Here is a 72,089-nt window from a genome sequence, read left to right as displayed (position 1 = left end):
GCAACTAACCCGATCTATCAAAAAGCCCCAGGGTATAATTGAGGATGTTAACACAGAGCTGGTTGCCAATCCCTGTTATCCTTGGCCGTCCTTTCTTGGCTACCACCAATGCCAACATTAATTGTAGGACAGGGAAAATAAAGATTTCTTTTGGCCATATGAAGGTGAAGTTGAACATATTTAATCCAACCCCTAATTCAATGGACAAGTATGAAGAGATTCTTGTTGTAGAAAAAAGTTTTGAAAGAGAAGTTAAAAAAATTAAGTTATCTTCTCTTGTTGACAAATCAAATGTTTTAGCTTCAAATGTATCTTCAAAAGATGTCGTTTTGAACTCCAATGTTGAAAGGGCATGGAAGCCCAAAAATATTTTTGACCAAAATCCGTTAAGCATGCTTGATCCAAATCCAACAATTTCCATAGGGAATGATTCGTTGGGTGGGGTTCAAAGTTCATTTCACCCCATTGAGAAGGGGATGTTTAACAAAATTTTTGATCTGGGCTAAAAAAGCCCAACATCTTGTTAGAGACGTTAAACACTAGTCTTTCGTAGAGTTTTCCAACCCTATTCCTCCCTCATTTCTTCTTTTGGTATCTTTTGCGTCGTCTAGATATGTTTTGAGTTGATCATTCGAGTTTCTGAGTAGTTTTAAGCATTTTCTGCACTTTTCAGTGTTATCCACGATCGATTGAAGACTTATTTTGATCAATCGAATTCTGCTGAGCCCATTTTGCCTTGAAAACAGCTCTCGGGATCTCCCACTTTTGATCTATCGAGGTACCATTCAATCAAGCGAAGCCCTTAAATCAAACCTTTTCATCTTCTAGTTGATCAATCGAAACTGTTTCGATCGATCGAGGCATCATTTTGATCGATCGAGCACAAGGTACAATTCTTTTAATTCTCACTTTTGATGGATTGAGGTAAGTATTCGATTGATCGAAATGACGTATTTTCAAATTCTGAGAAAATTGCTTTAACCGTTGGCCTCCCAACCCTAATTTTTTTTTTTTTTTTTTATCTTTCTTTCTCTCTCCTCTCTCCTTTTTATCTTTCCCTTTTTCCTTCTTTTTCTTTCTTCTCATTCTCTCTCTTCCTCTATCACTCTCTCTTTCTCTCTTCCTGACTCCATCTCTTCCCTTTTCTCTACATCACCGAAACCACCACCATCCACCTCTCACCTCTCTATTCTCAGTCTGGTAACATCTAAGGAAGCCGCCGCAACGCCGGCGCGCCTTCTCTCAATCGAAAGCCACCGCCGTGGTTTCTCCATTAAATCTGGCGAAGCTCTTGGCTGAAACAGCCGAGCTCCCCATCTCCATTCTCTCTCTCGGTTGTTAATCTTTCTATTTCTTGTCTCCAACTAAAGGCTAAGGAGATCTTTCAACCATTGCCGGTAGAATTTCCGGCGACCTTCCATCTTCTCCGGTCACGGTTGGCCGGAATTTTTGAAGAATCTTCCTCTTTCTCTCAATGATTCATCTCCTCTAGTTTGATTTGGGTATGTTCTCAATTTTGAATTATTTTTGTTTTCAATTTTTATTTTTCATAATTTCCATTTTATTTTATTTTATCTATGTATATATGTTTGTTTATATTTGTGTTTAATTCTGGAAATCTAAAATTGAAAATACAAAAACATTTGGAAATTTTTAAAAAAATTATTATTAAAAAAGTAATATACATGAATTGAACTTTGACTGAAAGGGACTTTGGAATTTACTTATGCACTGTGATGTTGTTTAATGGAGGATTGGGCAAAAATTGAATGTATGGAGTTTGTGATGTTGTTGTGGAGTTGGGCAGAATTATGGGCTATGTCCCTTTATTGTGTTGAATGGAGTATGGGATTTAAAATGGTTGATGTATGGATGTTTAGAACTTGATTTTGATTATATATATGCATGCTATGTTGGACTTTGTTGAAAAAATATTTTGCTCCATATATATCATTTGAGAGGAACTAATGTTGAAATTTTTAGAAACATCTATGTGACGGCCCTGGTTTTTAGGCCAGCGCGTCATGTGATGAACTGAACGTAGATTCGATAACGAATCCAGAATGCAGAAGCAAGAAACAAGACAACGGTCTCCCAAGGCACAACATACCTCTATGACACTTTGATGACCTTCCATGAGGTCGTGGAACTCAATGAGAACTTATGTGAAAACAAAAGATAGGAAAAATAACAATTAAGCCCCTAGGGGCAAAATAGTCATTTATAAAACTATGGATTCAGGTGCCACTGAGCACACCGCTGGAAAGACAACGAAAAACTAATCAAGATGGACTCAAGAATCACATGATTCGGAGTCCGAACGAAGGAGAAATGGTAAGACGAAGAAAAACAAACACTTAAGGCTAAAAGGGTAAACTGGTAATTATCCATGAAGATTCGGGTTCAACCGAGCACACCGTTGGAAAGACAGCGAAAAATTAGTCAAGTTCAAAAAAAAAGTTCACTCGATTTGGAGTCCGGACAAGGGAGAAACATGGGTTTGAAGTTGAGACGTCACGGTGGCCCAACAAAGGCCATGGCAGCTCCATGCCCGCCCGGCGCCCATGCGCGCGCCCACCGGTGCCCCATGCGGCGTCCAAGGGCATGCATATACTGACAGCAAGAAAAAAAAAATGTGAGTTTCTAGAACTGAGACTTAAAATGGAGTCCGGAACGAGTTTTTCTGGAAAAACACGAAGAAGAAACCCCACCTAAAATCAAAATTCCTACCCGACAGCGTGGAAGGAAACAAGAAAAACACAATGTGAAATACCTGAAATGCCCCTAGATCAGAAGAGGTCAAGAGGGCCCAAAAAGATGTTACAGTGACTGTCCACATTTGAGATAAAAAACAGGCTACGAAACGATTTTTTTTGGAAAAACACAAAGAAGAAACCCCTCCCGGAATCAAATTTTCTACCTAGCAACATGAGAGAAAAGGAAAAAAAACTCGCTGTAAAATGCCCAAAATGCCCCTCCATAAAATCTGGTCATGAGGGTTAAAAAACTACTAAAATACAAAACAGAAAGCTGAACTTTGCGAGGGATTTCCGGTACCAAGATGACATTTTCTGGAAAAACACAAAGAAGAAACCCCCCCCCCCTCCAAAATCACGTTTTCTAAGTGACCATGTCAAGACCGGAATTTATTTCTGGAAGGAAAACCCCAAAATGCCTTAAAATTAGATTATACAATAAAAAATGCAAAATAAGTCCATAGGATGCTCAAATCACCAAGGATGAGGTTTTTCTTGAAAACAATCATGCACGTAAATGTAACTTACGTATTTGGACGTGCTACAATGGTCCACAGCTTAAAAATACCGCCGATGCAAAATCCGATCTCCCAACGGCCAAAAAGGCGAAAATGAACACGAAATGAGAAATTTGAAAACCAAAATTAACAAATGATTTCAAATTACCATTTGGCCCTTGGCCACACTTCGAACATGATTAATGAGACCCTATGGAAGAAAAAAAATAGAATTCCCACACCCGATGCAACCATGGTGAAACAATGACTTGTGATTTTTCAAGGTTTTCATAACATTTCATGAAATCAAGAATTACATAAGATGCAATATAAATGTCATTGGCCTCCGGCCTCATTTCATACAAGTCAAATACATTACAAAAGGTGTACTTATGTACACATTACATATATGGAATCAAAGATACAAGTTTTGACATATAAGGCTACAAAATGACATTTCATGCTAACATTTGCATGAAATGGAAATTTAAAAGCTACAAGTCATCCAAGGAATGATGAGCATCATGAACCAAGCCTTCATACCTGAAACAAATCCTTAGTAACTTCAGGGTGAGTAACATAAAGCTACTCATAGGAAATGAGCATGCATCGACCTAGCATTTTGTAAAATTATCACCTTAAGGTGAAACAAGTCAAAGGGGCGCATGCCACCTAACATCTATGTCAAGATGAGACTCAGGGAGCATCCTAAGCTACCTTAGATCATTTCTAGCATAAATCACATCATTCATGTAATTTAAATAACACAGCAACATGTTATACAAAGCAACAAGATATAGATTCTCAAAGTCCTCAACTTAAAATCTAAAACACGAAAACAACTAAAGTGGATCATACCACCTAACGTTTATGTTCTAAATGAATCTATAGGATTGTACCTAAACTACATTTGAACATCAAAACATAAATCACAATATCGATGCAATTTAACCAACATTGGAATTTTCAATACAACGCATAAAGCATGATTTTTCAAAGTTAATATCTTGAAACTCAAAATGGGAAATCAATTAAAAGACAACAAGTTATAATATCATCTAGTTATCAACTTGAAATAAAATGCGAAATAAAAAAAAGTGGATACTTGGACATTACGCCGGATCAGACCGACACCATAGTTACTTTAGGGTTACTAGTCCATAGGTAACCTCCCTATGTGCGCATTAGAGTATAGAGGGATAATCCCCCCATACTAGAACCATGTCCTAGCCGTAGTTAAACAACGACATCCCCAAGTTTCCAAAATCAATAAGTTATGCAACAACGTATATATCAATAGGAATATACAAGATAATCAACTATATACCAAGCACAATCAAATTTGGAAACACATACAATACATGCACTAAGTCCACAACTACTATGGCATGACAAATGTCGAATCTTCAGTGTGCGATTCGTTACACGCTATAACAATATATTTAAACATTGAAAACATAAACTCATGAATATAGTACAAGTCCAAAATTATGATTTAAACATATAACTAATGTTAAACACATGATTAAATTATTAACGTTATAGAAACAGAAATTAATTAAATAAACTAATTAATTTCTCTAAGTTTCAAATCTCAATCAAATGACCCATAATTAACACATGTTGAACAACATTGCATGGTCATTACATACATCCATTCAAAATCTTAATTAGGCCAATGGAACAACAAAGTAGAATTTAATTAAATCATGATAATTAAATCTCTAACTTCTAAAGCAACTTCAAATGGTCCCAAATTAATATATGCTAGTATACATGTCCTAGTCATCATCAATATCAAGTTAAAAACTTAATTAAACCAATGAAAGCTTTAAATAGATTTTAATTAATCCTTTTAATAAAAATCTCTAAATTTTCATACTCATCCAAATGCTCCAAAATTAAAGTATGTTAAAGAGCATGCCACCCTTCTTCTTTCAATTAAACCTCCTTCCTTTTGTTAAAAAGTCATAGTGCCTTCGTGTTTTATGCTTGTCTTGACTACGCGCATCTTTCCCCTTATTAGAATCCATTTTTGGCTATTTTTTGAGTTCGGGTTTAAGGTCAAGTTTGGATTTTGGTATGTCTTCTTTGGAGTTTAATGTTCACTATGTTGTCCCCGACATAACCTAGGAGTATCGTCGGATTCGGAGTACTTTTCTTTCGGTGGGGATTTGAGATTTTCATCTCAAATGGAGGTAGGGGGTGTTATAGGTTATTATTTTTGTTGTCTTGCATGCTATTGATACTTGTACAACTTGTATGCATGTTTTTGCTCATAATCTAGAATTTAATTTAATTATTTTCTATATTTAAGATTTAATTCTCATGATGATATTCAACTTAGATTTCCTCAACATAAAAATACAACATCACTAAAATAAATAAAAATACATCCTCAACACCATCTCTTCCATCTAAGCCCGAAACTAGAAATCCAACTTCATCCTCAGTACCTGAAACTATAGGAGGGTGAGACAGGGGAAGTCCCAGTAGGAAAACCATAACAAGAATTTTAAAGGGGTTTCATGAAAATCTGTCTCAAAAAATATATGTATATGCTTTAAACAAAATACATATAAGCAATTTTAACAAGATAACATTCACAAAATATTTGAGATAAAAATCACCCCAAATGATTCAAGGTATAAAAATCCCTACACTGTAAAAGAAATAATCATTACTGGATCATCTGAGCATTGAATTTTCGCCCCTCTGTGAAATCTCGAACCTCACTGTCTTTCCTCTAATTTCTATCTCAATTCTCAAATATTGCTTTCTCTATATCCTCACTTAGTGCATGTATTGTATGTGTTTCTAAATTTGGTTGTGCTTGGTAGATAGTTGATTATCTTGTATATTCCTATTGATATATACGTTGTTGCACAACTTGTTGATTTTGGAAACTTGGGGATGTCGTTGTTTGACTACAACTAGGACATCATTCTAGTACGGGGGATTGTCCCTCTATAGTCTAGTGCGCATATAGGGAGGTTACCCATGGGCTAGTAACCCTAAAGTAACTATGGTGTCCATCTGATCTGGCGTGATGTCCAAGTATCCACTTTGTTTAATTTTGCATTTTATTTCAAGTTGATAACTAGATGATATCGTAACTTGTTGTCTTTTAATTGATTACCCATTTTGAGTTTCAAGATGTTAACTTTGAGAAATCATGCTTTATGCGTTGTATTGGAAGTTCTAATGTTAGTTAAATTACATCGATATTGTGATTTATTTTTTGATGTTCAAATGTAGCTTAGGAACAATCCTATAGATTCATTTAGAACATAGACGTTAGGTGGCATGATCCACTTTAGTTGTTCTCGTGTTTTAGATTTCAAGTTGAGGACTTTGAGAATCTATATCTTGTTGCTTTGTATAACATGCTTCTATTTTGTTTAAATTGCATGAATGATGTGATTTATGCTAGAAATGATCTAAGGTAGCTTAGAATGCTCCCTGAGCCTCATCTTGACATAGATGTTAGGTGGCATGCGCCTTTTTGACTTGTTTCACCTTAAGGTGATAATTTTGTAAAATGCTAGGTCGATGCATGCTCATTTCTTACGAGTAGCTTTATGTTACTCACCCCGAAGTTACTGGGGATTTTTTTCAGGTACGAAGGCTTGGTTCATGATGCTCATCATTCCTTGGATGACTTGTAGCTTTTAAATTTCCATTTCATACAAATGTTAGCATGAAATGTCATTTTGTAGCCTTATATGTCAAAACTTGTATCTTTGATTCCATATATGTAATATGTACATAAGTACACCTTTTGTAACGTGTTTAACTTGTATGAGATGAGGCTGGAGGCCAATGACATATATATTGCATCTTATGTAATTCTTGATTTCACGAAATGTTATGAAACCTTAAAAAATTACAAGTCATTGTTTCACCATGATTGCATCAGGTTGTGGAATTCCATTTTTTTTCTTCCATACGGTCTCATTAATCATGTTCAAAGTGTGGCCAAGGGCCAAACAGTAATTTGAAATCATTTGTTAATTTTGGTTTTCAAATTTCCCATTTCGTGTTTATTTTCACCTTTTTGGCCGTTGGGAGGTTGGATTTTGCATCGGCGGTATTTTTAAGCCGTGGATCATTGTAGCACGTCCAAATAGGTAAGTTACGTTTGCATGCATGATCATTTTCAAGAAAAACCTCATCCTTGGTGATTTGAGCCTCCTATGGATTCATTTTGCATTTTTATTGTATAATATGATTTTAGGGCATTTTGGGGTTTTTCTTCGAGAAATAAGTTCCGGTCTTAATACGGTCACTTAGAAAATGTGATTTTTGGGGGGAGGGGGGGGTCTTTGTGTTTTTTCAAAAAAATTCATCTTGGTACCGGAAATCCCTCGCAAAGTTTAGCTTTCAGTTTTGTATTTTAGTAGCTTTTTAACCCTCATGACCAGATTTCATGGGGGGCATTTTGGGCATTTTACAGCGAGTTTTTTTTTATTTTCTCTCACATTGCTGGGTAGAAAATTTGATTTCAAGAGGGGTTTCTTCTTCGTGTTTTTCCAAAAAAATTCGTTTGGTAGCCCGTATTTGATCTCAGATGTGGACAGTCACTGTAGCATCTTTTTGGGCCCTTTTGACCTCTTCTGATCTAGGGGTATTTCGGGTATTTCACGTTGTGGTTTTTCGTTTCCTTTCACGTAGTTGGCTAGGAAACTTGATTTTAGGTAGGGTTTCTTCTTCATGTTTTTCTAGAAAAACTCGTTTCGGACTCCGTTTCAAGTCTCAGTTTTGGAAACTCAAATTTTTTTTCTTCTTGTTATCAGCATGTGCATGCCATTGGGCGCCGGGCGCGCATGGGGCTACCATGGCCTTCGTTGGGCCGCCGTGACATCTCAACTTCAAACCCATGTTTCTCCCTCGTCCGGACTCCAAATTGAGTGAAATTTTTTTTTGAACTTGACTAATTTTTCGCTGTCTTTCCAACGATGTGCTCAGTTGTACCCGGATCTTCCTGGATAAGTACCAGTTTACCCTTTTAGCCTTAAGTGTTTGTTTTTCTTTGTCTTGCCATTTCTCCTTCGTTTGGACTCCGAATCATATGATTCTTGAGTCCATCTTGATTAGTTTTTCATTATCTTTCCAGCGGTGTGCTCAGTGGCACCTGAATCCATAGTTTCAGAAAAGACTATTTTGCCCCTGGGGGCTTAATTGTTATTTTTTTGATCTTTTGCTTTCACGGAAGTTCTCATTGAGTTCCACGACCTCATAGAAGGTCATCAAAGTGTCTTAGTGGTGTGCTGTGCCTTGGGAGACCATTGTCTTGTTTCTTGCTTCCGCATTCTGGATTCGTTATCGGATGTATGTTCGATTCATCACAGGACGCGCTGGCCTAAAAACCATGGCCATCACAATATACTTGTGCTTTGTTTCTAAATCTCTACATGTAATTTGGTTATTTTGTGGAGTTGAAATATGAAAATTGGAAAGTAGACTTGAAAGTTTGAATTTAAAATTAGAATTAAAATGTGAACCTTGTGTTTTAATTTTCAATTTTAAAATGGGATTTGATAGAAAAGAATTGGATTGTTAAGTTTGAAGTTTGAATTGAAAAATGGGAATTGGGAAGGACTTTGAAGTAAATTTTTGAGTTGAGTTGATTATTAAAAATGGAAAGTTGAAATTTAAATTTTGAAAGGTGAAATTGTGAGTTATTGTCGAAGTTTCTTTACGGAGCATGAATTGATAAAAATGCAATTTGGAAATGGAAGTTGAACATTTGAATTAGAAATAAAATTGTTCTGAACTTGAAAGATTTATTGAAAACTTGTTTGATGTGCATTTTTGAATTGAAAAGTTGTGAGCATGCTCCCATTCTATTTCAATTGTTGTTCAAAGTCTAAAAATCCAAGGATGTTTGTTTTAAGTTGTTGAAATGCATGAATATTATGACTTGAGGTTGAAACTTGTGATTTTAAGTCTTGAAAATGTGAAGTCAAGTCTAAATGCATAAGTGTGAATTTAAATGGAACTTTTTGCAAGTTTTTGAACTTAAATTGATTAATGCTCATGGTTAAGGTGCTTATGTTGGCAAAATCTTCTAGAAATGTTGGAAATTTCATTTGTGAATAATTGTTGGGTGTCAAAACTTGAAAATGGATTTTTGAACTTTGTTTTTGAAATATGAAGTTGAGTTTCTTAATTCCTTCAAGTGTTGAATATTCAATGCATGATTCTTGTTATGATGCTTATCTCCCATGCATGTGAATGATTTAGGCCCCAAAATTTTCAAAAATTCCAAATTTAACCCAAAAGTGTTGAAATTTTTTGAAGTTGGCCAAAATGCCCTTCAATGAGTTGAACTTTGTTCCATTTGTTTTATTTCCTTCCAAATGCATGTTCGAAGTGCCATTAAGCATATTTGTACTCCATTCTTGATGTTTGCCATGAGGGGGCATAAGTTTGTTATCTTTTGAGCTAAGTTGTCATGAACTTGAACTTTTCTTGCAAAATGTGTTGAATTACCATTCTAAACCAAACTTTTTGAAGTCAAATGTTTCAAATGTTGCATTAAGCTTAAAAATTGTCAAATGTGATATTCTTTGAATAATTGTTGTACATTTTGGAATAATTGCAACTTGTTGCTTGTATATATACATTTTGCACACATTTTTGTCACATTGATGGTTTTGAAAGTTTGTGTGCCCTTTTGAATAAATTCTTGTTGCAATATCATACATTGATCTTTGGATAAGTTCAATATGCATATCATGGATATCATTGTTGTTATTTGGCCTTAGTAACCACTTGTGAGTTTAATTTGAATTTAAAAATGTCAATTGAAATAAGTTTGGGGGTATGTTGATTTGAACTTGGAAGGTTGTTCTTTAAAATGCCATTTGCTTGATTATATATACTTGTGATCCATTTTTTAAAAGCATGTAAGGGCTTGAGACCGAGGTTCTTTGCAGGTCATGATTCTGATCCAAAAGGGGTAAGTTTCTTGTTATTCTCATTCTTTACCATTCTTTGCTTCATTTAAACTTTAAAGGGGGTCGCGAGCCATAAGCGATCAATTTTCTGCTTTTATATTGCTTAGAGGGGGTCACGAGCCATGAGTAATCATAGGTTGTTGATTTTGTTGAAAATGGAGTACAGGATATTTCTGTGATTGGAATTTGACTTTGATTTTTGTGCATTATTCTTATACATGCTATATGGTTGCATACCATGTCCAGGATCATCTTTGAACTTGTGTATCATAACATGCCTATGATTGATATGTTTTGCAACCGTGCATTTCACTTTGTCTTTATTTCATAATATACATGCTTCTTGAATTCTAGGTTGACATTTGCCATGATCATTTTCTCCATGTCACCTTGCTTGCTCCATTGGTCTTAAATGTTGAATTTGTTGTCATTCTTGCTTAGGAATTGATATGATGTCATTTTAGGCTCTACTTGCTGTGAAATTGCAGAATCTTCTTAAGTTTTAGGTTTATGAACGCACGTTGCATACTTTATGCACATCACATCCTATACTTGACATTTTGATCTCATTCTTGTTTAAATGCTTTCAACCGTGATTTTTCTGCCTTCTATGCTATCATTGCATTGTTTTGCATATCTGAGATTGTTTATCGTGCCATGATCTATTCTTGTGTTGTTGAAGCATGTTTGAATTCCAAAATGTTGAAAAATGGTTTGAATGATATTCTTGAAGCTATCTTGATCACTTCTTGCGCAAACATGTTCTTATATGTCTTTTTTCTATTTCTACTTGATTCAGATATGCTTTATGTTTTCTTATCAGATACTTACCTCATTCTATACCTGTGCACTGATTAATATTTGTTGCTTTTGCAAATACAGCGTAGGCAAAAGACTCTTACCCAAAAGAGAGTAGCCAAAGCTACACAGCCTCCTCCATCTCTAGAGGAGGAATCTTCTTCATCTGAGGCTGAGGCTGCTGCATTTGCATCGGCGTCTTCTTCAGGGCCATCTTTTATGGATGCGCAGGGCCCTATTGTCAGGGCAGTGCCTAATCCCTACTTCTTAGGCAGGAAATTAGAGTCAGAGCAAAGATTTGATAGAGAGTTATTTGCCCAGTCTGAGCAGACCCAATGGTCTTTTTCTGAGCTCACCCGCAGGGGCATAGCTGCTATTATGACTCCGGTAGACACTATAGCTTATCTTTGGTTGGTTGCCTTATTTTTCCAGCACCTCCGGATGGATGAGTGACAAGCGTCGCTTGCATATGCCAAATTAATGTAATAGTGCGCTTCAAAGAAAGCCTTTTTGGTCAAGTTTAAATTTATAAAAACTACCACTACTACTACTACTACTAACGTAGCAAGAGTGAGTAGGGATCATCCCAAAAGATTTGCACGATACTACGAAATCAATATTGGATTAGTAGGTCGAATGATCAAAGAGGGGTTTGGTTGGTTGAATTAAGCTAATGATTCAATTAAAAACATGCAAATTAGGAATAATCTATAGATTAAGGTATGGAGAATGAGAGAAAAGTCTTGGGGCATAGAGTTCACCATTAAGCTCCACTTCACTAAACATTTAACATTTGTCAATTTAGGGGGATTCCATGTTGTAAATCAAGTGCGTATGCTATTAACTGAAATACTAAGCATGGATGACAAATTAAGCATAAATTGTCTAATCAATCTAGTGAGTAGCATAACTTATCAAATTAAGCCATTAACCATTCAATAAACCCACAATTAATGCAAATACAAAAATCTAGAGAAATGTACTACTTGCACTAATAAGCATGGATCATCAAACAACAAGAATGAATTGTCTACCTATCTAGGAATTTAAAGCAACTACAATACAACCAGACTAATGACAAGGAAATTAAACTAATTAAGCTAAGGAGGTAGCACAATCCATCAAGAAATAAACATAATCCATCAAACAAACCACAAGAGCAATCAATTAAGAACCATGCCTTGACCATCACTAGATTTATAATTCCAACACACAAAGACATGTATAAAACTCATAAAACCTAGTGTAAGCACATGATCATTCATTCTAGCATACATAGGCATATGAATATAAATAAAAGATCAATTGGAAGAATTAATCCATAAAAATCATGTAAAAACTCAAGCTCTATATATATTCTTGGTCAAAACATTATTTACAACATAAATCCCCAAAAACTACAAGTACTAAGTTTAGGAAGCAAGCCTAGGGGCAATCTCTAGCCCCAAGAGAGGGATTTAGCCACTTATGGTTGGTGTCATCCAACCCTCAAGGGCTTTCTTCAATGTAGGCACTATCTTCTTCCTCTTTACTTTCCTCCAAAAATCCTAATTCTTGTGAGAGAAAATATCTAATACTATGTCTAATCTTGTAACAACTAGAGGAGCTCTATACAAATTGGTTCATTTAATTTAAATACAAGTCTCTTTAAGTAGGTAACAAGTCATAAAATAAGCCTTTGACTGGTGCAAACTCGCAGCTACAAAAGTTGGTGGAGTTCGGCTGCGCTCAAGAATTAAAACAGCTCACTGCCAGTAGGGTCTTCGATCGATTGAAGCTTGCTTCGATCGATCGAAGATGACATGGCAAAGATATTTTGACAGCTGGCAACCTCATCCATTGAGTTGGCACTGCCTTCTTTTCGATCGATTGTAGATATCTTTGATAGATTAAGGCTTCCTTTGATCGATTGAAACTTGAACAATGCAATTTTTCTGACTTCTTTTAAATTTTGTTCTTAACTCCAAAAAGGAGTTTAAAGGCTCTTTTTATCCTGTTGAACCTTATTGACCTGAAATAGACAAAAACACAAATTAGAACTAAAACGGGAAAGTAAGATAGATGAATGGACTAAAATACCCTAACTTAGGTGCTAAAATGCATCACATTTGAGCACTTATCACACCCCAAACTTAGCTATTACTAGTCCCTAGTAATGAACTACAAAGAAAAGAAAGAAATGACCAACTATACAACTATGAACTAGAAAGCAATAAAAAGATTACGACACTTTTGTAGGGAACACGGTTGCATTTAGCATATGGAACAAGCCTTTTAAACCCCTAGGTTACCCCTAGTGGACGAGTGAAGTCTCGTGAGGGTTTCCAGAAATGATACCCACAAGCATTAAGCTTTTTCTCACTAAAGAAGTACCAACATACAAAACAAGTATTAGGAGAAGACTACCTCAAGTATGCAATTTTTCAACCATCTCTAAGCAACTCTCCAAAATTTCAACAACAAGCAAACAAATATGGTCCTCCACACATCAAGAAAATGATCATGCAAATCAAAACAACTCTAGAATCCTTTTTAAGTGAACCAGCATCAAATATGTTGTTATCTTAGCCAACTAAATAAATGGTCACAACCGGCCTCAAGCTAGCACACAAATGTAGTATCGATCATCAAGACAAGAATGAACCTTTTATTAAAGTTTTATTCTACTAGGTGTATTTATTCTTTTCACTCGATTTTTTTTTTTTTTTTTTTTTTTTTTTTTTTTTTTTTAGGATCAAAGATGGAAGCATAGTGCAATGTAGTGATCTCTTAAGCTTTCTAGAAGATTCATGAGGTGAGAGTTGGGTCAATGACTCCCAAACTGGACGGCTTTAGGGCATTAGATGTTGAAACACCCTTAAAGACTTACAAGCTCAAATTAACTAGGCTACAAATCAAAACAACCTCCATCTAATCATTTCCTACTCCTCACCTTTGGTAAGAAGTCCTCACTTTTTTTTTTTTTTTTAACCTACAGTTTGGGCCCTCTACCTTTCAGCGTGAGAAATTCAATGCTTGATGCGGCTAGAATCCCAGCTACTTAGTGAAAAGGGTTTGTTATCCACCTTTGTCAAGAATGAAAGCTTTCAAAGTACTACTAGCTCAATTGGGATATAACCAAATCAATAATCAACAAAGCATGTACCCCACAAATGAATGCTAGTGTGTGCCTGTGCTAGTGTAGAATTGTAGAGTGAATCTCAAAACAATCACAAGATCAAGATGATGTAGACCACAAATGCAAGCAAGATGTCAATCTTTCGAAAAATTTACTCCTAAATGGCATCCACAAGGCATACAATGAGTATTAAACTCTCAAGTCAAGCATTTTTTAAATTTGAAGTATCATAGTCCTCAAAAGATCAAAATCATAGCTAAAACTCTCAAATTATACTACATGTATAGAAACTAAGTGCGACATGTAAAACATGCTAACACACCCCCAAACTTAATATGTGCATTGTCCTTAATGTACCAAAAAAGTAACAGATAATGGAAAGAGTATACCAAATGGGTGTAGCAAATATGACCCAACAACGGAAGCTTAGAACTGGAAGGCGCACCCCCAAACTTATATTCCAAAAACCTGTTTGAAAATGGTCACACTAGCAATTCTGGCTCCAATTTCCTACCAGAGAAAGAGAGAGTAGGTATTGCTCTGATAATGGGACCCTGTGCCTCTATGAATGTGATAACCCAGATTTTTAAGAGTTAAAATTATATTTATTTCATGACTTTTTTGTTGTCGTAGTTGATTATTTAATTATTTTAAATTTAAGATTTAACTGATTGAGATTTAACGGGTCAGAATTGAATTGTTGTTGCATGATATATATATATATATATATATATATATATATATATATATATATATATTGATGGAAGGAAAGATGCACCTAGCTGCCGAATTGAGAGAAGAAATAAAGAAATTGTGTAGTGATTTTGGTGAGGGTCCCATTTGATGATATTAATAGGTTTGACGTTTATTGCATATTATACATATATATGTATTATGTGCTATGTTAGAATGATGAAGATAAGGGAGTAGTGACATCGGGAATGAAAGAAATGTATGAATTTATGAGTTTGTGGGACCCACAAGATGATATTTAAGTAAACAAATTTGGTTTTGTTACTTTATATACATATATGTATATATGTTGTCTGATGATCGGATGTAGGTGGCTGCCGAATATTTGAAAGATAAGAAAGGATAGTGATAATGATATTTGTAGGCCCACTAAGGAGACTTTGTGGGCTTATTTATTTTGGCCTTGGTTCATGCACGTGGCCTTATATAGTGAGCAGTTTGAGATTTTGTGTCTGTGGATTTGCCTTATATCTTGAATGTTTTATGCACTAGGTGATGATATACAGAGAAGGAAATTAGAGGTGACAGCATTAGAAAAATTGAGGAAAGTTAGAATTAAGGCAATTTTATGAAAAATTAGGGTTTAGAGGTCATATTTTGCATTGGGGTTATTTTGAGGCCATGGGCCATTGGGACACATCTTAAATGTCATTTTATGTTTGCGTGCATATTTATATTTCACAAAAACTCTTAAGTTTCAGTTTTGAACTTTTCATGGGGTGATTTATGAATTTATTTAGAAAATTCATGGATTAGGGTATGGTTTGAAGCTCCATTTCATTTTAGCATGTTATGTAGACTTGTATGAGGCTAGAAAGTGTTTTCAAACATGTCCCGGATCATTGGGAATACATACATAGCCTTAGAGTTGGACCGAACACCTTTTTTCACACTTGACAGTAACATTTCTTCTGTCAAAGGGTGCGTCGGCCAGCTGATAGCCAATTATCAGCCAGCTGACACATATTTGAGCAATTCCAGTAGCCTTTCTAGGGAAATTAGTTGTTTCGGCTGACTGATGAAGGGGGTTCGGCCAGCTGATGATGGAGGTTCGGCCGGCTGGTCCTTGCCGTCAGTCAACCGACCATCCCCGAAGCTTTTCCCTTTCTATTTTCCTTAGACAGCTTCCTTACACCGATTTCAGAAGGTAATATCTTCTTCATCTCTGATCCAAATCTGGTAGTTCTTAAGTTTAAATTCAATATCTTGAAGTTAGCTTTCCAATGGTTCCAACCACACACCAAAACTCTAACCGCAGTGAGACTTATTACAGTTTTAATCAGATAGGTTCATGGTATTTTTTAAACAGAGAATGCCACTTCGTTCCATTTTCATATCTTTTCCGTTCAGACTTCAAATCAGGCAATTCTTAAGTCTAAGTTCGTTCATTTTTTGTTGTCTTTCCAATGGTGTGCACGGTGGCACCCAATTTAGTTTGAAATGACCATTTTACCCTTGGTTCATTTCTTTTCGGGTTTGGAATCCTTGCTTCAGTATTTGACTCATTTGAGTTTCGTGGCTTCATGGAGAGTCATTTTGGTACCTTAGGGATGCTGTACATCTCTAGAGGCCATTTTATATCTTTCACTTTCGCATTTCGGATCCGTTATCGGGTCATCTTTGGTTTATCACTGACGCACTGGGTTTATAAAACTTGGGCCGTAACAAGTGGTATTAGAGCTCCTAGGTTTGAATACCTTAGGACGACGGGTGTTGGGTGCATATCATGCTTTTGTTTATCTACTTTGATATATTCACATGCCTTTGATAACATATTTTGGTGTTGTAACATGTTTTTGTGTTTCTTGATAACACGTTTGGTATTATGACATGTCTCTATGCTTATATGCTTATGTGGTTAAAAGCATCTTGTTTGACATGTATTCTTATTTTCTTAAGTACTTAGCCCTTGAAACAGATTTCTTTGATGGCTTTAGCAAAACTGTATGTTGCATGCATTGACGTGCTACTTGTTTGATGCATTCACTGAATGAGTTGCATTCAATCATAATAACTCGTGTTATTATTGATCTCATTTCCCTTTTTCACGCATATAGCATCACAGTCTTAACTCACGGAGGGTCTTCTCGTTAGGGCTCAGGTGAGCATAAGGTTGTAGTATCTGTCTGGCGAGATGAGACGTAGGCCACGGAGGCACCGTTCATCTCACTTTCTTTTGTTTCTTCGTGATGTAGTCATGGTGGTGTTAGAGGTACCGGTGTCATCTCTTAGGACTTCATGGTGGTCTTGATGTCAGGATGTCATTAAATCCTTTGTTTCTAGCATCATGGGACGATGAGTCAGGACTGACACGAGTTCTTCCTTGGGGAGTCGGGAGTTACTTTGTGAGCCTCAGGGCGAGGTTCTCGCGTATTATTTTCTTAGGATGATGGTTTCAAGATTTGAATAGGTGTGTTGACCTAGGATCCTTCTTGTGTTACCTTGGACAACTCTTACGAGCTATGGTTGGGATGTGAATGGTGTCATGTAATTAATTGCGTTACTCTCCCTTGTCTTTGGAGACTTGGGGCATTGTGTTAAGGTTCTAGTAGAATCCTGTAGAGTTCCCATCGAACTTATTGGCATCTTGGATTGGGTTTTCTTGCTGATGTCTTGTAACGGTTAGCATTGGAGTTATCCGTTTCATTGTTGTCTGGTTTCGTGTGGTGTCTTTTGAGAGGCATTCTATCCTTTTTTTTTGACCTTGTGAACTTGCTATTTGTATGATCACTTTTATATGTTTATGAGCCCCATTGTTTTCGGGCATGTCTTAGAAACATGTTTAGGATGTATGACTATGTGATAGGTGGTTTACCTATCACATAGGTGATTTATTTGGTTTACCTTATGTGTACTGTGCTCAGTACTAAGATGTTATTTAACTTATGTCATTTAATTTTATGAGTATCCACTATGTGAGTATCTAGTTTATACTACTTCATCTTTCCTACACTTATGTTGGGGTTTTGTGACCGTGGTTGTTGGGATATAGATGTGTGAGCTACGTAGTAGACTAGTGTTTTGAGATTTTAGTTGTCCACTATAGGGATTTTGACCCGTCTTATGTATGTAGCCTTACAGTAGGTCTACTTCAAATCTGTGCTTAGGTTTTCAGTTTTGTGGCTTCGATCCATTGGCTTGAGGGCACAGACTTGTCAGGTTGTGGATTCGGGACTGGTGTTGATGTTGTAGTGTTTTCAGATGTGGGGTGGGGGGGGGGGGGGGTCGTTAGTTACGCTAGCGTTAGGGATTTAAGGCCTTAAGCATAACGGTGCCAATAACATTGTTGTTAGAGTTTTGGGATTAGCTACCCCAACTCTCGCATATACCTGGTTCCCGTAGTGCTTTTGGTTATGATCATTTTGACATTGATGTCACTTGTATCAAAAAGTTTCTTTCTGGGTTGGGGTATGTTATGAACTAATGCCTTATACTATTATGCTACCTTACTGACGAGTAAGTGTGGACGAGTTCTGGTCATTGTTCGTACTGCCATGTCATTCTTGGTCATTTGTCTTGATTCAACTTGTCGTTGTCTTGGGGATTCTCTCGGTGATTGACATTAGGTTAATATGCCGATCTGTTTGGGAGGTGTCACTCAGTTCTTGGTTTTTGTGTTCTTTCGGATGATCTTCAGGCTTTTAGAGTTATCCTTTAGCACCTTATGATCTGTCCTTTGGTTTAACCTTACTTTGATCTTGTTTGGTTCTCTTTTGTCTGTTCTGGATTTCGGGGATGAAATCCCTTTAAGGAGGGTAGGTTGTAATGACCCAGTCATTTTCCTTCCTTTCATTTTTCTCAGATTTTACGGATATTTTTTTTTTCATTGTCTTTTCCTTTCTGAGTTCGGTTTCTCGTCACTTAGTGTCATCTCGAGTGCTCGGAAATGGTTTCTAAGACTCTTTCCTTTGGATTGACAACTTCCTTAAAGGACCACGTCATTTCCACATTTTCACTTTTTAGACACTATTCACTTTTCGTTCTTTTTCCCCGTTGATCACTTTTTGGCACAACCTCACTTTTTGCGTTCAGAGTTGGCTTTTGACTTCACGTATCTTCATTCTAAGTGGTTTCCACGAAATACGTATCTTCACTTTTGTAGAAAAGTACTCTAGTTTCTCCCGATGTCCACAAGGGCATAGATGCAAAGTTCTTCAAAAACATTTTCTTTTCTTGGGGTGGTTTTTGTAAATATCTTTTGAAGATATTTTATTTTAGGGGTTTTTAAGAAAATATTTTTGGAAGATATTTTCATTTTGGGTCATTAGTGCAGTTAACACTTTTTATAAGGACCATTGTGCAATTCATGAAAGTTATTGCAAAATGCCTCGTTTTGAGCCAGGATCCTCGTACGGGATTCATTTTCACTTTTCGTCAAGTCGCCTACTCTTAGAATTTCCTTCTGGTCATTTTTCCCCAGTTTCAGGGTTTATGGCCCCGGTTGCAGTCGAACTTGTTCGGGGCATATTTCTCTGCTCGGGACTCGGTTTTCGACGCCGTTTCTTTCGTTGTTCATATTTTCTCATTTTAGTTCTTTTTTGTTCATAGAGTTCTACCGTTTGAGCATGTTTGCACGAATTCCACTTTTCCAGGCTTGGCGGGACCCGTTCGGGACACTTTTAAGGTTTTCCTATAAATAAGGGTTGAAATAAGAAAAAGCTAACCTTTTCATCTTCTTCCTCCCTCTCTTGGCCAGCCATCCATGGCAGCCATGGCTGCCACCTTCTCTCTCGTCTTTTGAACCTCCTCCCTTTAGTGAAACGCCGTAGTGCCTTAGTGTTTAATGTTCGCCTTGGCGAGGCCTTCATTTCCAATCAATTAGATTTCCGTTTTGGCCATTTTTTTTAGTTCAGATTTAGAGCAAAGTTATGATTTTGGTATGTCCTCTTTGGAGTTTAATATTCACCGTGTTGTCCCCGACAAAATCCTGAAGTATCGTCGGATTCGGAGCGGTTTCATTTTGGTGGCTTTTGAGATTTTCATTTCAAATTGAGGTAGGGGATGTTATAGTTCATATTTTTGTTGTCTTGCATGCTATTGATACTTATACAACTTGTATGCATACTTTTGTTCATAATCTAGAAATTTAATTTAATTATTTTCTTTGTGTAAGATTTAATTCACATGGTTATATATGTGATAGAATTAAATTGTAGTATGCAATTAAATTAAGTTTTGATATGTTCATTAACATATAATAAATCGGGAGTATTTGAATAAGTATTGAAAGTTTTATTTAATCTTTCACTTATATGAAGATTTAATTCACATGGGTGTAACTAGCATGAAATTAACTTATGATGTGATATTAAATTAGGTATTACTATGTTCTTTAACATATGTAAATTTGGGGACATTTGGAATTGTTTAAAATTTAGAGAAAATTAATTAATTAGTTTAATTAATTTTATTTTAAGTGTTTAGTCACTTAATCAGAGTTTTAACTTGATATTGTTGATAATCATGCTATGTCCCTTAACATATGTTAAATTGAGGCTATTTGGAACTTATTTGAAATCTAGGGAATTTGATTATTTTTATTTATTTAAATTCTATCTAATTGTTCCATGTGTTAAATTATGTTTTAGAAGTTGTTCTATGTATAAATCATGGATTTAGACTTGTTGTGTTTTCACTTAATTATGTTTTAAGCATTGCATAAGATGGTTGTTATGTTTATATTCATGAGAATATGTTTCTAATATTGAATATATTCTTAACTTGTGAGTTATAGATTATATTAGCCTTGTAAACTTATTGCTACAATGTCATAGAATTAGTGTTTAAAGTTTACCATGGAAGCATGATTTAAATTGTTAAGTAGATGATATTGTATTGTACATTGTATCATAGTAAAGACTTGAAATTATATATATGCCATTTTAGACTTTGAACCCTAAGACATGGTTTGTGTTGTTTCAAATTACTTGTGCATGGAAGGTGGTTTCGTGCATCATTTAATTGTGTATAAGTTGTGAACTTACTTGTTGATTTTGGATTCTCTTGGGACATTGTTATAAATAACGTGGTTAGAGTTTAGCTCTAGTACGGGAGATAGAGAGCTTCCTATATTATAGTGCGCACTAGGGTGGTATTCCCAGCGGGTTGGTACCCGGAATAACCATTTAGGTCTTGGTTTACTCCGAGATTTGATGTTCAAGTTTTCTACTATTTGATTTTGCATTCAATTCCAAGTTGACAACCAATACTAAATTGTGACTTGTGATTTTAGTTATTAGCGATTTAATATTGTTAAGTACATTTATGCATTATAATTTTTAATGAGTCATTGCAATTTTAATGTTGTTAAGTATATTTATGCTAAAATATTCAAATATATCTTTGGAATGATCCTATAGATTCATTTGGAACATAGACGTTAAGTGGCATGATTCACTTTAGTTGTTTTCATATTTTAGATTTCAAGTTGATAACTTTGAGAATCTATATCTTGTTGTTTTGTATAACATGCTCCTATGTTGTTGGAATTGCATGAATGATATGATTTATGTTAGAAATGATTTGAGGTAGCTTAAGATGCTCCCTGAGTCTTATCTTTGATATAGACGCTAGGTGGCATGGACCGTATGTATTGATTCATATCAATTTAATGAACAGTAAAATGCTAGGTCTATGCATGCTCATCTCCTATGAGTAGCCTTAAGTTACTCACCCCAAAGTTACCGGGGACATTTTTCAGGCACAGGAATCAAGGTTAAGATTCTCGTTATGCTTGGATGAATTATGGACTTGAAGGTTTCCATTTTTGTAAAGGTTTGCTTGAAATGCTGCTTGTAGCCTTATATGTAAAAATGTGTATATTCGATTCCAAACATGTATTGTGTATCTAAGTACACGTGTCGATGCTTATTTTGTATGCATGAGATAAGGCAATGGGCCAACGACATTTAGTTTGTATTCTAACTTTCAAGGTTTTTGATGGAAATATTGAGAAATGTCAAGTTTTTGCTTCACCATGTGTGCATCGGGTGTGAGAATTCCATTCTTATTCTTTTATAGGCTCTCATTAACCATGTATGAGGTGTGGCCAAGGGCTAAACACCATTTTGCCTTAGGTTTTGCATTTTGGTTTCATTTTTTTCATTTTAAGGCAATTTTATGAAAAATTAGGGTTGAGAGGTCATATTTTGCATTGGGACTATTTTGAGGCCATGGGCCATTGGGACGCATCTTAAATGTCATTTTACGTTTGTGTGCACGTTTATATTTCACAAAAACTCTTAAGTTTTAGTTTTGAACTTTTCATGGGGTGATTTATGAATTTATATGGAAAATTCATGCATTGGGGTATGGTTTGAAACTCCCTTTCGTTTTAGCATGTTATGTAGGCTTGTATGAGGCTAGGAAGTGTTTCCAAACTTGTCCCGGATCATTGGGAATGCATGCATAGCCTTAAAGTTGGGACCAAGCACCTTTTTTCACACTTGACAGCAGAATGCTACTGTCAAAGGGTGCGTCGGCCAGCTGATAGCCAATTATTAGCCGGTTGACACATATTCGAGCAATTCCAATAGCCTTTCTAGGGAAATTAGTCGTTTTGGCCGTCTAATGAATGGGGTTCAGCCAGCTAGTAATGGAGGTTTGGCCGGCTGGTCCTTGCCGTCGGTCGATCGACCATCCCTGAAGCTTTCCCTTTCTATTTTCCTTAGACAACTTCATTACAACAACTTCAAAAGGTCATATCTCCTTCATCTCTAATCCAAATCAGGTCATTCTTAAGTCTAAATTCAAGAGCTTGAAGGTAGATTTCCAATGGTTCCAACCATATATCAAAACTCCAACCGTAGTGAGAGTTATTACAGTTTTAATCAGATAGGTTTGTGGTATCTCTTAAACGGAGAATGCCACTTCATTCCATTTTCATATCTTTTCCATCCGGACTCCGGATCAGGTAATTCTTGAGTCTAACTTTGTTCATTTTTGGTTGTCTTTCCAATATTTTGCACGTTGGCACCCATGTTAGTTTAAAATGAACATTTTACCCTTGGTTCATTTCTTTTCGGGTTTGGAATCCTTACTTCAGTATTTGACTCATTTGAGTTCCGTGGCTTCATGAAGAGTCATTTTGGTGCCTTAGGGATGATGGACATATCTGGAGACCATTTTTCATCTTTCGTTTCCACATTTTGGATCTGTCAAGTCATCTTTAGTTCATCACTGACGCACTGGGTTTATAAAACTTGGGCCATCACATCAGTTGTCTTGCAACTTGTGGATAGATCTATAAAACAACCTCGTGGTATCATTGAAGATGTACTCATCAACGTGGATAATTTTTACTTCCCGGTAAACTTTATGATTCTAGATATTGAACCAGTCCATAATCCAATAAAACATATTCCTTCGATCCTTGGTCGGCCCTTCTTAGCTACGGCTAATGCTTCAATTAATTGCCGAACTGAGGTGATGGATATTTCTTTTGGAAATATGAAGGTGAAACTTAACATCTTTAGTGCTTCTCAACATCCTCAAAGGAATATGAGTGTTTCTCTCTTAACATCATTAATGAAATGGTTGAAGAATCTCTCCTATTTATTTCAAGTCAAAATCCTCTTGAAAATTTCTTGGCTCATTTTGACTTTAAATTTTTTGATATTGATCAATCCATTCGTGAAGTCAACTCTTTGCTTGATGCCAATGCAATCTCAGACTTTCCTTCTTGGAAAGTGCCAAAGGAACCTCTTCCATTAATTTCCAGCACTCGTCCCATCCCTTCGCTGAAATCTCCACCTCAACTTGAGTTAATGTGACGACCATGGATTTTTCAACCCAGTGTGTCTTGTGATGACCCAAAGCAGATCCAGAATGCGGAAGCAAAACGAAAACAAGTCCATAGAGATGTAAGTTATCTCTAGGACACAAGAATAGACTTTCAAAGAGTTTCGAGGCTCAATGGAAGCAAAATGAAGATAAGGGTAACAAAACCCTACCAAAAGAAGGACCAAGGGTAAAATGGTCAAAGATAAGGGTATCAAAACCCTACCAAAAGAAGGACCAAGGGTAAAATGGTCATTTTATCCTAAGAGGAAGGAATTTAACTTCCAACATGTCAAATTATATCAAAAACATCCAAAAACATCCTTTGGTAACTTCACATGAAGTCCCAACGCCAAAGAAAGAGAAAACCCAAATGAACCCTATCTCGGTTCGAACTAAATCTGACACCCTCTCACTAAAATAAGGATATCTTGAGCTAGGAGAAGAATCTAAAGCTAAAATTAGTAGCATTGGAAATATTACTTTGACGCAGTCAATTTAGACTCAAGAACGGACCAATTTGGAGTTGAAACGAAGAAGTTACGACAGTTCAAAGTTGGAAGACCAAAGCTGAACCTGCAAAAAGGTTCTGGAGGACTTGAACTGGTTTAGCCCCCCTGGAACCAGTTTAACATGGGCAATACAAACACACCAGACCAAAAACACACCTTGAACTGGTTCAGCCCCTCTGAACCGGTTCAACTCAGGCAGAATTGAACCCAAACAGAATAAACAGTGAAATTACAGAAAAATGAGTTTAGAACGCGATTTTCGAGACCAAGATGACATTTTTCAGAAAAATGTTGTGAAGAAACCCCCTCCCCCCCCCCCCCCCCCCCCGCGGCCCCAAAATCACATTTTCTATGTGACGAAGTCGAAACCAAAAATTATTTCCCAAAGGAAATCCCCAAAATGCCCTTAAGCCGAATTTTTCAACAAAAATGTGAAATGAGTCCATACGAGGCTCATTTCACCAACGAAAGTTTTTCATGAAAATGATCATGCACAGAAACATAAATAGTGATTTTAAGAGCGTGGAAACGGTCCGCGGCTTTCGAAAATTGCCGAGTCAAAATCCGACCCCCCGACGGCCAAAAAGCGAAAATGAACTTGAAATGGAAATTTTGAAATCTAAAATTATGAAATGGTTTTAAAGGACCGTTTGGCCCTTGGCCACACTTCATACATGATTAATGAGACCCTATGAAAGAATGAAAATGGAATTTCCACACCCGATGCACCATGGTGAAACAATAACTTGTGATTTTTTTCAATGTTTTCATAATATTTCATGAAGTCAAAAGTTACATAACATGCAATATAAATGTCATTGGCCTCTGGCCTCATCTCACACAAGTCAAATACATTACAAAAGCTTTACTTATGCACATATTACATATATGGAATCAAATATACACATTTTGACATAAAAGGCTACAAGTGGCATTTCAAGCCAACCTTTACAAGAGTCATGAACAAGAATACACCTAAAGAACTTCAATTCATCGAAAAGTTACCGAGATATTGTGTATCCCAAACCAAGGCATCTGTTCCTGACAAATCACTCGGTAACTTTGGGGTGAGTAAACAAGTTTACTTGTGGGAATGAGCATGCATAGACTCGAATTTTTTTACAGATTTTTACATTAACTTGAAACAATTCAAAAGGATCATGCCACCTAACGTCTATGTCAAAGTGAGACTCAGGGATCATCCTAAGCTACTCATGCAATTGAAATGAGGTACACGACATACAAGCATACCAGTTCCAAGTGTACTAAACGAAGATGAAAAAGTGCGAGATAAGTATACAAAACACAGGTATACTAAATGAGATCGGAAACACACAAAGCAAGTATACAAGACACTAGTATACTAAAATGGAATCTAGATACAAGAAGCAAGTGTACAGTTTCAAGTATACTGAATGAGATCTAAATACACAAAGCAAGCATAATATCTATGGAATTAAACAAGGTAGGAATACTCCATGTAACACAACAGGGTTTAAATCTTCAAGAATACAACACTTGATATTTAAAGAGTGAATTCAAGGATAAAACATGATGTCTATGTAATTCAAGCAAGTTGGGTCATTCCATATAACACGAAAGGATTTTAAATTTTCAAGGAATTCAACACTTGAAATCTAAAGAGTGAAATTAATGACATAAAAAGGCTCTTAAGTCTTCAAGGGATAACACTTGAAACTGAAGGATGAAATCAATAACACGAAAAGAATTATATGTGAAATTAAGGATAGTGCATAATATCTATGCAATTAAACAAGGATGGAATCTTCCATACAACATGAAAGAGTCTTAAATCTTCAAGGAATACAACACTTGAAATATAAGGAGTGAAATCACGGATGAAGCATAAAATCTATGCAATGAAACAAGATTGGAGTATTTCACATAACACAACAAGTTTTAAATCTTCAAGGAATAACAACTTGAAATTTAAAGAGTGAAATCAACCAATGTGGATACTCGGATATTGCCTGGATTAAAATCGTACTCTCGGGATCACTTTAGGGCTACTAACCCATGGGTACCTTCCCCTAGTGCACACTATAGTATAGGGAGCTCTCTATCTCCCGTACTAGAACTAAGTCCTAGCCATGTCAATTCTTGATTGATATCCCGAGTCCCAAAATCAATAAGTCGTGAAAACAAGATACAATATATATATTCAATGCACTTAGCCAAGTACTATTCACAACCAGTCATGGAGGTCACACGAGGTATGCCCTTGACATTCAAGCTACGATGGCACATTAAATGTCATATAGGTAAATGTGCATGCCAACAAGTCAATTCATAACTTCAACTCGTAGAATCCTACCATGTGATCATATAGCAAGTCCCAAATCATAAGTTCGACGAGAGTTCAATATCAAAACATACATAACTCGATGGATGCATAAAAGGGAAATTTAATCAACTCAAGGGATTAAATTCTCAAGACTGCAAGGCAACTCTGAATATTCCAAGAATAAGACATGTCAAGGATCATGTCAAGAACAAGTTTAATATCAAGTTGTATCATTTCATACAAGATACAACCATGTGAATCAAATTCCATACAAAGGAGATGATTAAATATAAGTCTTAGAACTTATCCGATTATTCTCTATTTATTACACGTGAAAGAACTTGTCAAGGAAATCATGAATACCAAGTTAGAAACTTAATCAAGTCCATGGAACCATTGTTGTAAATATACCACTAGTATAAGATCAATGATTTAATTATTTATGTAACAACTCTTGAACAATTAAATCATTACAATGTAAGGGTGCAAGTTCATTAACCATATTAATGAAGCCAAGATACAATAAGTCATGATGCATGATAAAAAAAAAAAAAAGGCAAAAGCCCCATGAAATACAAGTCCAATCTATTAGAACACTAAGTAGAAATTAATTAACTTAATTAATTAATTTCTCTACAAATCAAAGTTGTCCAAAACTTCTCAAAATAATATATGTGAATGTCCATTCTATGGTGATTACAAATATCACATCAATTTCACAAAGTGAGCAAGATAACATCATGTGGAATTTAATTAATTTAAATTAATTAGATCTTTAAATTTCAAAAGTTACTCAAATGATCCCAAATAAATATGTAACAAGGATTAAGTCATGGCCATACCATATATCAAGTCCAAAATGAAATACAAGTAAGGTACAATTAAGTAGAATTTAAATCAAATTAAATTCATTAAATCTATAGATTTGAAAACTCATTCAAATGGCTTCAAATAATTATATAACAAAGATCAGGTCAAGGCCATACCATATATCAAGTCTAAAGTGAGTTATATGCAAGTTACAATTAATCATTAATTTCTCAAATTAATAAAAGACAAGCATACAACTTATATTTCATACAAAAGCTAGTAAAACTACTTGGAAAATAAACTATAACACCCCCTACCTTACTAGAGAAGAGTCTCTCTAGAATCCAAGGCAAATCAACACAAAATGGCAAACCCTTCAAGGGTTATGTGGAGGAGGATGAGGGGAACAAAAAGTATTCCCAAGGTTAAGCTTGGAAATCAATGGAAGGCTTCCAAAAATCAAAGTCAAAGCTTAAGGCTTTAAGCTTCATCCATGGAGGCTAGGGTTACAAGAGAGGGAGATGATGAAATCAAGTGTGACAGAATGTGAGTGGAGGAAATAATCCGCCACTCACTATGTGGTCTTACACTAAAGTCAACGCACACTAGTTTGGTTAATTGCACACAAACCCTTCTTTAAAACCATAATCCCAAAATGGCCCAAAAATAATTACAAGACTTTATTTGGAACATACACTTGTCACTCATCCAAGCATCCATTGTAGGCTTAATCCTAAGCCTACACTGTCAACCATACAAGCCAACAAGTGCACCTATCCTAGGTCAACAAGTGGTTGAATCTTCACCCTCCACATGTCATCATCCAACGTATCAAAGTGTCTCCACACAAATGTTAACAAGTGGACCAATAAGAATGTGACACTTGTCACACTTTTCGAAAATTACAAAAATGTCATTTTCAAAAATATCTTCCAAATTAAATTGTAAAATAGTCCCCAAGATGAACAATAATTACTTACAGTAATTATACAAGTAACCCCAAAAACAAGAAGTTTCCAAAGAAAGTGTGCATCCACCCCCTAAGGAAGAAAGTGCACTAATGGCATGCATTTCTAGGAAAGCAAAAATACACATGTCTAAGAAATCATATTTCATGAGTGCATGCAAAAATAGAAGCAAAACCGAACACAAAAAGTGAGGTTGTGCCAACAAAGTGACAAACGGGAAAACGACGAAAGGTGAATAGTGTCAAAAAATGAAAATGTGGAAATGACTTGGTCCTTAAAGGAAGTTGTCAATCCAAATGAAAGAGTCTCAAAAACCATTTCCAAGCACTCGAGACGACACCCAGTGATGAGAAACAGAACTCAGAAAGGAAAATTTAAATGAAAAAAATTTATCCATAAAATTTGAGAAAAAGAAAAGGAAGGAAAATGACCAGGTTATTACAACCTACCCTCCTTAAAGGAATTTCATCCCCAAAATTAGGAACATACCGGAACAAATAGAACAAGGACCGAACAAAAGGTCAAATCAAAGAACAGCTCATGAAACACTGAAGGATAACTCTAGAAGTCTCAAGATAAACTAAAGGAACACGAAACCATGAATTGAAATGACACCTCATATGAATCGGCATGTTAACTCAATGTCAACCACTGAAAGAATCCCAAGACAATGAAACATTGAAACATGATAAAAGAAGAGAGTGACAAGGCAGTACGAACAGTGACCAGAACCCGCCCACACTTACTCATCAGTAAGGTAGCGTGATAGTATAAGACACTAGTTCATAATATGCCCCCAACCAGGTCAACTCTGGAAAAAAAAAAAAAAAAAAAAAAAAAAAAAAAAAAAAAAAAGAAAAAACCTATCGATACGGATGACATCAATGTCGAAAACGATTATTACCAAAAGCACAACGAGAACCAGGCATCTGCAAGAGTTGGGGTAGCTAATCCCAAAACTCTAATAATAATGTCATTAACACCGTTACGCTTAAGGCCTTAGATCTATAGTGCAAGTAGAGCCAGCAGCTCCTACATTGCGAAACACCCATGACACTCCCTGACCACGTCGTGAAGTCACGAAGGAAAAAGAAATGAATTGGTACCTCCCTGGCCTGTGTCTCACTTCACTAGACAAGGACTGCGATTTTATGCTCACATGAGCCTTACTCGCATCAACCGTCAGACTAAGGTCTCGAAACACCCAACCAAGAAAACAGACAAGAAGGTTCCCGACATAGGTCCTTATAGGATGAATTTCTCCTATCCAAGGGAGAAACTCATGAAATAAGAATGCATCCAAGGGATACAATAGACCCAAAGAGATAATGTAAAAACCAAACATGAAAGTAAACAGCTAGCATACAATATAGCAACGGACTACCTACTCACACAAGTAGTAAAAATCACGTAAGACATGTCAGTGTATATAGGAGAAGAACATAAAACACGATGACATGCTGCATATAATCATGTCAAGATGAACAAGCGTATACAATGTACTCAGGCAAACAAACATATGCAACATGATAAAATAATAAGCAGGTACCATGTGCTAAGGTAAACAAGCATATATCATATGCTAAGATAGTCAAGGTAAGCTTCTAAGCAAGTTATCACATAAGTAAATAGATATATTATCAAGTCAAAATATGTCATCAAGAAGCACATAAGTACATGGTACGACAATACACGTGAATAAAAAATGTAAAGTATGCTGATATACGTCGTATATGGTCATACTAACATAAGCATGCAGACATGATATCACACCAGGACATGATAGCAACCAGACCATGTTATCAAGAAGCATATATACACATAAAGCATGCTTAACAAATAATAAATGTCTCAAAACACCCTAGCATGTGAACATGTTATCATACAAGACATGTTATCAAGATACAAATAACATATCAAAGCAAAACAACGTGAGCATGATATACACCCACAACCCATCATCCAAGGTATTCGAACTTGGACGTTCTGATACCACCTGTGACGACCCTGGATTTTTCAACCCAGTGTGTCCTGTGATGACCCAAAGCTGATCCAGAATGTGGAAGCAAAATGAAAACAAGTCCATAGAGATGTACGTTATCTGTAGGACACAAGAATGGACTTTCAAAGAGTTTCGAGACTCAATGGAAGCAAAACGAAGATAAAGGTATCAAAACCCTACCAAAAGAAGGACCAAGGGTAAAATAGTCATTTTACCCTAAGAGGAAGGAATTTAACTTCCAACAAGTCTAATGAGATCAAAAACATCCAAAAACATCATTTGGTAACTTCACATGAAGTCCCAAGGCCAAAGGAAGAGAAAACCCAAATGAACCCTATCTCGGTTCAAACCGAATCTAACACCCTCTCACTAAAACAAGGATATCTCGTGCTAAGAGAAGAATCTGAAGCTGAAATTGGTACCATTGGAAATATTACTTCAATACAGTCAATTTAGACTTTGGGAACAGACCAATTTGGAGTTGAAACGAAGAAGTTATGACAGTTCAAAGTTGGAAGACCAAAGGTGAACCTGCAAAAAGGTTCTGGAGGACTTTAACCGGTTCAGCCCCCCTTGAACCGATTCAACATGGGAATTACACATATGATAGACCAAAAACACACCTTGAATCGGTTCAACCCCTCTAAACCGGTTTAACTCAGGTAGAATTAAACCTAAACAGTAGAAATAGTGAAATTGTAGAAAAATGAGTTTGGAACATGGTTTTCAAGACCAAGATGACATTTTTCATAAAAATGTCATGAAAAAACTCCCCCGTAAATCACATTTTTTATGTGACAGAGTTGAAACCAGAAATAATTTCCCAAAGGAAATCCCCAAAATGCCCCTAAGCTAAATTTTTCAACAAAAATGTGAAATGAGTCCATAGGAGGCTCATTTCACCAACAAAAAGAGTTTTTCATGAAAGCAATCATGCACGCAAACATAAATAGTGATTTTAAGTACGCGGAAATGGTCTGCGGCTCCTAGAAATGGCCGAGTCAAAATTCGACCCCCCGACGGCCAAAAAGGTGAAAATGAACTTGTAATGGAAATTTTGAAATCTAAAATTATGAAATGGTTTCAAATGACCATTTAGTCCTTAGCCACACTTTATACATGATTAATGAGACTCTATGAAAGAATAAAAATGGAATTCCCACACCCGATGCACCCACGGTGAAATAATAACTTGTGATTTTTTTCAATGTTTTCATAATATTTCATAAAGTCAAAAGTTACATAAGATGCAATATAAATGTCATTGGCCTCTGGCCTCATCTCACACAAATCAAATACATTACAAAAGGTGTACTTATGTACACATTACATATATGCAATCAAATATACATATTTTGACATAAAAGGCTACAAGTGGTGATGAGCGCTAAAAAGTGCATATTTAAACCCCTTAAGCTTAGGCATTCTAGCACCTTTATATATCTTACTTTACCGTTTTAGATTGATTTCGTATTATTTCCATTTTCAGGCACTTATCCCATAAAAAAGCTAACTCAGCCAAATAAGAGCTTAATTGAATCAATTCTGGGATTAAACAAAGAAAGGAGCAAAGTGGAGAAAGAAGAAAGCAAATGAAGCCAAAGGTGGGAAGCAGCAAAGTTCGATCGATCCAACTTCAAGGTTCGATCGATCGAACAATGATTGATCTTAGCACTTCAAGATAGATCCAAGCCTTGGCCCAAAAGCATAAAGTCCAAAAGTTCGATCGATCCCACACCACCCTTCGATCGATCAAACACTTTTGTCCTTATTCAAATGATTGATCCTATCCACAGCTGTACCACCCACTAACCACTTTTGTCCTCTTCCCATAAATATCTCCCAAAATATCTCAGATTTGTCTTTTCCTAAAAAGCTCAACCAGTTGGATCGATCCAGCCTAAGTTCGATGGATCTCAGCCAGTTCGATCGATCCAAGTCCAAGGTTTGATCGATCGAACTTCCTCCAAGTGTGAAAAAGTTAAATTTCCATGTCATTGAAAGTTGTCCTTTATCCAATCATTAGGGAATATTGTATGCACGACCCCAGCTCATTTTGGGTGTCATTTTGACCTACCTATATAAGGATAAGGATTACTTTTTACAAAAGGAGCTAATATACAATTCTAGGGTTTATTCTCTTGGGGGAGCCAATATTATTTTCATATCATCTTTTGGAGAGCAAGCTTAGAAGAAGAGGAGGCTAGAGACATCGTTGGAGTTCTTCATCAACAAGGAGCTGATTTCTTCCATGGAGTTAGCCCTTGAGGGTTGGAGCAACATCACCATGAGTGGCTAGACATCTTCTTGGGGCTAGAGTTAGCCCTAAGCATGTTTTCTATATCTTAATCTTGTGTATTATTGAGGGATTAGTGTTGTAATACATGTTTTGACACTTTTATATATATAGATCTTGTTTATTCAATGATTTATGTGGTTTAATGCTTCCAATTGATCATTTCATTCTATCCATATGTCTATGTATACTAGAATAGATGTTTATGTGCTTGTCTCTAGATTTTGTGTTATTGATGCATGTCTATATGTATTGATGCTATAGATTTAGAGATTGTCAAAACATAGTGCTTAAAGGAATGCTCTTGTGATTCTCTTGATGATTCATACTTATTCCTTGATGGATTGTACCTCTCCCTTAGTTTATTTTTATGCTAATAGTGTAGATGTAGTGTAGTTGTAGTGTAGTGTTAAATGGGAGGACAATCTATGCTTGTTGTTTGATGATCCAAGCTTTTGAATACAAGAAGCATATGTCTCTATCCTTGTGTTGTATTTGGATTGTGAGCTTAATAAAAGGATTAATGACTTGTCTTGATCTATTATGCCTTTCACATGTTGTTTAGACAATATATGCTTCATTGCTTAGATATATTGTGCCTTTCACATGATGTTTAGATAATACATGCTTAACTAGTCATCCTTGCTTGTTGAATCAACCAAACACACACACATTTCAATATTGCAACACACCATTTGCCCTCATTAGTCACTTGTCAACGGTATAGAAATGCATTGCTTGGTGGTGATCTCTAAACCCCAAGATCTCTCTCTCTCTTACTTACTCTTAATTGCATTCTTTTGTTATCACTTAGTTGAATTTAGTTGCTCTATAATCAACCAACTAACCAATTGTTTGATCACTCGACCTACTAGCCCTAATAGCGATTCCACGACCTTGTTCGATCATCACAATCTGTGATACCCCCAGATTCCCGGATGCGGGTTGGCCAGGCCCATGCCCGATTACCCGAGGATATCAAACCAATTAGCAACAATCGAACACATAATACAATTAAGAAAAAAGGAATAAATAAATTGTTGAAAAGAAACTAGAATAATAATCCAAAAACCTCAGAATAAAATTTAATTAACAAATAATGATTCTGATACATCCTACTTCTCATTTTCTATTACAACTCGGGAATCCATCTAGTGGACCCCTAAAATATCTCACTGAACTCAAAAGATTAGAAATGAAACCCAAGTCTAAAATATGAAATAAAATCCTGGTCATCGGTGGAGTGAATGACTGTATCTGCTCAACACGATCCATCTCCAAGTCTGGAACTACCAAACACCTGTAAAAATAAGAGTGGGTCAGGCCCACATGCAAATTCTTCTCTAACTACAATCCAAACAGTGACTCGATACGCAGATACACCCTAGATATCTCAACAATAGCTATCTAGTCCATACATATAAATATATCCACACTAAGGGACATTCACTGGACTACGGTAGGGGTCTCAACCTGAATAGAAGGCAACATGCAAAAATGCACCCAAAGGTAGGCATGAGTACCTAGACCTAACAGGGTACACCTCAACCTACTATAGCCAGCTACGCATCCACTGCATATACACACCCTAACCAACGATTCTGAGACTCAAGCTCATTTCGTGGTACCATAAACATATATTTAAAATTCATTCATTTCCATCCATAGGAAATCCAATAAGTCGTTCAGCTTCTTCAGCTGCACAGATTTTAATATAAGGAGAATTATGTTTTTATAATTCGAACCCTTAATCCAAAATAGGTAGGACTGAGTTATTTTGAATCAATCAGTCCCTAGTATGCCACCGTCCCATACCGGTGCATACAATCCACACAATCCATATAATTGATTGAACAGATAAAACTGTTCACCAATTAAAATCCATAAGGTAAGAATTAGCGTTTTGAGCTAAACCATACCTAGTATGTCACCGTCCCATACCGGTGCATACAATCCTCCATATCCATGTAAATTACAACATATAAATAATTAATAAGTAATTTACAGTCCAAAACCAAATATCCAAATAACTGCAGAATAGTATATGCGATACTACAATATGTACAGTTCAAACCAATAATCCAATTAATTGTAGAATAATATATAAGAGTCCACAATTAACATCCAAAACCATGTAAATTACAACATATAATTAACAGTTTATCAATTTATAATCCAAAACCATCCTAAACAATTGCAGAAGAGTATTTAGTATTTCGACAATTTAAATCCAAGAGTTAAACAATATAGTTACAGGAAATAATTAATAATTCGGCAACTACCATCCAGAACATACATAGATCAAATCTAATATATCAATGACTCTATCAAGCATTAGAATAAATTCTATAATCATATTATAGTCCAATAAATCGCTACATTAATTTAAGCAATTTAATTCGTTCCATCCGATAACAGCGTACTAAGTTGTATACTTGTATTCTGTCTTATCTTTTAGCACAGAGCCATGCCCTATGCCCCAAGTCCAATTTATAAATTTAAAAGACTTCACTGTACTTTTAAGCTTAATTTAGAATCATTATATAGCACCCTAAGTTGTCAAATTAAAACTAGACAACAAATCTCCTTCCAGCCGTTAACCGTACGCACAGTTGTTAAATTAGCGCACTGTTAATTTCATTTACTTAGAGGTCAACCTTACTCAATTTGAGGACTTAATAACACTCAAAGCGAACCTTCTAATCCCTCTGTAAAACCCCAGGGTCAACAGAAACGTTCCCATGCTCCAACAGTATCCAAACAGTTCGTAGAAAAAAAATTCAGAAAACTACTATTTGAAAGAGCCTGCTCTAAATTCCAAGAGCAGGCTCTTTTTGAGCCTGCAGCCGGCTCTATAGAATTTAGAGCCGGCTCAATGAGTATGGGAGCCGGCTCCCACATCCATGGAGCCGGCTCCCACATCCATGGAGCCGGCTCTCACCTCCTTTGAGAGCCTCTGTCCCCGTTCTGCTCCGTTCTGACTTTCTGCTTCTTCTCTAGCATGTTTCTGCCCTTCAGTTGGTTTCAAAAAGTGATCCTAAGGGTCTTATTAATATCCACTAACATCCCAAAGGTTTGATTTTAACCATTTAAATCAATTACATAGATCAAATTTGCTACCGAACTAGACATGCTTTAGGGACAACACTGAAACTATTTTGCAACCACAGCTCCATTCCAACCCCTCTGTTCCTCAATAATACTAAACCTAAGGTCTTCTATCACCCCGTTAACATCCCCATGGTTCATTTATAGAAGATGGAAGCAAGTACAGTAACAAACATTATAACAGAACTTTATATGCTTTTAAGAACAAAACTGGGAGCAACTATACATGAACTGTAAACAGATTTGAATTTACGGCAAACAGATCATTCATATAACATATACTAAACATATAACTTCCAGTTATTGATTGATTAAACCCTAGAGATTATCTAGGTGCACAGAACACAAGCTAAAGAGAAGGAGAAAGAGAAGAACTTGCCTGTGATTTCAGTTATGAAATCCCAGCGTCGTCTCTAAGTTTCCGGCAACTACTAACTTCCTTCAAGCCTCCTATGGGTGTGATCTAATCCACCACAACCCTCCATTGACCCTCTCTGTTCTTATCCTTGGTAGCTCTTACAATTGCCTCTGTTCTCTCAACTCTCTCTCTGTTACGTTCTATTTTTACTGTGCCGTGAATAGGGTTCTTCCAAAATCCTTAGTGAAACTCATACACGTATATATATAGGCCTTTAGAAAACCCTAATTAAACTAGAGCTAAGGCAGAACCCTAATTAAACTAGAGTCGGCCCATAAACTTAAGTCACATACACGTTAAATACTTGTATGACGGCTCCAAGAAATCCTAACTGAAAACTGTTAATTCAACTTCTACTTAAGCACTTATTAAAGACAATTAAATAATTAACCAAATAAGGCATTTAAAATACAATTTAAAATAAAACAAACAATACAATAACTCAGATAACTACACAAACCATAATTCAAATAAAGAAAATAATTAACCAAATAAGGAAAAACAAATACACAAGTAACAATTTACAAATAATTAAATAAAACAAACAAAATACAACAATTACAAAATTAATAGAGAAAAATGCACATAGAATGAAATTTAAATCCCAATTTTATCCTTTTTAATTTTAGGGGTATTACATTCTTTACCCCTAACAAATGGAATTCCGTCCTCGGAATTGACGAAACCCTGAATTATTCTTATTAACATTCCATTGTGGATGCTGCTGTTGCGTAGGAGCTCCATTGAAATCCAAAACTTCCCAGAACCATCTACGGGTCCGACATAAAGGAAGCACAAAAATTATTCAACATATAAGTTGGATTGAGCAACTACTCATTTGTACCTACATTTGTTTATACAAGATAAAGATCCACATTCCTTCAAATTCCATAGCATAGACTGGCAAAACGTCTATGCATCCATCCTAGTGTTTTAGTAGCACCATCCCTGAAAAAGAATTTTAATACCTAACAACTGACCTTCCTCGACAACACACCTTGCTTCCCCCGCAAACCTCCTGGTGCCATCAAGATAAGAAATGAAGTAAACACTTCCAACTTCCCATAAAAACCTAGGATATCTATCCCAAGTATCTCCTCCATTATCAAATATACATTCTCGATCCAATCCCCCGTTGAGAGATATGAAGCACATCTATACCTCTGTTATCAGTACGATGTAGAACTAATACGAAATCCAAAAGTGAACATTATGAGAATTAGTCTTACTCCCATTGTAATTTAGGCAGTGACAAAAATCGCCAATGATCTCCGGTTATCTTTCTAACTGGGGCGACTCATTTAGATAGTTATATACATGTCTCTTTCTAAACCTAGTCACTAGAACGGACATTTGATGTCCTGATGTTCCGTATAACCGTCTGAGTGTACCAAGAAAAATTTCTACAAATTTTATATCTCAGTCACTCCGACAGTATTCACAGATGCGACAAATCCTCCTCTAGTACCTTATACTCTGTCTGAGTAAGGTAACACTGCCTCCAGGGTCAGCTCCGATATTTGAATTTGACCCCCTTAATTACCTTGGTAAAAGCAAGTGTCATTAGTGTATAAACTAAGACCCCAACTCCGAATGTAACAACTAACCGAAAACTCCTATCAGTTGTTTCGAGCGTCCTCATGCATGTTCCCTTCCACCAACCAGAACGTAACGCAAAGTGCAAATCACCACTTTGATGCATCTAAGTCATCTTGCAATCCCCTCTATTTATATGAACTGATATTTCACTAGTTCGAAATAAATAAGATTTGAGCTGATTTAATTTAGAAATTAACTCTCAACTAAATCTGTAATGATGCTCTATCATTTCCACCTCAGTATAGAAAAATGACTGCAAAGATTTAGTTATCTTTGATGATCCATCTTGACCATCTAATTTTTATTAGACTGGAAGAAAACCACGTTGTCCCTCCTCCTGACCCTCAAAAACTGCTCCAGACCGTGAGCGCACCATATTATCCGCCAGAATGAAGAAAGAACTAAGTGTTGTGAACCTTAGTCCCGACATCCTCCTCCCAGTCCGTCTACCAAAAGTACCATTAGTCTGGTACCACCAGCTTCCGTCTGCACCCAATACTTAATTTGGAGCATCGTTAAAACTAACCCTACAGTATGACCTTTTTCACGCACACTGTGCACCGCTTCCTGATGATAGGTGACCGGTCCCACCATCCTATCTTCGACACACCCTACCTTTGTATAATAAGTAGTGTCAATTTGACTCCTTGTCCTACTTCAAAAACTTATGAAACTTTTCCCATCCTCTATATAGTCATCAATGTCAAAGCAACAACTAATTGTTACAAATGAGGACCCTTAAAAAAAAAATTCACATTTTAAACAGTGTAGAAACTTTGGTTCCTCCTCCAAGTACATAACAGCAACTACTCCAAATGACACCCTCGAAAAATCATGTTCAGATTTCGAATAGACGCATAAAGCTTTAATCAGTCCATTATCCGTTCTCGGCGTCATTCTAACAAGTGCCTACCAGCCAGAAATCCTCCGTCCGAACCATAGTGGCATTACAGTGATCTTTACCTACCACAACCTCACAAATCCCCCGAAACATTCACAACCACCATTCTTATGGCGTTGCAAAAACAAATCCCTACCTAGCGTAGATCATATCCAACTACTCGGTGTAGATTATGTGATTCTTATTGGTAGCTAACTATCCCATCCCAAGTAACGTACCTTATTGACGCACATCCAAATCCAATAGATTGGCTAGGAGTTTGTGTCTCTACCCAATCATATGACCATTTATTTACAAATCCTAGCGTACATAGTGCTATTATCCATGTCATCAAAATAATAGTTGGTTGATCACATACTTGTGTCCCCAACACTCCATACTCCCAATCCAGACAAATTAACAAAATGAAACACGTAGCAACAAAATGAAACACATAATATCAAAATGCAACACAGAATAACAAAATCAAACACATAGATACAAACGAATACAACAAAACAACCAAAATAAAATTTCTAATTAAAACATCCTCCATTCCAGAGAAGAAAACCCCATTTGAACTCAAGTTCACAAATTATGTCACAAAAGTTCATCTCGTAGTTTCATTGGTAATCATCCAACCTTGAAACCTGTCTCTAACCATAGCTTTAAAAGCATCATTCTTTTGCCTAAGCAAATACCAAAGGGCTTAACACTCATCCTCCTTATACGCGGAATGCAACCCACTTATCGTGGCTTTACAAAGCAACTTAGAACGTCACAACCTAACCCCATACTCTCCAGACTGTGATATAAAATCACGTCTTCGTTCTGACAAGAACTCCATCCGATTCCCAAACTCTTAAAGAGAACTTTTCAATTAACTCTCAGAAACGATACGAAAATTCATCCATATGTAGATTAGTTCACACTAACGCTACCAGTATCATTCACTATACTACTGGTGAATGAGAGCACCCTCGTACGATTCTTCATCTTCAAGCTTCAATATCCCCTTTCTTGGAGACGCTGATATCTCCTCCCTTAGGATCCTCTTCAGAACCCTACTCTTCGCTTGTCTCTGTTTTGAAAACAACTGAAGTTGTGTTGATCCCGATAAGCGGTGACCTAACACCTACACCTTGATCCATTCTTGGCGTATACTTTCTAAGTAATGCCAACCTTGGAACAAAACCTTCGATCCTAGGTTCTGCTTCTGACAAAGAACTTGACATCATCCTCCTTTACTCCGTCGGGTTCGTATCGCTTTCACCCTGAACCCGATCCTGCTCCTAGTGTCAACCATTCCATAACTATGATATATAATTGACATCAGCTCCTCCTACCGAACCGTAACAAGAGTACAACGAATCCTAATATGGCTTTAAGTTTTTAAGAGACACACCACGGAAGTCTTATAACGAAAACACTCCTAAGGACACTAGAACCTAGAGTGCTCTGATACCAACTGTGATACCCCCAGATTCCCAGATGCGGGTTGGCCAAGCCCACGCCCGATTACCCGAGGATATCAAACCAATTAACAATAATCGAACACAGAATACAATTAAGAAAATAGGAATAAATAAATTGCAGAAAAGAAACTAGAATAATAATCCAAAAACCTCAGAATAAAATTTAATTAACAAAGAATGATTCTGATACATCCTACTTCTCCTTTTCTATTACAACTCGGGAATCCATCTAGTGGACCCCTAAAATATCTCACTGAACTCAAAAGATTGGAAATGAAACCCAAGTCTAAAATATGAAATAAAATCCTGGTCATCGGTGGAGTGAATGACTGTATCTGCTCAGCACGATCCAGCTCCAAGTCTGGAACTACCAAACACCTGTAAAAATAAGAGTGGGTTAGGCCCACATGCAAATTCTTCTCGAACTATAATCCAAACAGTGACTCGATACGCAGATACACCCTAGATATCTCAACAATAGCTATCTAGTCCATACATATAAATATATCCACACTAAGGGACATTCAATGGACTACGGTAGGGGTCTCAACCTGAATAGAAGGCAACATGTAAAAACGCACCCAAAGGTGGGCATGAGTACCTAGACCTAACAGGGTACACCTCAACCTACTATAGCCAGCGACGCATCCACTGCACATACGCACCCTAACCAACGAGTCTGAGACTCAAGCTCATTTCGTGGTACCATAAACATATATTTAAAATCCATTCATATCCATTCATAGGAAATCCAATAAGTTGTTCAGCTTCTTCAGCTGCATAGACTTTAATATAAGGAGAATTATGTTTTTATAATTCGAACCCTTAATCCAAAATAGGTAGGACTGAGTTATTTTGAATCAGTCAGTCCCTAGTATGCCACCGTCCCATACCGGTGCATATAATCCACACAATCCATATAATTGATTGAACAGATAAAACTGTTCACTAATTAAAATCCATAAGGTAGGAATTAACGTTTTGAGCTAAACCATACCTAGTATGTCACCGTCCCATACCGGTGCATACAATCCTCCATATCCATATAAATTACAACATATAAATAATTAGTAAGTAATTTACAGTCCAAAACCAAATATCCAAATAACTGCAGAATAGTATATGCGATACTACAATATGTACAGTTCAAACCAATAATCCAATTAATTGTAGAATAATATATAAGAGTCTACAATTAACATCCAAACCATGTAAATTACAACATATAATTAACAGTTTAGCAATTTAAAATCCAAAACCATCCTAAATAATTGCAGAAGAGTATTTAGTATTTCAGCAATTTAAATCCAAGAGTTAAACCATATAGTTGCAGGAAATAATTAATAATTCGGCAACTACCATCCAGAGCATACATAGATTAAATCTAATATATCAATGACTCTATCAAGCATTAGAATAAATTCTGTAATCATATTATAGTCCAATAAATCGCTACATTAATTTAAGCAATTTAATTCCTTCCATCCGGTAACAGCGTACTAAGTTGTATACTTGTATTCTGTCTTATCTTTTAGCACAGAGCCATGCCCTATGCCCCAAGTCCAATTTATAAATTTAAAAGACTTCACTATGATTTTAAGCTTAATTTAGAAACATTATATAGCACCCTAAGTTGTCAAATTAAAACTAGACAACAAATCTCCTTCCAGCCGTTAACTGTACGCACAGTTGTTAAATTAGCGCACTGTTAATTTCATTCACTTAGAGGTCAACCTTACTCAATTTAAGGACTTAATAACACTCAAGGCCAACCTTCTAATCCCTCTGTAAAACCCCAAAGTCAACAGAAACGTTTCCGTGCTCCAACAGTATCCAAACAGTTCGCAGAAAAAAAATTCAGAAAACTACTATTTGAAAGAGCCTGCTCTAAATTCCAAGAGCAGGCTCTTTTTGAGCCTGTAGCTGGCTCTATAGAATTTAGAGCCGGCTCAATGAGTATGGGAGCCGGCTCCCACATCCATGGAGCCAGCTCTCACCTCCTTTGAGAGCCTCTGTCCCCGTTCTGCTCCGTTCTGACTTTCTGCTTCTTCTCCAGCATATTTCTGCCCTTCAGTTTGTTTCAAAAACTGATCCTAAGGGTCTTATTAATATCCACTAACATCCCAAAGGTTTGATTTTAACCATTTAAATCAATTACATAGATCAACTTTGCTACCGAACTAGACATGCTTTAGGGACAACACTGAAACTATTTTGCAACCACAGCTCCATTCCAACCCCTCTGTTCCTCAATAATACTGAACCTAAGGTCTTCTATCACCCCATTAACATCCCCATGGTTCATTTATAGAAGATGGAAGCAAGTACAGTAACAAACATTACAACAGAACTTAATATGCTTTTAAGAACAAAACTGGGAGCAACCATACATGAACGGTAAATAGATTTGAATTTACGACAAACAGATCATTCATATAACATATACTAAATATATAACTTCTAGTTATTGATTGATTAAACCCTAGAGATTATCTAGGTGCACAGAACACGAGCCAAAGAGAAGGAGAAAGAGAAGAACTTGCCTGTGATTTCAGTTATGAAATCACTGCGTCGTCTCTAAGTTTCCGGCAACTACTAACTTCCTTCAAGCCTCCTATGGGTGTGATCCAATCCACCACAACCCTCCATTGACCCTCTCTGTTCTTGTCCTTGGTAGCTCTTACAATTGCCTCTGTTATCTCAATTCTCTCTCTGTTACGTTCTATTTTTACTGTGCCGTGAATAGGATTCTTCCAAAATCCTTAGTAAAACTCATACACGTATATATATAGGCCTTTAGAAAACCCTAATTAAACTAGAGCTAAGGCAAAACCCTAATTAAACTAGAGTCAGCCCATAAACTTAAGTCACATACACGTTAAATACTTGTATGACGGCTCCAAGAAACCCTAACTGAAAACTGTTAATTCAACTTCTAATTAAGCACTTATTAAAGACAATTAAATAATTAACCAAATAAGGCATTTAAAATACAATTTAAAATAAAACAAACAATACAATAACTCAGATAACTAAACAAACCATAATTTAAATAAAGAAAATAATTAATCAAATAAGGAAAAACAAATACACAAGTAACAATTTACAAATAATTAAATAAAACAAACAAAATACAACAATTACAAAATCAATAGACAAAAATGCACATAGAATGAAATTTAAATCCCAATTTTATCCTTTTTAATTTTAGGGGTATTACACAATCCCTTGGGATGATCCCTACTCGCCCTAGCTATATTTATAGTGAAAGGTAGTAGTGGCTTTTAAAAATGTCAAACTCTTGGCCCTCACCTTAATGCACACTTTTAAGCTTATAGTAGGACGACGACTCCATCAAGTGGCATTTCAAGCCAACCTTTACAAGAGTGATAAACTAGAATACACCTAAAGAACTTCAATTCATCGAAACGATCCCGGGATATTGTGCATCCCAAACAAAGGCATCCGTACCTGAAAAATCACCCGATAACTTTGGGGTGAGTAAACAAGTTTACTCGTAAGGAATGAGCATGCATAGACTCGATTTTTTTTTTTTTTTTTTTTCTTTTTATAGATTTTTACATTAACTTGAAACAATTCAAAAAGATCATGCAACCTAACGTCTATTTCAAAGTGAGACTCAGGGATCATCCTAAGCTACTCATGCAATTGAAATGAGATACACGACATACAAGCATTCCAGTTACAAGTGTACTAAATGAAGATGAAAACATGTGAGGTAAGTATACAAAACACAGGTATACTAAATGAGATCGGAAACACACAAAGCAAATATACAAGACACGAGTATACTAAATGGAATCTAAATACAAGAAGAAAGTGCACAGTTTCAAGTATACTGAATGAGATCTAAATACATGAAGCAAGCATAATATCTATACAATTAAACAAGGTAGGAATACTCCATGTAACACGACAAGGTTTAAATCTTCAAGAATACAACACTTGAAATTTAAAGAGTGAATTCAAGGATAAAACATGATGTCTATGTAATTCAAGCAAGTTGGGTCATTCCATATAACACGAAAGGATTTTCAATCTTCAAGGAGTGCAATACTTGAAATCTAAAGAGTGAAATCAATGACATAAAAAGTGTCTTAAGTCTTCAAGGGATAACACTTGAAACTTAAGGATGAAATCAATAACATGAAAAGAATAATACGTGTAATCAAGGATAGTACATAATATCGATGCAATTAAACAAGGATGGAATCTTCCATACAACACGAAAAGAGTCTTAAATCTTCAAGGAATACAACACTTGAAATTTAAGGAGTGAAATCACGGATGAAGCATAAAATCTATGCAATGAAACAAGATTGGAGTATTTCACATAACACAACAAGTTTTAAATTTTAAAGAAATAACAACTTGAAATTTAAAGAGTGACATCAACCAATGTGGATACTCGGATATCGCCCAGATTAAAACCATACTCTCGGAATCACTTTAGGGCTACTAACCCATGGGTACCTCCCCCTAGTGCGCACTATAGTGTTGGGAGCTCTCTTTCTCCCGTACTAGAACCAAGTCCTAGCCATGTCAATTCGTGATCGATATCCTAAGTCCCAAAATCAACAAGTCATGAAAATCAAGATACAATATATATATTCAATGCACTTAGCCAAGTACCATGCATAACAAGTCATGGAGGTCACACGAGGTATGCCTTAGGCATTCAAGCTACGATGGCACATTAAATGTCATATAGGTAAATGAGCATGCCAACAAGTCAATTCATAACTTCAAATCATAGAATCCTACAATTTGATCATATAGCAAGTCCCAAATCATAAGTTTGACAAGAGTTCACTAATAAAGCATACTTAACTCGATGGATGCATAAAAGGGAACTTTAATCAACTCAAGGGATTAAATTCTCAAAACTACAAGGCAACTCTGAATATTCCAAGAATAAGATATGTCATGGATCATGTCAAGGACAAGTTTAATATCAAGTTACAAGTTCATTTCATACAAGATACAACCATGTGAATCAAATTCCATACAAAGGAGATGATTAAATATAAGTCTCAGAACTTATCCGATTATTCTCTATTTAATACACGTGAAAGAACTTGTCAAGGAAATCATGAATACCAAGTTATAAACTTAATCAAGTCCATGGAACCATTGTTGTAACTATACCACTAGTATAAGATTAATGATTTAATTATTTATTTAACAACTCTTGAACAATTAAATCATTACAATGTAAGGGTGCAAGTTCATTAACCACATTAATGAAGCCAGGATACAATAAGTCATGATGCATGATAAAAAAAAAAGGCAAAAGCCCCATGAAATACAAGTCCAATCCATTAGAACACTAAGTAGAAATTAATTAACTTAATTAATTAATTTCTCTAGAAATCAAAGTTGTCCAAAAATTCTCAAAATAATATATGTGAATGTCCATTCCATGGTGATTTCAAATATCACATCAATTTCACAAAGTGAGTAAGATAACATCATGTGGAATTTAATTAATTTAAATTAATTAAATCTTTAAATTTCAAAAGTTACTCAAATGATCCCAAATAAATATGTAACAAGGATTAAGTTATGGCAAGTCCAAAATGGAATACAAGTAAGGTACAATTAAGTAGAATTTAAATCAAATTAAATTCATTAAATCTATAGATTTGAAAACTCATTTAAATGGCTCAAAATAATTATATAACAAAGATCGGGTTAAGGCCATACCATATATCAGGTCTAAAGTGAGTTATATGCAAGTTACAATTAATCATTAATTTCTCAAATTAATAAAAGACATGCATACAACTTATTTTTCATACAAAAGCAAGTAAAACTACTTGGAAAATAAACTATAACACCCCTTACCTCACTAGAGAAGAGTCTCTCTAGAATCCAAGGCAAATCAACACAAAATGGCAAACCCTTCAAGGGTTATGTAGAGGAGGATGAGGGGAACAAAAATATTCCCAAGTTTAAGCTTGGAAATCATTGGAAGGCTTCCAAAAATCAAGGTCAAAGCTAAAGGCTTTAAGCTTCATCCATGGAGGCTAGGGTTTTCATTACAAGAGAGGGAGATGATGAAATTAAGTGTGATAGAATGTGAGTGGAGGAAATAGAAATTCTCCACTCACTATGTGGTCTTACACCAAAGTCAACGCACACTAGTTTGGTCAATTGCAGAAAAACCCTTCTTTAAAACCATAATCCCAAAATGGCCCAAAAATAATTACAAGACTTAATTTGGAACATACATTTGTCACTCATCCAAGCATCCATTCTAGACTTGATCCTAAGCCTACACTTGTCAACCATTCAAGCCAACAAGTGCACTTATCCTAGGTCAACAAGTGGTTGAATCTCCACCCTCCACATGTCATCATCCAAGGTATCAAAGTGTCCCCACACAAATGTCAACAAGTGGACCAAAGAGAATGTGACACTTTTCACACTTTTCAAAAATTGCAAAAAGGTCATTTTTAAAAATATTTTCCAAATTAAATTGCAAAATGGTCCCCAAGATAAAAAATAATTACTTACAGTAATTCCCCAAGTAACCCCATAAACAAGAAGTTTCCAAAGAAAGTGTGCATCCACACCCCTAAGGAAGAAAGTGCACTAATGGCATGCATTTCTAGGAAAGCAAAAATACACATTTCTAAGAAATCATATATCATGAGTGCATGCAAAAGTGGAACCAAAACTGAACACGAAAAGTGAGGTTGTGCCAACAAAGTGACAAACAGGAAAAAAACGAAAGGTGAATAGTGTCAAAAAAACAAAAATGTGGAAATGACTTGGTCCTTCAAGGAAGTTGTCAATCCAAATGAAAGAGTCTCTGAAACCATTTTCAAGCACTCGAGACGACACCCAGTGATGAGAAACAGAACTCGGAAAGGAAAATTTAAACGAAAAAATTTATCTGTAAAATTTGAGAAAAAGGAAAGGAAGGAAAATGACCGGGTCATTACAGTTAAAGCCACTCCCAGTTAATCTCAAGTATGCTTTTCTTGGTGTGAACAAAACTCTTCCGGTCATCATTGCATCAGAACTTTCCAAAGACTAAGAAAATAGCCTTTTAGCGGTGCTACAAAAGCACAAAGAAGCTATTGGTTGGTCGGTGGCTGATTTAAAAGGAATTGACCCCTCCACTTGCATGCATCGTAATCTTTTGGAAGAGGATGCCAAACCTTACCGAGAGATGCTGCGTCGGTTGAATCCTAACATAAAGGAGGTTGTCATGAAAGAGGTAATCTAGCTATTAGATGCGGGGATCATCTACCCCATCTCGGATAACAAGTGGGTAAGCCCTACTCAAGTTGTTCCAAAAAAGTCTAGCCTCACCATTGTTGAAAATTTAGTGGGAGAACTTGTGCTACAACGCACCACCACTGGTTGGCGTGTGTGCATAGATTACCAGAAACTTAATTCTGCAACTAGGAAGGATCATTTTCCACTTCCATTCATTGATCAAATCCTAGAAAGGTTAGCTAGCCAAAGTTATTATTGTTTTCTTGATGGTTATTCTGGTTATAATCAAGTGGCTGTAGATCCTCAAGATCAAGAGAAGACCACCTTCATTTATCCTTTTGGAACTTTCGCTTATCGTCGCATGCCTTTTGGGTTGTGTAATGCGCCGGCCACTTTTTAGAGATGCATGATGTCTATATTTTCTGATATGGTTAAAAAAAATTCTTGAAGTATTCATGGATGATTTTTTCTGTCTTTGGATCTTCTTTTGCCTCTTGTCTCCATAATCTATCACTTATGCTTCAAAGATGTAAAGATACGAATATGATCTTATGTTAGGTGAAGAGCCACTTTATGGTACAAGAAGGGATTGTCTTGGGACACATTATCTCTAAAAGAGGGATTGAGGTCGATAAGGCAAAAGTTGAATTAATTCATAGCCTTTTTCCTCCCTCTTTGGTGAGATAAATTCGATCTTTTCTTGGCCACGCTAGCTTTTATCGCCACTTTATCAAGGATTTCAGCAAGATATCTTGGCCTTTATGCCATATTTTTGAAAATGACACTCATTTTAACTTTGATGAAGCATGTTTGGAAGCTTTTAAGAAGCTCCATTCACTACTCTCTTCTACCCCAATCATGAAACCACCTAATTGGTCTCTTCCCTTTGAGATCATGTGCGATGCATCCGATTATGCATTAGGTACTGTTTTAGGCCAGCGTGTTGATAAAACTTCTCATGTTATTTATTACACTAGCAAGACCCTCTCTGTGACGACCCTGGTTTTTAGGCCAGCATGTCCTGTGATGAACCGTAAGGATGATCCGATAACGGATCCGAATACGGAAGCGAAAACAGAAAACAAGACTCTAAGAAGTCAAAGTGACCTTCCATGAGGTCGTGGAACTCAACAAGAACTGATGCGGAAGCAAAAGATTGAAAATATGACAAATAAGCCCCTAGGGGCAAAATAGTCATTTTTGAAAACTGTAGATTCGGGTGCCACCGAGCACACCGTTGGAAGGACAACGAAAAAATAATCAAGATGGACTCAAAAATCGCATGATTCGGAGTCCGAACGAAGGAGAAACAGCATGACGAAGAAAAATGAGCACTTAAGGCAAAAGGGTAAACTGGTAATTATCCAGGAAGAACCAGGTGCAATCCAGCACACCGTTGGAAAGACAGCGAACAATTAGTCAAGTTAAAAAAAAATTCACTTGAATCGGAGTCCGGATGAAGGAGAAAAGCCCAAAAGAAGAATTGACGTCGCGGCGACCCGACGAGGGGGCCATGACAGCCCCCATGCGCACACCCATGCACGCCGCGCGCGCACTGGGCGCACACACGGCTGCCAGCAGGCCAAAAGCTACTATGTGTTTTTTTATTTAAAAAAAACAGAACAGAGGCTGAATTTGGAGGCCTAGATGATTTTTTTTGCAAAAACACAAAGAATAAACCCCCCTCCAAATTGAGTTTTCTACATGACACATGGAGAATTAAAAAAAAAACACAATGTAGAATGCCCAAAATGCCCCTCTATGAAATCTGGTCATGGAGGTCCAAAAAGTTGCTAAATTGAAAAACTGAGAGCTGAATTTCGTAAGTGATTTCCAATATCAAGACGACATTTTCTGGAAAAACACGGAAAAGAAACCCCCCCTAAAATCATGTTTTCTATTCAACCATGTTGAAAGAAGAAAATAAAACCATAGTGAAAAGTCTATAATGCCCCTAGATCAGAATATGCAAAAAAAATGCGAAATGAATTCACAAGAGGCTCAAATCACCAAGGATGAGGTTTTACCCGGAAACGACCTGGCACGCAAACGTAACTTACCTATTAGGACATGCTACAATGGTCCACAACTTAAAAATACCACCAATGCAAAATCCAACCCCCCAACGGGCAAAAAGGCAAAAATGGAACTTGGAATGAAAACTCGGAATCCAAAAATACAAAACAGGGTCAAATGACCGTTTGGCCCATGGCCACACTTCAAATATGATTTATAAGACCCTATGAAAGAATGAAAATGGAATTCTCACACCCGATGTAACTATGGTGAACCAATGACTTGCGATTTTTCAAGGTTTTCATAGTATTTTAAGAAATCAAAAGATACATAGGATACAATATACATGTCATTGGCCTCCGGCCTCATCTCATACATGTCAAATACATTGTAAAGAGTGTACTTATGTACACATTACATACATGGAATCAAAGAATACAAGTTTTACATATAAGTCTACAAACTGACATTTCATGCTAACATTTGCATGAAATGGAAACTTGAAAGCTACACGACATCCAAGGAATGCTAAGCATCACAAACCAAGTCTTCGTACCTGAAATATGCCCCAGTAACATAGGGGTGAGCAACATAAAGCTACTCGTAGGAGATGAGCATGCATCGACCTAGCATTTTACAATTTTATCACCTTAAGGTGAAACATGTCAAAGGGGCTCATGCCACCTAACGTCTATGTCAAAGTGAGACTCAGGGCGCATCCTAAGCTATCATGGAGCATAAGCAACAAGAATCATGATACATATACACATATGAAACAAGTCAAGGTTTAGATAATCCAAAGAACACGATAAGAAAGATACTTGAATACAGATTAACATGACAAGTTTACCATTTTCCATGAATCATATTATCTATGCAATTGAACATGGTTAGGGACAATCCATACAACACGACACGAAAACAATGGAATATAAGAATCACATTATCAATGCAATTTACATGATTGGAATTAAACCAATTAACACGATGAGAATTATACATGGAATCAAGAATAAGACATAATATCTATGCAAGTATACAAGGATGGAACATTCCATATAACATAACAATAAGTATGCTCGGACATATGTTAACAAGAATTACATTATCGATGTAATTAACATGACAATGAGTATGCTTGAAATCACGAATGGGGCATAATATCTATGCAATGAAACAAGATTGGAGCATTTCACATAACACGACAAGTTTAAATTTTCAAGGAATAGCAACTTGAAATTTAAAGACTGAAATCAACCAATGTGGAAACTCGGATATCGCCCGGATTAAAACCGTACTCTTGAGATCACTTTAGGGCTACTAACCCATGGGTACCTTTCCCCTAGTGCGCACTATAGTTGTAGGAGGACATTCCCTCGTACTAGAACCAAGTCCTAGCCATGTCAATTCTTGATCGATATCCCAAGTCCCAAAATCAACAAGTTGTGCAAGTCAAGATTGTATCAATTACAAGAAATGCATTAACCACGTTTCATGCATAACCAAGATTTTAGAACATACAAGTCATGCCCTAAGTACTCAACTATGATGGCATGTGAAATGTCAAGAAATCATAGTGTGCAACTATATAGACAACAACCATGATATATAGTGTTTGGAATTCATTGAAGAAAATATACCACAACTATACGATTTATGATTCAATTACCTTCTAAGCAATATATATGTAATTAAACCATTTCAAGACAAGTACATGTTCATTAAATACGTTAATGAAACCTAGATACAAGGGATCATGATTATATCGATGGGAGCATAAAAAGGGAACTTAATCTACTCAAGGGATCAAGTTATCAAGATTTTAAGGTAAGTTCAAGTGTTCTATAATAAGGCATGTCAAGGATCATGTCAAGGCCAAGTTCAATGTCAAGTTACAAGGTCATTTCATACAAGATGCAACCATGTGAATTAAGTTCCATACAAAGGAATTAATTAAATATAAGTTTCAAAACTTATCCGATTATTCTTGATTTGATACACGTGAAAGAACTTGTCAAGGAAATCATGAATACAAGGTTAGAAACTTAATCTAGCTCATGGAACCATTGAATGGATTTTAATTAATTCATTTAATTAAAATCTCTAGATTTTAAAAGTCATCCAAGTGACCTCAATTTAATGTATGTTATACAACATGTCAAGACTTGTTTTAAAAACATGATACAAGTGAATTACATGCAAGATACGACCATGAGTATTAAACTTTAATACTAGAAAAATAATAAATGATAGATTTCAAAACCTAATCAAATATTCTAGATTTAATATATATGAAACTAGATGACATGTACATCATGAATATCAAGTCGAAAATCAAATGGAGTGAATAGTACACTCGGGGCAAATTAATTAATCAATTAATTAAATATTCTCTAGATTTTTAAACAACTCCGATTACTCCCAATTTAATCTATGTTGATGAGCATGCTAGGGCCTAATATAATATGCTAACACATATTGATTTCAAGTTAGTTAAGGCCATGTGAATTAATCTTTCACTAAAGATAAATATTAAATAAAATCTTTAATACTTATTCAAATGTTCCAATTTTAATACACGACAATGAGCATATCAAGGGGCAATATAAAATCATGCTACATGTTTAAACCAAGTCATGAGCAACCGGGAAAATCAGATCCCGTAACAGAAAAATAAATAATAAAATCTCTAGGTTTTATATTTAATCATGCCAACAAGTCGTATAAGCATCACAAGCATGCTATATAACAATAATTTAAACCTAGAACATCCCCTACCTTAATTTGAGATGAAAATCTCAAATCCCCACCGAAACAAAAGTGCTCTGAATCCGACAATACCGAGAGGTGTTGTCGGGGACTACCCTGGGAACAAGAATCTGCAAGAAGCCCCATGAAAATCTCAACTTGACTCCAAACCCAAACTCGAAAAATCATCGAAAATGGATTCTAATAAGGGCATAAGATGCGCGGTGTCAAGACAAACATTAAACGTTAAGATGCGCGGCGTCAAGACAAACATTGAACGTTAAGGCCGAAGACTTTTCATCAAAGAAAAGTGAACCAAAAGAGGAGAGAGGAGATGGCAGCCATGGAAGGCTGTGGGATCTGGTCCAGAACGTGTGGGGAAGAAGAGGAAAATTCTATTTTAAATTTTCAAACCCCCTATTTATAGAAAATCACAAAAAGTGCACCGAAAGGGCCCCGCCGGGTCTAGAAAAGTGGATTTTGAGTAGATGCACTCAAACGGCAAAACTCCATGAACAAAAAAGATTCAAAATGAGAAAATATGAACAACAGAAGAAACGGCGTCGAAAACTGAGTCCCGAGCAGAAAGTTATGCCTCGAACAAGTTTGGCAGTAACTGGGTCTAGAAACTCTAAGAGTCCACGACTCGACGAAATGTGAAAATGAATCCCGTACGAGGATCTAGGCTCCAGATGAGACATTTTGCAATAACTTTCGTTAATCGCACAATGACCCCTACAAAAAGGGTTAACTGCGAAACTACCCCAAAATGAAAATATCTTCTAAAAGATATTTTCTTAGATACCCCTGAAATAAAATATCTTCAAAAGATATTTACGAAAAACACCCGAAGAAATGAAAAAGATTCTAAAGAATTGTGCATCCATGCCCCTGTGGGCACCGGGAGCAACTAGAGTACTTTCTTGCAAAAGTAAAGATACGTATTTTGAGGAAACCACTCAAGATGAAAGCACGTGAAGTCAAAAACCAACTCCGAGCATGAGAAGTGAGGTTGTGCCAAAAACTGACAAACGGAGATAAGACAGAATAGGGAAAAGGATGAAATAACGCATAGTGTCAAAAAACGAAAAATGTGAAAATGACTCGGTCCTCAAAGGAAGTTGTCAATCCACAGAAAAGAGTCTCAGGAACCAATTCTGAGCACTCAAGATGACACTAAGAGACACGAAACAGAATTCAAAAAAGAAAATTAAACGAAAAAAATTCATTCGTAAAATTTCTGGAAAAAGGAAAGGAAGGCAAATAACCTGGTCGTTACACTCTCAGATGCTCAATTGAATTATATAACAATTGAGAAAGAGTTGCTAGCAGTTGTCTATGCCTTGGATAAATTCCATTCATATCTTTATCTAAGCTCATTGTCTTCATGGATCATGCCACGTTGAGGCATCTACTTGTAAAGAAAGAGACCAAACCTCGACTCATTCATTGGATACTCTTACTCTAAGAGTTCAACATTGAGATTAAGGACAAGAAAGGAACTAACAATGTGGTCGCAGACCATCTCTCTAGGCTTCTTATTGAGAACACTTCTGATTTTTCTCCAGTTCATAATTCCTTTCCTAATGAGCAACTGTTTCAAATTTCTCATAGGTCGCCTCCTTGGTTTGTTGACATTGTCAACTATCTTGCAGTTGGAAAAATTCCATCTCAATGGTCTAAGCAAGAGAAAGACCAGTTCTTCGCTCAAATCAAAAATTTCTTTTGCGAAGACCCGGAACTGTTCAAATATTGCCCTGATCAAATAATCCGGAGATGTATTCCTGAATCTGATGTCTAAAATATTTTAAAATTCTACCACACTCTTGAATGTGGAGGACACTTCAGTGCCAAAAAGACTTCATCTAAAGTCCTTCAGAGTGGATTTTATTGGCCGTCATTATTCAGGGACGCTTACAATTTTTGTAAGTCTTGTACGCGATGTCAAAAGCTTGGGGCCATGTCTAAAAGGGACATGATGCCATTGAACTCAATTCTAATTATAATAATATTTGATGTTTGGGGAATAGATTTTATGGGACCATTTCCATCTTCTTATGGTTATGTTTATATTCTCCTAGCGGTGGATTATGTATCTAAATGGATAGAGGCTGAGGCAACCATAACCAATGACCACACTACAGTGGTCTAGTTCATTCAAAAGAACATATTCAGTAGGTTTGGTACACCTTGAGCACTCTTAAGTGATGGAGGATCTCATTTTTGCAATCGCTATCTTCGATCCGTCCTCCTTAAATACTCTGTCACTCACAAGGTTGCCACGCCTTACCATCCACAATCAAGTGGTCAAGTGGAAGTCTCAAATCGGAAAATCAAGCATATTCTTGAAAAGAAGGTTCAACCGGACTACAAAGATTGGTCATTATGACTAAACGATGCACTTTGGGCCTACCGAATTGCATTTAAGACACCAATTGGCATATCCCTATGCCGACTTGTTTATGGTAAGGCGTGTCAGCTCCCGGTTAAATTAGAGCATCGTGCCTTTTGGGCCATAAAAAGGTTCAATTTTAATCTTGATCAGGCCAACTCTAACCGAAGATTGCAGCTCAATGAGCTAGAAGAAATCTGGAATGAGGCTCATGAAAATGCCAAAATTTATAAAGCAAAGACTAAAGCATTCCATGACAAGTATATCATCAATAAGTCTTTTGCTTCGGGTCAAAAAGTTTGGCTTTTCAATTCTCAATTGCAACTCTTCTCTGGGAAGCTCCGTTCACGTTGGAAATGTCCTTTCCTAATCATTTTTGTCTTTCCCCATGGTGCAATTGAGTTGCAAAGCCCAAAGAATGGGAATCTTTTTAAAGTCAATGGCCAGCGACTTAAGCCTTACATTGACAATCTAGTTCCAGTCGGATATGTGGATTCCATCATCTTGACAGATCCAATTTATGAGGACTAGAGAGATTCCCATATCGTCTAGCTATCGATATTAAATTTAGCACTATAAGGAAGCAAATTCTTTCCTTTCCGAGCTTCCTTACTTTCTTGTTACTGTAAACCAAAAATCTCTACAAATGTCTGAATAGAAACTCCACTTTGCGTTCTTCAAGAATCATTTAAATTTCCATTTAAGTGGTCATAGTGTGTTGCTATAATCATACAAAGGTTTGGTAACATTTTTGGGCTTTTTCGAGCAACAATCCATCAAAGGAACTAGGCACATTTTGGGTCCAGAAGTAGAAACTCGCGTTCGGATGCCAAACATTGAAGCATCTCACGTTCGAATGCCACTTCTCGTGTCTGGATGCCAACCCCTAGAGATCTCGCGTCCGGATGCCACTTTCGGTGTCCGGACGCCAACCCATGCTACCTCTAGCGTCCGGATGCCAACCCTTGCATTCGGACGCTATGTCCCATATGACAACCCAGCGCACGCGTCCCACAGCAAAGCGCACATGTCTATAGTTTACGTCTGGATGGCATTCTTTGCGACTGGACGCGAAGGCCCATTTGGCAGACCCGAGCCCAACTTGGTTATTTAAATTTCATCCCCTTCATTATATTTGCAATTCCTTCATTCCATCTTCACACCCTACGCCTCCCATATTCTAACCCGACCTCCCACACCTTTTTAAACTTGTTTTTCAACTTCTCTATCTCCATTGTTCATTAAATCTTCCTCTTCCATCATCATCTTCCATTAAAGAAGGCAAAGCTTAAAATCTTCAAATTAAGGTAAGTTATTTTCTCTTCTATTCTTTGATTCTTGAATATTTCATGGAGATTAGAACTTAATTTTGTGGAAAATTGATCTATTAATTGAGGAATTTTATACTTTCATTCTAGATTCATGTTTTTTGGGTTCCAATGATTCTAATCTTCACAAGTGTTCTTTACTTTTCAGTCTTGCACACCACGTGTTCGACAAAAGTCTTGAACCCACTTCCTTCACTCAAATCGCCTCTTCTTCTGCTTTTAAGTGCCCTAGCACCTCCAAGGGGTCTTCTGAGGATGTTCTTACCCCGGATTGGACTGACTGGCCATTGAATATGAGACCAAATTCACAATTGAGCATGAATTTCAAGGCCATCCGAAAATAGTTTGGTTGGTTTTAGAGTTGAAAATTCGTGGTCTTGATAATTTATTTAAGCCGTGTACTCCTGTTTTCCTTCCGCGGATCGTCTGGCAATTTTATGCCAACATGTCACACTCTTACGCTGAGCCAAACATGATACGGACAATAATTGATGGCGCAGCTTTCACATTCACCATCAATGACATTGGCACTGGGATGGTCCTATGACTTCACCTTTTAATGATGAGAATGAGCCTATCTATGGTGTTTGCCTGGACACAATTACCTTACCGGACACTGTGCGTGAAATTTGTCATAACAACTTCGCACATCGTCGCACAACGAGCACTTACAAGTCCTATATTGGCACGAATTTAGTTTTTAGACTTTGTCCTTACTCAGAACGTCTTTCCGGTTGCTAGGCATCCAGAACGGAAGGGTGCTTTTCTGAATACCATCTATGCTGCGGAAAGGGGGTATTGGTTTTGTGTTCCACAGCTAATTTGGGATCAAATTCTGAAACTCTATTGTGAACTCATTGTGAAGCAAGTGGATAATGCTTTGACATGGGCATTTCCCTTTCCTTATTTGATCACAAAAATGCTAAAGAAAAAGGGACTCAAGGTGCGTCGAAGTGAGGAGAAGGAGGATGTGTATCAGTACAATCTCACTGAATGGAAGAAGAGCCACTCCCAATTGAAAAAGGGTAGACAGCTACGCATCGGTGATGAGTTTAATTAGGGTGATGTGGATGTTCCTTTGGAGGCTGAGCAAGATGACCCTGTACCTGCTGGTCCAATGCCACCTGTTATGACTGGAGTGGAGTATAACTCTCTCAGCACCCGGTTTGACACTCTTCAGTTGCAGGTCGGTACCATGGAGGGAACCATTACAGACTTTCGTAAGGAGACAAGAGAAGGACAACAGCTTTTGCAGGCAATGATGCAGTCACTTATTGACCATGTAGTGGCAGTCTGGGTCCATCGTCCTCCACTATAATGGAGGATTGAGCATTATGTTTCTCTTTAGTTTATCTAGTTCATGCTATTTATTTTTGCTTTGTGTGTTTTCAATAATTCTAGGTTTTAGGCCATGTTTGGCATGACAATTGTGGGTGCATTTTTTTATGTGAACATCTTTTGGTTTTCTTTCCCAGTTTTGAATAAAGCATAACATATTACTTCATATTTATATCTTTATATATGTCTATGCTTTTATGCTTGGTACCCAGTTTTTTGTGAACAGATTATCAGGTCTAAGTTTGGGGGAAAGAAGTTTAGCTTTCTCACTACGACTGGTTGCACTTGAGTTCCTATCTCGCACTCGGTAGTTTCTCTCCTTTTACACTTCTTTGCCTGTTTAATTTTTCTATACTTGTTTTAATACATTGAGGACAATGTATAATGTAAGTTTGGGGGTGTTGAGAGTTTCTATTCACATGCTTACTGTCATTGTTGAATATGATTGAGTTGTGTACAAATTGTTAAATTGTTTAAAAAAATACAAATAAAAAAACAAAATATAAAAAAATTGTATGTTTAAGCAAATGATTTTTGGTGGTATTGCAAATGAGTTTGGGGGAAGTCTATGTGATTAATATAATTTGTATGCTTATTTAGGATATCAATGAATGATTGAAAGTTGATAGTATAAGTGTTCAAATGAAAAAGGTCCATTGCATGATTTAAATGTTTTATTGTCGTGACCCGGGTTTTGATTCAACCCAGTGGGTCAGTGATGAACCGAGGATTGACCCGATAATGGATCCAGATGCGGAAACAAGAAACAAGACAATGGTCTTCCAAGGCATAACACACCTCTAAAACACTAAGATGACCCTCCATGAGGTCAAGGAACTCAAAATAAAAATGTGGGAGCAGAGGATAAACCTAGGTCTCTAGAGATACGAATAATCCTTAGGACACCAGAGTAACGTTCCATGAAGTCACAGAACTCAAGGAAATAACCGGAAGCGGAAACTAGGATGAGAAGGTCAAATGAAACCTTATGGCACCAATGACACCCAAGAGGACAATATCTAGTTCAAACTAGATCACGTATGCCATTAAATGGCTTAAACAAGATGAACAAGGTTAAGTGGGAGGCAATGAAACAAGGTTAACCTGTCTAGGCAACAAACCAAACCAACTCACAAGGAAGCTTCATTTCGGTCGACCGAAATGGAGCATCGGTCTGCCGAAATGAGCCGGGATAAAAGAGAAGAAAGTGCTCCCAGTTCGGTCGACCAAAGTGACAAACCGGTCGATCGGTTTGAGGCTCGAGATGAAAGATGGTGCTTCGGTCGACCGAAGTAGAGAACCGGTTGACCAAAATAAGCCTCTACAGTGAAAAAGGCTACTGGAGTTGGAGTTTTTGTTGCACAATTGAAACCAAAGGAGAATCGGTCGACCGAAATGGCTCGAGAATGTGCATATGAACCTGTTATGCATCAAAGTTGAAGAAAGGTCTCTAAGTCTTATTTGAAACCCCCATGGCATGATCAAACTTAATTATATGCTAATGTGTAATGAAGTGAACATACACGCAAGTGTAAGATGACATTTTAAACATGTTACAATAGCCTACGGCCCCATTACATTCCATTTACAAGATTTGACATGCCAAACCTCCAAAGTTGAAAAAGTTACATTTTTAAACAAAAGGTAGCGCCAAATGAGTACAAGTGCAAAAATAAACATGCTTGGCCCTTGGCCTCATGTTATACATGTTGAATACAATGAAAAGAGTGTACTTATGTACATATTACACAAATGGAATCAAAGAATACAAGTTTAATACAAAATGCTACAATAATGGCACTTCATGCTAACACTTGTATGAAATGGAAACTCGAAGCTACCAGCCATCTCAATGAACGATAACCATCACGAACCAAGTCTTCATACCTGAACAAATCCCCCAGTAACTTCGGGGTGAGTAAACAAGTTTAGAGAATGAGCATGCATCGACTCAATTTCTTTTAGATTTTTAGACTAACATGAAACAGTTCAAAAGGGTCATGCCACCTAACGTCTATGTTAAAGGTGAGACTCAGGGATCATCCTAAGCTACCTTAGAGTGTAAACAACAAGGATCATGATATACATACATATATGAAACAAATCAAAGTTGGGATAACCCAAGAAACAGGATAGGAAGGATACTTAAATATAAATCAACATGAATTGCATTATCAATACAATTAAGCAAGGTTTAGAACACTCTGTACAACACGACAAGAAAGGATACTTGAATACGAGCTAATAGGGATTACATTATTGATGTAATTAACATGATTGGGATATTTCAATTGATAAGACAAAAGAAATGCGTGAAATCAAGATCATGGCATAATATTAATGCAAGTAAACAAGATTGGAACATTCCAATTAGCAAGACAAAAGTAATACATTAAATCAAAAACAAGGCATAATATCTATGCAATTGAATAAGGATGGAACATTCCATGAAACACAAAAAGAGTTATACATAAGATCAAGAATAAGGCATAATATCTATGCAAGTAAATAAGATTTGAGCATTTCACATACACGAAAAGTTTAGATCTTCAAGGAATAGCAGCTTGAAATTTAAAGAGTGAAATCAACCAATATGGAAAGCTCGGATATCTCCTGGATTAAAACCGTACTCTTGAGATCACTTTAGGTCTACTAACCCATGGGTACCTTTCCCCTAGTGCGCACTATAGTGCAGAAGGACATTCCCCGTACTAGAATTAAGTCCTAGCCATGTCAATTCTTGATTGATGTCCCAAGTCCCAAAATCAACAAGTTGTGTAACCAAGATTGTATCAAAATACAAGAAATACATTAACCACATTTCATGCAAAACCAAGATTTTGGAATACACAAGTCATACCCTAAGTTCATCAACTATAATGGCATGTGAAATGTCAAGAAATCATAGTATACATCTATATAGACTAGAACCAAGATATATAGCACATGAAATCTATTGAAGTAAATATACCACAAGTATAAGATACATGATTCAATGACTCACTAAACAACAAATGTGTAATTAAACCATTCCAAGACAATATACATATTCATTAAGTACATTAATGAAACCTAGGTACAATGAGTCACAATGCTTGATAAAAGATGAAAGTACATGAAATACAAGTCTGATTTATAAGGTAACACGAGTTCAATATCAAAGCATGATTAACGAGATGGAAGTATATAAGAAAATTTAATCTACTTAAGGGATTAAATTGTCAAGATTACTAGAAAAGTTAAGGATCATGTCAAGGACAAGTTCAATATCAAGTTACATGTTCATTTCATACAAGACACGACCATGTGAATCAAGTTCTATACAAAGGAAATAATTAAATATAAGTTTCAAAACTTATCTGATTATTCTCATATTTATACATGTAAGGGAACTTGTAAAGGAAAGCATGAATGCTAAGTTAGAAACTTAATCAAGATAAAGGAGCCATTGAATGGATTTTAATTAATCCTTTTTGATAAAATCTCTAGGTTTTGAAATTCATCCAAATGATCTCAATTTAATGTATGTTATATAACATGTCAATACTTGATTTAAAAACATGATACAAGTGAATTATAAGCAAGACACGGCCATGAGTATTAAACTTTAATACTAGAAAAATAATAAATAAAAGGCTTCAAAACCTAATCAAATATTCTAGATTTAATATATGTGAAACTATATGACATGCATATCAAGAATATAAGTCAGAATTCCAATGGAGTGAATAGTACACTCAGAATAAATTAATTAATCAAATAAATTAACTATTACTAGATTTCAATACATCTCTAATTTCTCTCAAATTCAGCTATGTTGAAGTAGGCATGCTAGGGCCTAATATACTATGTTAACACACATTGATTTCAAGCTAGTTAAGGCCACATGAATTAATCTTTCACTTAAGATAAATATTAAATAAAAACTTCATTACTTATCCAAAAGCTCTCAATTTAATATATGTGAATGATCATGTCAAGGGATAATATTATATCATGCCACATGTTTAGACCAAGTTATGATCAACCTGGAAAATTAAATCTTACACAAAGAAATAATTAATTAAAGTTTCAAGATTTGATACAAAGATAAGTAAATGAGTTGTATATGCATCACAAACATGCAATATAGCAAGAAAATAAATTATAACACCCCCTACCTCAATTTGAGATGAAAATCTCAAAAGCCCACCGAAATAAAAGTGCCCCGAATCCGACGATACCGAAGGGTTTTGTCAGGGACAACACGATGAACAAGAATCCCCAAGAAGCCCCAAGAAAATCACAACTTGACTTCAAACCTGAACTCAACATTTGGTCAGAAATGGGTTCTAATAAGGGTGAAAGGTAGAGCACGACAAGGCGAACAACAAACGTTAAGGCCGAAGACTTTTCACTTAGGAAATCACGTGGAGGAGAAGAAGAAAAGGTGGCAGGCCCATGGGCATCCATGGCTACCGGCCAAGAGAGGAAGAAGAAGAAAAAAATCTGATTTTTCTTCTTTATGTCCCCTATTTATAGAAAATCTCAAAAAGTGCCCCGAAAACGCCCCACCGGGTCTTGAAAAGTGGAATTTGAGCAAACGTGCTCAAACGGAAAAACTCCGTGAACAAAAAAGATTCAAAATGAGAAAACAAGAACAACGGAAGAAACGGCTTTGAAAACCGAGTCCCAAGCAAAGAGATATACCCCAAACAAGTTTGGCGCAAACCGGGTTCAGAAACTCCGAAACTGGAGAAAAATGACCAGAAGGAAATTCTAGGGGTACACGACTAGACGAAATGTGAAAATAGATACTGTATGAGGATCCAGGCTCCAGACAAGGTATTTTTGCAATAACTTTCATTAATTGCACAATGGCCCCTCTAAAAAGTGAAAACTGCACTAATGACCCAGAATGAATATATCTTCCAAAAAAATTTTCTTAGATACCCCTAAAATAAAATATCTTCAAAAGATATTTATGAGAAAAGAAAAAGTTTCCAAAGAACTGTGCATTCATGCCCCTATGGACACCGGGAGCAACCAAAGTACTTTTCTGCAAAAGTAAAGATACGTATTTCATGGAAACCGCTTAGAATGAAGATATGTGAAGTCAAAAACCAACTCCGAGCACGAGAAGTGAGGTTGTACCAAAAAGTGACAAATTGGGAAAAGCCAAAATAGAGAAAAGGATGAAATAGGGAAAAAAACGAAAAATGAATAATGTTTGAAAAGTGAAAATGTGGAAATGACTCGATCATAAAAAGGAAGTTGTCAATCCAAACGAAGGAGTCTCAGAAACAATTTTCGAGCACTCGAGACGACACTATGAGATGAGAAACTGAACTCAGAAAAGAAATTTAAAAGAAAAAAATTTATCCGCAAAGTTTGAGAAAAAGGAAAGGGAGGAAAATGACCAGGTCATTACAACCTACCCTCCTTAAAGGAATTTCGTCCCCGAAATTAAGAACATACCGAAAGAGAACAGAACAAAGACCGAACACGAGGTCAAACCAAAGGACAGCTCATAAAGCGCTGAAAGACAACCTTAGAGATTTCAAGATCAACTAGGGGAACACGAAACCACAAACTGAGACAATACCTCATACGAATCGGCCTGTTAACTCAACGTCGACTACCGAAAGAATCCCAAGGCAACGAAACGTTGAAACACGATAAAAGAAGAGAGTGACAAGGCAATACGAACAGTGACCAAAATCCACCCACACTTACTCTTCAGTAAGGTAGCATAACAATATAAGGCACTAGTTCATAACATGCCCTGAACCAGGTCAACTCAGAAAAACCTATTGATACGGATGACATCGAATGATCATTACCAAAAGCACTACGAAATTCAAGCATCTGTGAGAGTTGGGGTAGCTAATCCCAACACTCCAACAACAATGTCACTGGCACCGTTACGCTTAAGGCCTTAGATCCACGTCGTGAAGCCATGAAGGAAAAGGAAATGAAATGGTACCTCCCTGGCCCACGTCTCACTCCTGCAAACAAGGACTACGATTCTACGCTCACATGAGCCTTACTTGCATCAACAAAACAGACTAAGGTCTCGAAACACTCAATCAAGAAAACAAACAAGAAGGTTTTCGACATGGGTCCTTATAGAATGAATTTCTCCTATCCGAGGAAGAACTTCGTAAACAAGAATGCATCTATGGGATACAACAGATCCTAAGAGACAAGCTGGGACAACATGCAATGTCTTAACCAAACATAAAAGTAAACAACTAGCATATAACATAGCAATGGACTATCTACTCACACAAGTAGCAAGATCACATAAAGTATGTCAGTGTATACAGGAAAAGAACATAAGGTATGACGATATGCTGCACATAATCATATCATGATGAATAAACGTATACAACATACTCAGGCAAACGAGCATATACTATATGCTAAGACAATCAAGATAAGCTTCTAAACAAGTTGCCACATAAGCAAATAGACATGTTATTAAATCAAGACTTGTTATCAAGAAGCATATAAGTACATGGTATGGCAATACACGTGAATTAAAAACGTAAGGTATGCCGACATATGTCGCACACGGTCATGCTAACATAAGCACGCAGACATGATATCACACTAGGACATGATTGCAACATAGACATGGTCTGGGTCCCATGTTATCAGGAAGCATATATATACACATAAAGCATGCTTAACAAATAATAGATGTCTCAAAACTCCGGAGCATGTGAACATGTTATCATTTAAGACATGTTATCAAACAAGACATGTTAGCAAGATACAAATGACATATCAGAGAAAAATAACGTCAGCATGATATGCACCCAAAACCTGTCGTCCAAGGTATTCAAACTCGGACGCTCTGATACCACTTGTCGTGACTCGGGTTTTGATTCAACTCGGTGGGTCAGTGACGAACCGAGGATTGACCCAATAATGGATCCAGATGCGGAAACAAGAAACAAGACAATGGTCTTCCAAGGCATAACACACCTCTAAGACATTAAGATGACCCTCCATTAAGATGGCACCAATGACACCCAAGAGGACAATATCTAGTTCAAACTAGATCACGTATGCCATTAAATGGCTTAAACAAGATAAACAAGGTCAAGTGGGAGGGAATGAAACAAGGTTAACCTATCTAGGCAACAAACCAAACCAACTCACAAGGCAGCTTCATTTCGGTCGACCAAAATGGAGCATCGGTCTACCGAAATGAGCCAGGAGAAAAGAGAAGAAAGAGCTCCCAGTTCGGTCGACCGAAGTGACAAACTGGTCGACCGGTTTGAGGCTTGAGATGAAAGATGGTGCTTCGGTCGACCAAAGTAGAGAACCGGTTGACCGAAATAAGCCTCTACAGTGAAAAAGGCTACTGGAGTTGGAGTTTTTGCTGAACAATTGAAACTAAAGGAGAATTAGTCGACCGAACTGGCATTTTGGTCGACCGAAATGGCTCGAGAATGTGCATATGAACCTGTTATGCATCAAAGTTGAAGAAAGGTCTCTAAATCTTATTTGAAACCCCTTTAGCATAATCAAACTTAATTATATGCTAATGTGTAATGAAGTAAACATACACGCAAGTGTAAGATGACATTTTAAACATGTTACAATGGCCTACGGCCCCATTACATTCCATTTACAAGATTTGACATGCCAAACCTCCAAAGTTGAAAAAGTTACATTTTTAAACAAAAGGTAGCGCCAAATGAGTACAAGTTCAAATATAAACATGCTTGGCCCTTGGCCTCATGTCATACGTGTTGAATACAATGAAAAGAGTGTACTTATGTACATATTACACAAATGGAATCAAAGAATACAAGTTTAATACAAAATGCTACAACAATGGCACTTCATGCTAACACTTGAATGAAATGGAAACTTGACGCTACAAGCCATCCCAATGAACGATAAGCATCAAGAACCAAGTCTTCATACCTGAACAAATCCCCCAATAAATTCTGGGTGAGTGAACAAGTTTAGAGAATGAGCATGCATCCACTCGATTTCTTTTAGATTTTTAGACTAACACGAAACAGTTCAAAAGGGTCATGCCACCTAACATCTATTTCAAAGGTGAGACTCAGGGATCATCCTAAGCTACCTTAGAGTGTAAACAACAAGGATCATGATATACATACATATATGAAACAAATTAAAGTTGGGATAACCCAAGAAACATGATATGAAGGATACTTAAATATATATCAACATGAATTGCATTATCAATACAATTAAGCAAGGTTTAGAACACTCTGTACAACACAACAAGAAATGATACTTGAATACGAGCTAATAGGGATTACATTATCGATGTAATTAACATAATTGGGATATTTTAATTGACAAGACAAGAGAAATGCATGAAATCAAGATTATGGCATAATATCTATGCAAGTAAACCAGATTGGAACATTCCAATTAGCAAGACAAGAGTAATACATTAAATCATGAACAAGGCATAATATCTATGCAATTGAACAAGGATGGAACATTCCATGAAACACGGAAAGAGTTATACATAAGATCAAGAACAAGGCATAATATCTATGCAAGTAAACAAGATTAGAGCATTTCACATACACAAAAAGTTTAAATCTTCAAGGAATAACAACTTGAAATTTAAAGAGTGAAATCAACCAATGTGGAAAACTTGGATATCGCCTGGATTAAAACCATACTCTTGAGATCACTTTAGGGCTACTAAGCCATTGGTACCTTTCCATTAGTGCGCACTATAGTGTAGGAGGACATTCCCCCATACTAGAATCAAGTCCTAGCTGTAATAACCCGGATTTTCACGGATTTTTTTTTCCATTGTCTTTCCTTTCTGAGTTTAGTTCCTCTTCGCTTAGTGTCGTCTCTAGTGCTCTGGACTGATTTACGAGACACTTTTCTGTGAATTGACAACTTCTTTTGAGGACCGAGTCGTTTCCACATTTTTCGTTTTTCGACACTATTCATTTTTCGTCCTTTTCCCTATTTTATCTTTTCCCCGTTTGACACTTTGTTGGTATAACCACACTTCTTGTGTTCGAAATTGGTTTTTGACTTTATGTATCTCCATCTTGAGTGGTTTCCAAGAAATACGTATCTTTGCTTCTGCAAGAAAATACTCTGGTTGCTCCAGGTGTCCATAGGGGCATGGATGCAAAGATCTTTGAAATTATTTTCTTTTCTTGGGGTGTTTTTTGTAAATATCTTTTGAAGATATTTTATTTCAAGGGTTTTTAAGAAAATATTTTTGGAAGATATTTTCATTCTGGGCCATTAGAGCAGTTTTCACTTTTTGGAGGGGCCATTGTGCAATTAATGAAAGTTATTACTAAATGCCAAGTTTTGAGCCTGGATCCTCGTACAGGATTCATTTTCACTTTTCGTCGAGTCGTGTACTTTTAGAAATTCCTTCTGGTCATTGTTTTCCAGTTTCAGGGTTTTTGGCCCTAGTTAGCGCCAAACTTATTTGGGGCATAACTTTTTGTTCAGGACTCAGTTTTTGACACCATTTCTTCTGTTGTTCATATTTTCTCATTTTGAATCTTTTTCGTTCACAAAGTTTTGTCATTTGAGCGCGTCTGCTCAAATTTCACTTTTTCAGATCCGGCGGGGCCTGTTCGGGGCACTTTTTGAGATTTCTATTAAAGGGGGGTGAGATATTTTATTTTTTCATCTTCCCCACTCTCTTGCACGACCTGAAGCTTCCATGGCAGCCCAAGGGAGGCTGCCACCTTCTCTTTCCTCTTTTGAGCTTCATTCCTTCGTCAGAATATAGAAAGGCCTTTGCGTTTAGTGTTCGTGTTGACTACGCGCTTCTTTCACCCTTATTAGAATCCATTTTTGACCATTCTTTGAGTTTGGGTTTGAAGTCAATTTGTGATTTTGATGGGACTTCCTTGGGGGTTATGTGCACGGTATAGTCCCCGACAAAACCTAGAAGTTTCATCGGATTCGGAGCGGTTTCCGTTTGGTGGCTTTTGAGATTTTCATCTCAAATTGAGGTAGGGGATGTTCTAGGCTTTTGTGTGTGTTGTATTGAGTGTTTAGCATGATTATACAACTTAATTTCATGCCTTGTATCAATTCTAGAAAATTAGTATTAATTATTTCTTTGTATGAAATTTAATTCACAAGGATGTGTATAACTTAGAATGGAATTGTGGCATGCTAGAAAATCATGTTTTAATATGTTTGTTAACATATATTAAATTGGGATTAATTGAATAAGAATTGCACTTTTTATTTAATATTTATCTTTGGTGAAAGATTAAATCCCATGACCATACTTTTCATGAAATGAACTTGTAATACGCTTTTAAATTAAGTCTTAGTATGTTTGTTAACATACTTTAATTTGAGAGTATTTGGACAAGTATGAAAATCTAGAGATTTTAAATTAAATGATTAATTAAAATCTATTTAATGGTTCCCTTGGCCCAATTAAGTTTTTTACTTGATAATCATGATGACTAGGACTTGTGTACGAGTATATATTAAATTGGGACCATTTGAAGTTGCTTTGAAATTTAAAAGTTTAATTATCATGATATAATTAAATTCTACCTTATTGTGCCATTGGCCTAATTGAGATTTTAGTGAATGTATGTATATACTATGCTATATTGTATAATATGCATTGATTAGGGGCTATTTGATTGAGATTTGAAAGTTAGGGAATTTAATTAGTTTATTTGATTAAATTCTGTTTCTATTGCTTTAATGATTAAATCCTGAAATTGGCATTGATAGTATGTTTGAAGTATGATTTTAGACTTGTAATAGATTTATAAATTATGTTTTCAATATTGGATTATATTGTTATAGCGTGTAGCGAATCACACACTGAAGATTCGACATGTGATGTTATTATAGAGCATAACGAATCGCGCTCTGAAGATTCGACATTGTCATCCTATAGTTGTTGTGGATTTAGAGCATGTGTTGTGTGGTTACAACCTACTTGTGCATGAAGGTCGTTTCGTGTACTATTTAATACGTATATAAGTTGTTTACTTATTTATTTTGGAGTTACTTGGGACATTGTTAAGCTGTGATGGCTAGGGTTTGGCTCTAGTACGGGGACAAGAGTCCTCTAAGTCAAAAGTTCGCACGTTGGGTAGGCTATATGGGGGTTAGTAGCTCCAAATTTGCCTTGTTTCAGCGAAAATCCAAGCTGTGATGTCCAAGTCTTCCACTATTTGATTTGGCATTCAATTCTAAGTTGACAACCAATGTTTAATTGTGACTTGTGGTTTTGGTAATTGGCGATTTGATGTTGTTAAGTACATCCACACTAAATTGATATATTTAGTTGATTTCACACTTTTAGATTACTAGTTGATAACCTAGAGAATCTATGTCTTGATGTGTGGTATTAGATATTCTAATTATGCTAAATTGTTATATTTAGTTGATATTGTATTTTAGACTTCAAATTGATAACCTTGAGAACCACTATGTTGTTGCTTTGTGTAAGCATGCTCCTATGTTGTTGCTTTGTGTAAGCATGACCCTATGTTGTTAAAATTGCATGAATGAGGTGATTGATGCTAGAAATGATCTTAGGTAGCTAAGATGCTCCCTGAATCTCACATTGACATAGACGTTAGGTGGAATGAACCACAATAATTAAATCATGCACTTGTAAAACTTTAGGTCGATGCATGCTCATTTCCTACGAGTAGCTTTATGTTACTCATCCCTACAATACTGGGTATATTTCAGGTACATGATACAAGATTGGAGATTGCAATTGCTGGGTGATGTAATACCCCGTATTTTATTAAAGAGTTTAGTTTATTTAAAACATTCAATTATGTGAGGATTTCTTTACTTATTATTGTGCATGCTACATTATTATATTAAGTTCATTTAAATGTGCATGTAAATTAATTGTGTATGTTCAAATAGTAAATTTATTTATTTAATTATGCATGTATTATTATTAATAATTTTATTTGTTGGTTATGCTTATATTAATCATTATTAGTTAATTAAAAGTATTATATTTGTGTTATAAAGTATTATAATGATATAATGTATTCTTATGTAATAATAATAATAATAATAATAATAATAATAATAATATAATAATAATAATTATAAAAGTTTTATTAATAATAATATTAGTAATATTAATATTAGTATTAAATCAATGTAATGATGAAAAATTAAATCTTAGGATAGGATTTATCTTAGGACATCTTACTTGACTTGGCTTGCTTGCCTTAAAGCCATATGGTTGGGAATGTGGTTAATTAAATACAAAATAGATATTTGTATTATTTATATTATATAATTTGTATATAAATTAGCTAGCCTACCTTAGAAGGAAAGAAAGGGAGTTAGAAATAAATTATAAATTCTAGTGAGCCATTGTAAGAGTGTGGAAAGGAAGAGAAAGAAAGAAAGGAGCTTGGACCGGTGTAGGGAATTTACTCGACTACGCGCAACCGGCGGATTTATTTTAAATCCAAAAAGGCAAGTTATTATCTACTTTTCCCCTTTGAATCCATAAATTAATTGTTTAGATTATTTAAATAATTATAGAGCTTAGAGATCATGCTAGGAAATTATTAAATTAATTTTTTTTATTTATTAAAGAAAGGAATTTTAATTATTAAAGGTGGTCAACAATTATTTTATGGCCTATGTAATCAAAATATAGCTAAAAATAATTATTATGGCCTTTGGGATTTTTTTTAGAATTTTTAGGAATTTTCCGGGGCTTTTCTGCAATTTCCGGCGAGCCTCCGGCAAGGATTCCGGCCACCGGCAGTGAAGAAGATGACCGGAGTGATCCAGTGTGATGCGGCGCATGGTAGGTTAGTGCGCGCGTGCATCCTGGCCATTAGTAGAGTCTGATTGATCCGGTGCATCGCGGTCCATGTTACCGCGGTACACCCGGATCCATGAGCACAGGATTGAGTGATGAGAGGGTGAGATGATTCAGTGTAGCGCACCCATAGTTGGATGATGCAACCACCGAATCAGGAGCCGCCGCGTCAGCAAGGTACAATTAGTGCGCGCGTGGCAGCGCGTGCGCGCGCGTGGAATGCTCCAGACGCGCGTGGGAGCGCGTGCGCGCGCGTGGCTGTTGCCAGACGCGCGTGGAGGCGGGTGGGAGAGTGGGAAAGCTTGGCGGCGCGTGTGGGGAGCTCTGAGAGGCGCGTGGGGGCGCGTGAAGGGCCTCTGCAGCTGCTGGAAAAGTCCAGAATACCCCTAGGGACTGTTTTGTCATTTCCACGACCTTCACTATACATTTTGGGGCCTCGGGTTGGCATTTTTAGAATTAACGGGACATTATATTATTATTTTATTTCTCGTCAACTATTATAATTGTCCGATTAATATTTCTAAATATTAATTGTATCAGTTAAAGTGCGAATCGCTAGTAAACATATGTAATTAATTTAACGACTATTAATGGTATTATTTTATTAAACTGTATTAACCATTAATGTTAAATTAATTAGTGCTTGGTTTTATTCATATAAATAACCCATTATATATTATGGAATATTTATACTGTTAATCGTATATAAACCATAATTATTATGCTGTGTGCATTTCAGGAAATAAATGGACTGTTTAATTATGTCACATTTATATTATATGGATGAGTTGCCATATAGAACCATGTGAGCTGGCTAATAAGTTTAGACTCATTTATACCTTATGCATTCGTTGTGATAGACAGATGTGTGGCTGTCGGGGTATGTGGTTTAATATTATTGGCATGTGTTGCCTAATTGACATACTCGGTATATTTATTAATATTGTTGGCATGTGTTGCCTAATTGATATGCTCAGTATATTCATCAGTACTTTGAGAGGTGTTATCACTGTGTAGTTCGTTATAGTCTGTGTTGTCAGTACCGTGCACCATGTATAATAGCTGATTTCCCGGGTAGGGAAAGGCGACACTTGACCACCTAGTGTGAGTTTAAGTGATCACCGTCTATTCTGGTTGAGGTCATGTTATACATCGGATAGTTCCCGTAGGATGTATACAGATATAGTACCGATTCATAATGATTAATTTATTTGATTCTCTGATTTGGGTCATAGTAGAGAGGACTTGCTCGTGGGGTTGACCCACCATTGTTGTTATTTCAGGATACGGTCAGTACCCGTTCCAAGGTTGAGGTTAGCAGTGTGGGACCACCATCCGAACTCATCTACTCTTACGATCCAGTTCAGGGTAGAAGTTTTACGTATTACTTCAGCTTCAGTTTTTATTTACTTTTGACGTTGAACTCTCAGGTTTATATTTAGGGATCCTTGACATAGGATTTCCAAGTTGTAATGGAGTACTGTATTTAAATAAAGGATGGATGGATGTTGTATTATTTAGTGCTCCTTTCCTGTTTAAATTCTTTTATTATCATCATTTTGTATTCCATGCTTGTATATTGCCAATTGTTTTTGATATCCCTCGTTTTTCGTGTATAAGCCTGATCAACTTATGCGTGGAAAATGTGGGGGTGTTACAGTTGGTATCAGAGCATTCCAGGTTCGAGTGTCTTAGGGATCTGTGATTACTATACTTCCGCGTTGTGTATTCTGATAATTAGAGCCTAAGTATTAGGGTTCTTTGTATTCTTTTAGTCGGTCCATTATAATGTACTGACGTTAGATTTTTCTGAATTTAAAAGAAGGATGTCTCGGCGTGGGACAAGGAATGCGAACCAGCATCGCAGTATTTCCCCAACTCAAAATGAGAATCAGGAATTTTCCCCTCAAGTTGCTGATATTATTGCACGAGCTGTAGCAGCAGGAGTAGCATCTGCTCTACGAAACCAGCAACCCCCTCTGATAGTACCTGTTCCTGAACCAGTGGCACAGCCAATGTCATGGGACAAAATTCGTCACTCGTTTATCAGAGGGAATCCACCGACATTTGCAGGGTCCACAGATGTCCTGTTAGCATATCAGTGGAAACAGGAGAGTGAGCGTCATCTTCGGATGGTAATCTGTACCGAAGTGCAGAAACAGAT

The sequence above is a fragment of the Cornus florida genome, unplaced genomic scaffold (genome assembly GCF_030987335.1).
Source record: "Cornus florida cultivar Cherokee Brave unplaced genomic scaffold, ASM3098733v1 CherokeeBrave_3.0.0_Hap2_Chr06, whole genome shotgun sequence".
Lineage (NCBI taxonomy): Eukaryota > Viridiplantae > Streptophyta > Magnoliopsida > Cornales > Cornaceae > Cornus > Cornus florida.
This window is presented reverse-complemented; position numbering follows the sequence as displayed.